We start from the raw sequence: 72,089 nt of genomic DNA, 5'->3' as shown, positions 1-72,089 counted from the left end.
TTCTGCACTTGTCGCACCACTTGGCTTCATTGTTATCCCCAAACCTTTTTCCGTTGGGGCTAGGTTTTAAAACTTTACCCTTTTTGTAAAATTGTGAGGATCCTTCATTAATCCTCTTCTTTCTAACTTTCTCTTGGGTAGAGGTCCTTCCTTTGATCATGTCTTCAAGGATTTAAAAACTCGGATGGATGCTTCCAAAGTAGTAGCTAACTTTACCATTGGATCAAAATCTGTTGGTAGTCCGTTAGCAAACTTTTCTATCTTGGAGGGTTTTGTAAGAACCAAGTGAGAAACTAACTTCATTTTCTCAGTAAAGGCTGAGGCGTACTCACTAACACTCAGGTTTCCTTTCTTCAGATTCTATACCTCCTTGCTCATTTCTGGCAAGTCTCTTTCTGAGCACTATTCAATTTTAACCTTACAAGGAAGTCCTCCCATGACATCTTCCATGCTTCTCCATTCGACATAGTGATGACCACTCATTTCCACTAGTTAAAAAATCCAGTATGTAGTTGTCTGGCTACAAAGATTGTCTTCCATTTGTCGCTATAATTGTAGCTTTTAAATGACATCTCCATTTTGTAAACCCAAACCATTACAGCCACTAGTGTTGGCCTTCTGAAAAGACTTGGTGGTTGTGATGCCATGAAGTCTCTATACTTGCATCCATCTCTATCTACATCTACTTCGATATTGTCCTCCCTGATATGTGGTTTAGTCTGTTTAATGAGTCTACTACAATTTCCTTCTACCGAATGCTCCTTATTCAACTTAGATTGCACAACTGGTGTAATGAGTTCATCCTTATTCTTCCGAAGTAGTGGTCTTGTTTCCTCCATTTTTCGCTCTAGCATGGTTTGTGCCATTGCCTGAACTTCTCCCTTTGTGATAGGTTAGGGTCCAGGTGCAATTACTGATGCATGACCCATCACATGCTTAGTCCTAGGTTGTTGACTTCCATTGATAATTCCTAGTCTACTACGCATCTTTACCATGACGTTATGTACAATGAAATATGCGTTCAATGCACCAAGACGAGAATATAGATAGGGAAGGTTTAGTCATGTAATCATCCTTATTACTCCGAAAAGTTCTATGCTAGTTCTAATACTGTAATTAAATACTTAAATATCTAAACACATAAAATTTCCTATTTCTAGGTCAGCAACACATCTTAAACCTAATAATAGCAATTAGATAGGAAACTAATCCATGCTATAATTCAAACCATTTAGCACATAAATAAAATTAGGCATCTTGTCCTAAAGTGACTAGTGCTTGTGTCAGTTTAGGTGTATTACCTAAATTATAATAGACACACATCTTACAATCATTTCGTAGCATTCTAAGTTTAAGTCTAGAAATCCTCTAAATTCCTAGTCCGCTTAAACTAATGATGTGATGCCAACTGTAACATCCCCAAATTTATGTCCATTTTAAAACTTTTTTGTTTATGCTTTATTTAAAACAAAGTTAATTTATAAACTGCCGAATTTGGTTCGGTAAAAGTATTTCCAAAGAAATATTTTTCATTAATTTATAAATCTTGGGATATCATAACTGATACAAAATATAAGCTTAAACGGGCCTTACAATATCTTAGACTAACAGTCTACCTCTCCTTTAATCTCTCATCATGCATGTAACTTTGTACCGCTACCTGTGATATAAAGAAGCTGAGTGGTTCAGGTTGAGAAACTTGGTGAGTACATAGGTTCATTAACCCATAGTAATATGGTTAATATGTTTAATTATAAAATACTTAACTCGATTACCCACCCCTTTTTTCTTATTTATTATTCCTAAGGATTTATCCTAAGGTTTGTCTTAGTCATAGTTGCTGACAATATTTTTACATGGATTTCTCCATAATACATGTTAGTAGGTTTTCTTTTTGTATTTATTCCTAAGGGTTTGTCCTAAGGAATAGGCACGAAGTTCATCGTTGCCTAAGTTTCACGGGACTATCAAATAGGTACTAATTGCATCGCTACTTGCGCTCATTAAATAGGCACAAAGTCCATCACTGCCTAAGTTTATCTATTAGGAATGAAGTCCATCGCTATCTGAGTCTATCTATTAGGCACAAAGTCCATCGCAGCCTGAGTCTATCTATTAGGCACGAAGTCCATCGCTGACAATGTTCCACGGGGCGATCATGAATAGTCAGGTGGTTGTCTCCTATCCTTAGTTAGGTGATGACATTATTGGTACACTAGTACCTTTCCTACATTGTTGGCACAATAGTACCATTTCTACAGTTATGGCATCCTATCGGTTCCTACATCTTCCATTATACTATGATATTTATTACTACCATTCGTTACCCAACGTATTATATTTATAAAATAGATATATGGTATAAATCATATAATTTATCTTTGTAATATTTCATCTAACACATAGCACATTTGAACATAAGAACGTATATCAATTAATTAATTAGATACTTCATATCTATGTGTAAGATGAAAGTAACTACGCACCCACTTGATAAAAGTGGATAACTACTTATTTTGGCAGAGCTTCGCTTCATACTTTGAAAAGCACTAGATGCATACATTACTAAGCCTTATTCTATCTTCATAATATTGATGACTATAATAATTATAATATAGATTCCTCACTAATCCCAATGTCTACATCAAGATCTATCAACTAAGGATCAGCCAGGTTGGATCATTTCGGTATATAGTCTTTCTGAAATCCAACAACCAAGCCAACATGACCATTCTAGACACCTCTTCCATATGTAGATCAACCAATATAGTGACTTGGAATCAATAATAAATCTTATTTATAGGTTTATAATAATGACTTGTGATTATAAATACAAGTTACACTGAAAGCTTAGTCTATCTTCATAATCTTGGTGACTATAATAATTATAATCTAGATTCCTCACTAATCCCAATATCTACATTAAGATCTATCAAGTAAGGGTCAGCCAGGTAGGACCATTTGGAGGTAGGATCATTTCGGTATATAGCCTTTCTGAAATCCAACAGCCAAGCCAACATAACTGTGAGAACAAGAATCAATGCGCGAAAAAGGTTTGAGAACTCAAACCTTGAGTTAATCTTTAAGATCAATGTCTGCTTCTAATTAGTAGGTCCAGTCAAGTCTGGTAAACCAGTCAAGACTTGAAGATTAATACTTAACAAAGTATTCAAGTAATAAATGAAGTAATATTGAGTATAATCAATGCAAGGACAATTTAAACCAAGTAGAATGTAAATAAGATAAGTTTGACTTGCAAGAGATATTGACGTGAAGAGAATAAATTGATTGCTTACTATTCTTGGTGTTAAATTCATGAAACATTCACTCCTTAAATAGTAAAGGAGGAACAAGGTACAAACCGATAACACATTCTAAGGAATAGTTAAAACTAAGTGTTTGAGAATCTGACACTTAAAAGATTCACATAATTTTGTCCTAAGAACTTTGACATCAACATAAAGACAAAAAGCATTAAATGCTTGTACAGACTCTGACTTCTAAATATCTTCATCTCGGATTTAATCTAGCTTCGAAACTCTTCACATCTCAGACACTGGTTGACTTTGGATCTTGATTGGTTCGGATTGCTAGAGGTTCACTTCTTTTGTATTAACAATCTCCCTCTAAGTGAACTTAGTTATCAGTCAACTTAGTTGGCATCTTTAGATACGAAAAGATACTGTGGAACCAAGTTCGGACTTCCAAATACCATTTTAGGTGATTAATGAACTTCTTCTTCACAGGATCAGGAGCATCACTTTTGGCAACATTCGCGATGAAATTTTGCGGAATGGTTGAAGGAACGAGATTCTTATCAAAGACACGGAAAAATTATTTTATGCTGGGCTTCTTCCTCAGATAGACGTATCCGAGATCAGGTTCTTCAATCGGAACTTCTGCAAGGATTTGAGCTTTAGGCTCTTCATAATTTACTTTGCTAAGACATTTTTAGTTTTGAATAAGTGTGCAAACTCGATGTCGGGTCTGAAAAATTCTACTACATAATCCTTCAAGAAGTTCATGGCAGCGTTGTATGCTTCGATACTCGAGTGATTGGATTGATGATATCTGAGGTGAGCTGCAATGATGAGAATGTCATTGGGATTGATCGATGGAAACTTGGTGTCTGGTATTTATGATTGTAGCTTCCTTGTTCTAAGAGATGTAATATCTGTACAACATGTAATTAAGGTCGAATTGGCTTAGAACCTTGTTTCTGAAACCAAAAAACTTTGTGATCCACTTCTGAGACCACACTTCCTTTTGAGGACGTGCGTTAGCAGAATAGAATGTTCTCAACCCTTCTCACTCAGTCCTGATGATAGTTTGTGGATCATCATTTGGACGAAGAGGGGCAAATTTGATATAGGATTTTCCGAATAGAGAGATTGGAAGATCAATTTGTTCGGAGTCTTGAGTCGGAAGATAGAAGTACATGAGGGGAACTATATCTTGATCATGAATGATCCCTTCTCGGAAGAGCGGGGATATGCCAATGATCGTATTTGGATTATCTTCCAACGCTTGAATCTGAATGCTTTCTTCAAGTGCTTGATCTATATGCCCTTGAGACCAGCCTTCAGACTTTCTGAAGGTACTTTGAGGGCTGATTAGTTCGGAGGCAACATTCTTCCCATTTTCTTGTGGAGGTTTGTTTAAGTCAATGATGACTTGTTGTACCGTTTCTGAAATAGTGAATTCTGGAGGAGGAGTTATCAGGGGATCTTCTGGGATATCATCTGGTTTCCGAGTAGGAGAACCTTCATCGATTGGAATAATTCTTAGTGATGGAATTGGAGGCAGCATTGATTGAGTAGCTCGGAAGGCATGAACAATGAGTTTCGTCTTGATTTTAGCCATTTCACGACTTATTTGGAGCACATCTACCAAGGATGATGGCCGAGAACCAACAAACCATATCATTCTTTCTTCTTCCGTAAGAACATTTGTTGGATATTCCTTAGGAGCATAAAGTCCAACAAAAACGTTCATGATTTGATCATCTTCATCTTCTTCTTCATCATCTTTAGCATGAGGGTCCATGGATTCAACCTGGATCAAGTCTTCATCATCAGATTCATCTCAGAGAATAAATCAAGTCTTTATGATTTGAGTCTAGTTGAGCCACAATTTTATCAAGAGAGTCGACCTTGGAGATAACACTTGCCACATTATCTCGAAGTTCTAGGAGGGAAAACGGATCGATGATGTTCTCATCCGAGGAGCTGGTGTCCGAGGTGAAACTCTCAGAATTATCATCATCACCACCTTTGTCTTCACGTGGTTCAGAAGGAGAGGGATTTGTCTCGGTTTGATTTCCTTGAGGAGGATTTGTTTCTGTTTCATTTCATTGAGTAGCTTGAAAGTTTGCATTAATTTAAATTTCTTCATCGGCATGTTCCGAGGAGGATGAGGAAAGGCCAAAGTCGTAAACTAGCTTTGAAGAAGATGGTTTCTACAGAGACTTGAAAGTTGAAAAGAGTGGAAGAGAGCCAACATAAGCGCTATCATCGTCGAACTTAAACTCTGTTGAGTGTTCTTCATCCGAGGGCGGCTGGAAAGCATCACCATATGGAGACCTCAGAGGATCATCCGAGATGATTGTTGTGTTATGAGCTTCTCTTACTGTTTAGGCTGGTTTGGAAGATACAAACTCGTGATATGTTTCTTCATCGGTTGGAGCAATGAAATACATGTTGCTCTGAATAGCCCTTCTACGCATGGAGATAAGATTGGAATCCACTTGATCTCTTTTCAGCTCTGGATGATGAGTATGTGCCCTGTCAACAAAATCATTCCATTATTCGTCAGCAGTACCAGGTCGTCCTTTACCTGAACTAGGTATCAAACCAGTTGGGGCTCTAGAAGTTGGAGGGACAACTCCAGCTTCCGAAAGCTTAGAATTCGAGGTTGGGGCCCCAGATTGTGCGTGTGTAGAAGAAAAAGGGATGTTCAAAGTGACTCGTGGGTTTTTCCATGGGGCTTCAAGGAACTTTGTTCAACACCTGCACCATCTTTTTGGGAAAATATCATGAGTGTGTGCCAGTGTTTTTGAAACTTCGAAGGGTACTTCAGAAGAGTGGCGATGAGGGTTTGGAAGACGTCCAGAGACAGAAGGAATGTCAATGTGTGATTCCTTTTAAGAGGAACCATTGACTTTGGTTCTCTTTTTGGCTGGAGATTTGGAAGGGGATGTTTTTCTTTTTGCAATCTGTTTCTTTTTTTCACTAGTGGAGTCTGGTTTGTTCACATCCTAGGGATGTTGTTCATCCGAGACTGAGGCAGACTGTGTTAGGAAAAACATAGTCGAGGTCTCCAAATGATGTTTTAGAAAAAGTGAATCAGATGGTAATGTTGCTAACATGTGTTGTGGCAACCTATGAATAGTTCTGAAAGAGGTCTGGTTTGGAAGCGTATAAGTTTTAATTTCTTTGAAGGAAAGAAATACCTCTTTTGATTCGGTGTTGATGGGAATTGGCTCTCTTCTTTCCTTGTAGATTTGTTGGATTGTCAAAGCCCAGAATCTCAGACTTGATATCTCATTCGACTTTCTTTTGACATTAAACTTTTGAAAGTCTTGCCATAGAACTTCGGTCAAGTCAACAATGTTGCTTGTCCCTGAATAGATGCTATGCACTACATACAATCATTCATATTTCATGGTGTCAGTTCCACCATGTTTCCCTGATAAACCTCGAAGGATGAGGTGCATCAACATAGTCCAAAGTTCGGGAACCGACAATTTCTTGAATTTCTTCGCGTTGAACTCACCACTGTACCCAATTTCATTCAGATATGTTTGAAACTCTTCAGAAGTAGGTTCTTGCACTTGAAAACCCTTAGGGTTTTCTGGGATGCCAATAGCCTTGAGAAACGTCTGCTTGGTTACAGGGACAATTCTACCCCCTGTGACTTTGGTCTCTAGAACACCATCTTGGATTTTGATTCTTTCAAAAGTTGTGTGAAGGATGCATAATGGAATTTAAGGGTTAGGGGTTTTGGTAAGTGGAAAAACAATGGAGTGATGGGAGATGAACTCCATCATCACTTGAATGGATTCATCACAATCCACAGGATCGAGTGAAAACAGTTAGGTAGTTTCGCATAAGATCGATTCAGTGGATGAAGAGGATGCAGATCCCTTTGAAGATTTTTTCTTTGTTACAGGCTTTGAGATTTCAGGAATATTTTTAGTGGAAGCCAGTGCTGATGGTTTGAATGCTTGAAGAACAGTTGTAGAGATAAATTTGGAGAAGAAGATGAATAAAGCGTAAAAGATGAACAGTTGGCATTTGAAACTTTTTTATAGGTTGGATTTTCGGGTCAAGTTAGAGAAAAGGTAATGATGACACCCGATTGAAAAATGGGTTGCATTTAATGTGTTGCCAAAATTAGTATTCTTAAAAACCACAAGAGCGAAAGATGGGATGGCTATATGTGCCAAAAGGGAAAACCATCATTTCACTTTGAGTTGATATGCACTTTATCTAGACGTGTGCAAAAGCACGTTTATTGAGGATTTAAGGATAATCATTAAGAAAAAAATTGTCGTTAATTCAACTGAGAAAAACATTTCGGAATTAAAAATAACTTTAATAAAAACCTGAACTCCTTTTACAATTGAGGATCTCGGAATAAGGAAATTCTAAGATGAGATGTCATAAGATACTTCGAAGAGAATATGAACACATCAGTAGTACATAATATAGAGTTCAAGATGGCACAATATTAGACTAAATATTAGAGGTAAAATGTATGAAGATCTTAGAGGATAATTTTAAACAAATTGAGATTCCAAGACGTGAAGGATCTGAGCTCGGACAGAGGTAATAAATGAACACACATTACCGTTTCGGACTTGAATTCTGAGGTGAACTTCATAACACTTCATTTGAAATAAATTCTGAGGAGAGATCAATAAAAACACACCAATGTAACTATATTGGTCATAATCTTCAAGAGATGAGGAAAGTTGTACAAATTAAAACTAGAAGAAGAGGTTAGACAAAAAGACACGTAAAATGATCTTATTTATTCCGAGAGGAAATGATTTTGAGATGAAAAGATCTTGATTTTGGAAGTATTTCACTTTCTGTTGTTTGCATTTGGCAGTACATGCCTCTTGGAAGAATTGAGGATCAAGCATGATCATACCCATTTTGTTCAGAAACCCATTAAATTTGGTTTCATCTAATGCCTTAGTAAAGACATCAACAATTTCATCATCATATGGAACAATAATAAGTTCGATGTTTCCTTTTAAAACATGATCTTTAATGAAATGGTACCGAATATAGACGTGCTTCGTCATGGAATGTTGAATTGGATTGTGAGAAATCGCAATGGCACTTTGAGAATTACAATAGATTAGAATACGTTGAAATCGATAACCATAGTTCAAAAGCTGAAATTTCATCCAAAGAACTTGTGAAGTGCAACTAGCAGCAACAATGTATTCTGCTTTGGCTGTTGAGAGAGCAATGCATTTATGTTTCTTAGATGACCAACTAACCAGTCTTCCACCAAAAAATTGACAACCTACTGAGGCACTTATTCTATCTAGTTGAAGACCTCCATAGTTTGAATTAGAGCATGCTTGAAGAAAGAAACTTTCATTTTCCGGATACCAAACTTCGAGGCTCTTTCTTCCTTGGAGATACTGGAATATTTTCTTAACAGCCAGAAGATGAGACATCTTCGTATTGACCTGAAATCTGGCACATAGGCATGTTGAGAACATGATGTCTGAACGAATTGTTGTAAGGTAGATTAGCGATCCAATCATTCCTTTGTACTTCTTTTGATCGACATCAACACCTGATGGGTTTGAGAAGATCTTGTGTCCAAAACCCATAAGAACCTTTGCAGAGGCACATTTGTCCATTGAATAATTTTTCAGAAGCTCCGAAATATATTTCTCTTGGTGAATAAAGATTCCTCTGTTGGTTTTCTTGACTTGGAGTCCGAGAAAGAAACTTAATTCACGATTCATGCTCATTTAGAATCGACTAACCATTAAGTTGTAAAAATCAGCAAACATCATCGAATCCGTGGATCCAAAAATGATGTTGTTAGCATAGATTTGGACTAACATGAAATTGTTTCCAATTAATCTTCAGAATAGGGTATGATCGAGAATTCCTCTTTGAAAGCTGAAACGCTTTAGAAAATCAGTGAGTCTTGTACCAGGCCTGTGGAGCTTGCTTAAGGCCATAAACAACTTTTCGGAGTTTGTAGCAATAGTTCAAATAAGAAGGATTGACAAAACATGGGGCTTTTAGAGATACACTTCGGTATCCAGTTCACTATTGAGAAAAACACTTTTAACGTTCATTTGGTAAACCTTAAAGCCTTTGTGAGCTACATAAGTATTGTGAAATGCCGGAGAGGACTGAGTCGAGATTGCCGATGAACCCCGTGAAAATGATTTCCTCTGATATCACAGTACAAAGCAGGAAAGAGATCGTAAGTCGACGTCCGGGAAGGGTTCCCGGGACGAAGCTCCGACGATCAAGTTAGAATGAGATCTGAGAGAGATTGTAGTAGATTACAATAAAAAGAGAATTTCGTCCCCTTCCTTCTGAGGAAGAAGGATCCTTTTATACCTGTTTATAAGGCGTGTTCCGCAACTGATTCTATTGAGGATTCCCTGTTGAGGTGTGATGTGGCGGAACCATATTAGAGGGTCATCTGTTACATCTTTTGCCTCATTCTCATTGGCTGGAAGGAGATCTTCCAAACATTTACGAAGACCATGGCTATTGTCTAAAGACCGAGTGGGACTCTCTAATTGGTCCCGCGTTTGTTGGGGTATAGTTTCCTGGAGAAGGGGTTAAGGCGTCGCTTTGCACCTTAACCACCATATCAGCGCTCTTCGCGTTGGCGAAGGCCCGAACTTGGCTTTAGACTGGGTTCTGAATAGGCCAAGCACGGTGTTAGTTTGACTTTTTTTATCGTTCCCCTGAGGGATACATTAACAAGTCCCTTAGACTGGTAGGTACATGCGTCATTTTGACAGCGTCACTGTTTGAGTCTATATCTCAACACATGTATGCCCGAGATTAGTTATATCGTTTGATAGGCCTTGGGCAGCGCCGTCAATGTGCGTCAGTCCCATTGGGAAATGGTTTGCGACGCCAATTTTGCCTTTGAAATCCTCCTTTTTCCCCTAGGATTTTCATCCTCATATCCCCATTTTGGTTTTGTTGTATCAATCCGAGTGTTCCGGTTATTTCCTTTTCGATTAGCCATCCTTTTTTCGATACTGGACTGATTCGGCTTCTTACCTGGGCATAGGGTAGTGATTCCGGAAAAGGGGGTATCCATGTACGACCGTCCTCCAGGGAAAGTTGGAGTCCCCATTCCATCGTTTGAAGAGGGGTTGCGCCTGCCGACATCGGATTTTTCCGATATGATCGTGCAACATTACGGTTTTACTGTCAACGAGTTAACACCGAGCACTGTCAATAAAATTGTCGGTTTTGAACTGATTTGTCGCTCTTTGGGTCGCGTTACTACTTTCTGGGTTTTCAGTTACTTTTTCTGTTCGACTACAAACTCTGGCGTCTGTACCCTAGCGAATCAACAGGGCATTCATCAACTGATCTCTAACTGGATACTTTGAAGAAAAACTGGCAAAGGCAATGGCTGTGGGTCGACCGAAACCTCGTGAGGCATGGGTATCGTAGAAAACGAGACTTTACCGACTGTCTCCCCAAACTGTCTGGGGACAATCTAACTCTCGGCAAACGGTTGGGGAGCGTTACTGTCAATGGAGAAAATTGGGAAGACTTTATTCTTGCTACAACCGGTATGAGTGCCGCCTGGAGGGCTCGCGGGAAGATGGCGCAAATGTTCGTCGTGAGATGTGGTATTAACTTATCTCCTTCTTCCCCTACCCCAGATTTTTTGAAAAAGAGTGAGGATAGGGGATCTTATTGGCTCGTGAGATTTTATTTTGGGTGTTTTCTTTCACAGGTGTTGAAGCCGAGATTTCTTTGGATATGGCCCTGCGTGGTCATTATCATGGCAAACTTTGCCACCGGGAGATCGATCTGGTGGAGACTCTTTCTCCTCCTATTTCTGAAAGACACATGCGAGAACTTGCTGGACTGTCCTTGACAGGGGAAGGAAATGTTGGCTCCAGTGGACCTCTTCGCCTTCCTAGTCGGCCATTGGGGTTGTTTCCCCGGTATGTTCACCAGTTTTGGCATCTTCTGGTTTGCCTGCAGGAGCACGGGTAGACAAAGGTAACGCACCTATTCGGAAAAGTCGAAGTTTTCACGTGGTGGTGTCGTCAGACGAGGAGATGGATTCCGGTGATGTGGGCCTCTGTCCTCGTAAGAGGCGCAACACCGTGTCTGGAGCCAAACTCCTTGGTTGCATCAGGGATGCTCTTGGTGATAAGTTCTAGGTGCCCCTGCAGAAAGAGGAAATGGTGGTGCCCGGTTCTTCAATAACACCACCTCCACTGCGTACTGGTGCACTTTCAACTAATCTTGGTTCTAGCTCTATGTTTGGGAGTGTGCTAGGTTTTCGTGGAAGGTCTTCCCAGCCGGAGAGGTCTCTAGTGGTAGGCGAAAGGAGAACTGCGCCTCACTCTTCTTCGTTCATATCAGATATTCCATACTGGTTGATTACTAAGGAATCTTTACTATCGAAGGACGCCACCACCCATGAATGGAGCGACAATGCTCATCCACCGGCCACGATGGAGTTTCTTACGACCCAATCGGGGGCTCGCGCGGCTGACAACCTACGGTATGCTGTAGCACATGCTTCTGCTTTGATGGTTGCTGCTGCCAACCGGATTTGCTGAGCCGGTGTGAACGAAGCACAATTGAGATTTTTTCATAGTACCATCCCAACCTAAAGAAGGAGGTCCATGATGCAGAGGTTGAGTGTCACATTCTCGAAGAGCATGAAGCCAATTTGGACAACCAAACAGAACGCCTAGAAGGTCAAGTGAGCTCTCTCACTCGAGAGAAGGATGTGTTGGCTAACAGACCGGCCATGTGTCAACGTCAACCGGCTCGAGCTCATATTGAAGGTGTCATTGCTCGTTGTAGTTTGCAATGGGTGTTAGAGAAGGTGGTAGTTCGTGTGATTGACAAAGTCATTGAGAGCGTTGAGTTTGCCAAAGGGGTCCTGGGTGTTCGTGAGACTTGTAAAGCCCTTGGGTTTGAGAAGGGGAGGCAACTGAGTGGTTGCTCCACATCTTCTGGTAAGTCCGAAGCCCCAAGTCCTGGCCAAGTGGATATCAGGGACAAGGAGGTCAACAATGCCCTTACATCCTTTTCCAAGACGGATTTTGTTGTCCTCTTCCATTTAGGGGAGTTATATTATGATGGCTTCCGTCAGTTTTGTGGCAAGCTAAGTCCGGGAGGTTCTTCCTCAGACTCCGAGGGCTGATTTGTGTTTGCCCTTTTTTGTTCGTTCTGTAATGTAGCTGCTTTTCTAAACACTGGTTGTTAATAACCTAAATTGTGTTTTCTATTTTGTATTTGGCATCGAAGAATTCTCTTCCCTTCCTTTTTTTGTATGTATGCACACGCTTTGAATTGTCCTGTGGTATCTCTAAGGACGGGTTATTCTACTATAATTCGTTTTTGCACATTCCCTTGTTCTAGGGTTTGCGTTAATCTGGTAATGTGTGCTTCAGATGTCGCATAGCTGCTCTTAATGAGCTATGCTCCTCTGACTTGTATGTTTAATTATGCTTATGATATTAAGTCATGAAATAGTAGTCAATGTTGTTCATAATACTGTATGGTTTAGCTACCAATACATTGGCTGAGATCGTCATCTCAAGACCTTTGCTGTTAAATTCTCAGGGGGAAAGGTTATGAATCTTTAACAACCCCTCGTTCCATTCCATTTAAACATTCTCATCTTTGAGATGTCATTGGCAGATTTTAGGTAAATATTATGACTCTTTTAAGACCTACGGCTGCATTCTTGCGTATATTTTGCTCAAGTAGCGTAGGTGATTAGCCGTTGTTGCTACTTGGAAAATATGCACAACCTCTATACTTTGTGTTTTTGCAATACAAAATTCTGGAAAGTTTTTCCAAAATGAAAATTATATTATTTCTAGATGGAAAAAAGGAAATACATGAGACAATAGACTCTGAATGTCTAAGTGTCAGGGCATGTGCCCAGTCTTTGCTTTGCGCCTGAAGTATGGCTATCCTATGCGGAGTTGGGGCCATACTTGTTGTTGTGAGACAACGTCTTTTCTACACCTGATATAGGTGGGTCTTCATAGGTTGAGGCTTCCTCTCATTCCCCCCTGTAGGGCCCGACGCGAGGGAGTTACGCTTCGTTTCTCGAACACTAGGGGTGCTCTTGTCTTTCTTTCTTTGCGACCCGATCAGTGTTTCATCCATGGGAGACGCCTTCCCTTGGTCGGGTGAGAGTACCACTTATATGTTTTTGCACACCTATCCTCCTTACTGTTACTGGAGACGATGGTTTGCTTACTGTCACAACTAACATTTTAGCTAGGAAATTCTATTCTCGTGTAACCATTCAACTATCGTAAAAAATATACTCTACGTAAATATCACTCAGTGCTCATTTAAATGCACCTCACATGTTCATCAAAGAGTCTGAAACCCCTAAGAATCCCGGTTTAAGTTCATATGGGACTAGGATTTCCTTATTGGGCCTAATGGACCAATAAGCATTCAATTCATCTATATTGGGCTTGGAAACCCTATTTGGATTCTAAATGGACCCAATTCATAAATCTATAACATTTTGGACCATTTGGGACTAGAAATGATTCATTCTAACCCTAATGGGCCTTGTTGGGCCATATGTAATTCCAATAGCCTTAATGGACCTTAAACCTCTTTAATTGGACTTCATTGGGCCGTAAGCACCAATGAGGACCCAATGGGCCGAAACATATTTATTAGGCTTCACAAAATCGAGCAAAACCAAGAGTGGGCCAAGCTAATTCAATTTCATCCATCTTAAGCCTGATTGTCGGCCCATGATAAAAAAAACAAAGGAAGATATTATGGTGCCACCTCACTAATACATGGAGGTAATCCATGCAAATTACCCCTAAACAAATAACAAATCCCATACATCTATGCACCTATCACATCTTCATCTCTCTTCTCTCTTCTCTTTATCTCTCGGTCGAAGATAAGCACATACACACAACATCAAACTTCTCTCCAACACACTCTCAAGAATCATTCTCCTCCTTCCATCAAAGAGCTTGAAATTTTGCTTGAGTTTCAAGGGTCTTCATCAAGTGTTTTCAAATTTTGGTAAGTTGACATCAAACACTAACATCTCCTTTCATTTTAACATCAAGAACTCCTTCTTACATAGCTTTATTCCATGATCACACTCTTGGAAACTTCTTAAGCTTGAAATCTACCTAAGGAGCTTGCTAGAGCCAAAAATCACATCAACTTCTTCCAATTCGTCTTCAAAACCGAAACATCAAAGCAAAGGTGAGTTCATACCCCCTTGTTTTTGGTTTTCATATGATTTTTAGGGGAGAATACAAGTAAAATGTGTAGACCTTTGTGTTATATGCATGTCTTGTGTGATTTCTTAGTTTATTTTGTAAAAATGTGTTAGATCTTAACATATCTCGACATCTTAAGCAAATTTGAGTAAAAATCCATGAACTAAGACACCTTATACATCATATTATCAAGTTAAAAGTGTTTATATGTTTAAGATATAAAAATTTAAAGCAAAAATCTTGTTAAGGGTCATAATTGTCAAGAAAACAAAAGATAAGGGCAAAAAGTGACATTTACGGTTTTATAAGGATCAAACAGGTCCTACTTGTATAAAAATGCATTTTTATGATAAACATGCTTTCCAAAGGGCTAAAAATGTAAATTTTAGCTTAATGGGCTTAACATTTGGGCCTCACGGTTTTAGGCCCAAAATTGCGAAAAATAAGAAGTTTTGGGATTAAAAATGTTATTTGACCAAAGTTTGAGTCATAAATGTAAATAAACCAAATTTAGGGGTGAAAATAACATTTATTTCTAAATTGGACCAAAAATGTAACTTTTATAAAAAATGTTATTTGACCAAAGAGAGAATTCCATCCCCTTGCTTGTGAGGAAGAAGGATCCTTTTATACCTGTTTATGAGGCGTGTTCCTCAAGTGATTCTGTTGAGGATTCCCCCATGAGGTGCGACGTGGTGGACCCATATAAGAGGGTCCTTCGTCATTTCTTTTGCCTCATTCTCTTATTGGCTGGAAGGAGATCTTCCAAACATTTACGAAGATCGTGACTATCATCTAAAGTACGAGTGGGACTCTTTGATTGGTCCCATGTTTGTCGGGATATAGTTTCCTGGAGATGGGGTTAAGGCACCGCTCTGCACCTTAACTGCCATATCAATGCTCTTCGCGTTGGCGAAGGCCCGAACTTGGCTTTAGACTGGGTTCTAACCAGGCCAAGCCCGATGTTAGTTTGACTTCTTTTTTGATGTTCCCCTGAGGGATATGTTACCAATAAGCATGAGGATTCCGATGGCTTCAAGACGAGCAACAGGAGCAAAAGTCTCATCGTAATCGAGTCCTTCAATCTAAGTGAATCCTTTGGCCACCAATCTTGCTTTGTTTCTAATAATAACTCCGATGTCATGTAGCTTGTTTCGGAAGACCCACCTTGTATCAAGAATAAGGTGATCCTGAAGAAGAGGGACGAGAGTCCACACTTCATTTCTATCGAATTTAATTGTTCTTGGATTGATGTAATCCAGTCAACATGTTCTAATGTCTCCTTGATGGATTTTGGTTCAATCATTGAGATAAATGTCGAGAAACGACATTCATTTTGGATGTTTGTAGTAGAGCTAGTTTGAATAACAACGTTGAGATTTCTGATGACTTGATTTGGAGGATGATTCTTTGTAAGATGTGTAATATCGGAAGCTCTTGTGCAATGGATGATCTGATATCAACAATGAGGTTGTGTTGGTCCCCCTTAACAGTTTGAATTTGAGGATGATGCTCCCCTGAACTTCTAAACTGAATCTGTCGAGGTCGTCATCGTTTGGAAAGTCAAAGAAGCTAGCATCGTCTTCGTTGTTCTTCGGAATAGGATCAAATTCAACGAATTGATCTACTGCATCTTGAAATCCATCCACATTTGATTCGAGAGAGGGATGCCCATTCTCCCCCTCAACCTAAAAAGGTTGAAACGGATCGGAATCAAATGGAGGAAAAGTAAGTGTCGGACCAAATTGTTTTTGAGAAATTGGAGCTACAGTTGATGAGGACGGTCTTGATTGAGATTCGAAGTCAAGAGCAGTTTCTAAAGGTCCAAATAGGCTTTGGAAGTCAACTTCATAGATGATTTGGAAATTTGGAGACCTTGGAGATGGAGCATCGGACTCCATGATGTGGGTTGTGACATGAGCTGGGCCAATATTTCGAACATAGTTATCATCAAAAGTGACATCAAAGCTTTCTTCAAGTACATGAGTTCAACGATTTAGAACTCGGTAGGCTTTGGATTTTTCCGAGTATCCCAAAAATATTACGTCATCGACTTTGGATTGATACTTAGTGAGTTGATAATGGTTGTTTTTGATAAATCATCTGCAGCCGAAAACATGTACGGATGAGATACTCGTCTTGTGACCAGTCATGGATTCATATGGTGTCATGTTGAGGCATCGATTAATGATGCTTCTGTTTTGAGTGAAGCAAGCGGTGGACACAACTTCAGCCTAGAGATAGAGAGATAGATTAGCAAAGTTAATCATTAATCGAGCAGCTTCAACGAGAATTCAGTTTCTTCTTTCAACCACATTGTTTTCTTGAGCAGTGTAGGGAGTAGTGAAATTGTGGTCGATGCCTTTTCGGAGAGGAATTTCTTAATGGTGACATTTGTGAATTCTGAGGCATTGTCACTTCAGATTCTTCTTACATGAATTTTAACAAGAACTTCAATTCCGTTAATGAAATTAATAAGTTTCAAGGCTGTTTCAGATTTTAGCTTAAGGAAGAAGACCCATGTGAACCTTGTGTAGTCATCAACAATCACAAGAATGTACTTTTTGTAACACATACTTTCTATGGTGGAGGGTCCCCAAAGATCAATATACATAAGTTCTAATGGTTCTGAAATTGACTGTTCAACAATAACAGGAATACCTTTCTTGGATTTGTTACCACATTCACATGCATCACATAAATGATCATTTTCGAACATGAGGAGTGGCAGACCTCAGACCATTTCACCGAAAACAAGATCATTCATATATCGGAAATTTAGATAAGCAAGTCTTCGATGCCATAACCAACTAACGTCAGGAACGACCTTTGAGAGAAGACAAAGTTGAGGCTTGCCAATGATCATGTTGATGTCTAATGGATACATGTTTTTGATGCATTGGATTTGATTAGATATTATTTTTGATCTTCTATCATGATGTAGCTATGCTATTTGCAAAACTCAACTCTTCGGTTGGAGTTAGTGAGTTAAGCCACACTAATCAAGTTGTGTTTCAGGTCATCTACATATGCCACATTGGAGACAGAGAAGTTTCCATTGGTAAGGATGCCATAACGTCAGATATGAGAATTAGAGTTGTTTCCATACGTCACGTAGCCAATGTTTAGAGCGTGTTTGAGATCGCACAAAAATTCTTTATGCTCCGTCATGGTCATGGAACAAGCACTATCAATCTAACATATTGTATCTTGTTCCAAAGCAAAGAGTTCCTACCAAATCAGTGAGTTTAGGAGTTTTTAGGCTCCGAGTTAGGTTTGGGGACATTGGAACGGGCTTTGGACTTGGTCTGTGACTTTGGAACAACTGGTGTCTTGGAGGGTTTGTTGCGAGAAACTTTAGGAAAGAAGCAAAAAGCCACGGTCTTTTCATTAATTCAGAAATCATATTCAACCAAAGGCTGTTTGGACATTCCTTTTCTCGAACCAACAATTTTCTGGGATGTAGAAATCATAGTGTTGACAAAACTTACAGAAGCATTTTCAACCTTTTTTACTTTCCACTCAAATTTTTGTTTTGAATCTTTTGAGGTTTTGTTAACAACAATGTTCTTACCAACTCGTTCTTTGGTTGTTGCTTTTGATTGTACATTTGGTTTCGGAAAAAAAGTTGTGCTTTGAATATTGTACCATCAGATTTAGCAATAAATACAGAAGAAACTATCCGAGTAGAGTCAATTTTCATAGAATGAGTCTCAATAGTAACCTTTTTTGGATTATGACTGACATACTTGTTTGGAGCGACCGAACTAGGAGGATTGGATGGACTTTTAAGAATCTCAACAAGCGCAAAGGTATTGTGGTTTCTAGTGGTTGGGCTAACTGTTTGAGATACTTTCTTTTTAGATCTCTCAATGAATATGAAATCTTGCCTTGACCTAATTTCATTCTTAAGGCATTTGCGGCTTCGATCTTAAGGTTGACAACATCTTTTTTATTTAACCAAGGTTTTTTCCGAGAGTCAGATGATGACTTGGTAGTTTGTCCAGATGTTGGATTGTCGAACTTAGGCTTGAATGGCACTAGAGTTGTTCTCGAGATAACTTCAGGATTTGAGATACAAGAATAAGATGAATCATCACATATAATTTCTTCATCAACGTCACTACCTAATGATACCCAAATGAAATTTCATCTATCACAGTCAAGTCCAGTTGTCTTGGAAATTAATTCCTTAACAAATAATTGTTTGGAGGACCGAAGCTCAAAATTTGAACTCTAGTACGGATGATGTCAGGGAAGGAATCCAAGGTCTGATTCAGGACCAAGTGTATTAGAGGCGGAATAGGCATGAAATCAGGACATTTGACAACTATGGATTGAAACTCAGGAATCTGAGATTGGAACTGGCCCGATGTCTCAGGAAGGGACGTTAATGGTGAGACAGGGGTATCCGGATGTTTGCGGTTCGGAACCTCTCCCAGAAAAGTTATATTTTGCAACTCCTTCAAGGGACGAACAACAGGTTTCACAAGCTCGCATCCCAAGCCTAGTGCTTTGGACCATGGATGACGAAAATTATGAATCATTCGTTTGTTTGCTTCAAAAATATCTATAAAATGATGTAAATCATCAATTTTTGCAATGAGACATTTGTTATCAGAAACTAAAACATTTCTTTCAGTAAAGGTGATTTCACATTTGTCTTTTAAAATGATACATTCATCTTGAGAAATTACAAGATCTCTTTCTAGTGATTCTATCTTAAGCTATCTATCTTCCAATCATAATCTAAGGCGAGTCAGTTCACTTTCCAGCTTCTCATTTACTTCTACGGCAGAATCATAGGCTCTATGGATGAAGGTTATTTTTGATTGGATCTGGGTTAGATATGGTTCACAATGAGATACATTAAGATTATTTTCAGTAATATATAATAGATCTTACCTGTTGAACGATGCTTCTTCCTGGTGGATTATTGGTTGCCATGTAGAAAAAATTCGGCTTAACATCTTCATCGTCTCCTTCTGAACCTGATGACCGGTAACCTTCATTATATTCGATCGATTGTCTTTCCATAAGACACATATTCTTTCCAATACTCACATCATACTTGTCTCCACAAGACCAGTACCCTTCAACATCTCTTGACACGGTAGTAACAAAAGCTTTCTTACTTGCCTCCATCTCTTGAGCTTTGCGAGTATAGTATGCAACATCCTTAACCTTCGGCTTTTGATAGGTATTAGCCAAATAATCTTTGGCAAAATGGCTACCATGTTGATACTTATGAAAAACTAATTTGGGTTTGTCTGACTTCAGAATTTCGTGGGAATCCAAGGGGTTACTTTATAATAAGATGTTGGGTTTGTAAGTAGGTGGGTTCTCTGAAGGTTTAGGAAATGGTTGAGGATTATTTTCGTGAGGGGCTTGGAATTGGATTTGATACGGTTTGTAACTGGGATTCCATGAACGCTTGTATTTCATTGACAATAGTGCAAACTCCTGTTGAAAGCGAAGTTTGGACTAAGTTGCATCGGGATCAAAATTTTTTGGATGGTTCGGAACAGGTGTAGTTCGCAGAGTAGGAAAGGTTGGTTGAACGAGCGAAACTGGTGGGATAGTTCCAAAAGGATCTGACATGGATGAGGTCAGAATAAGTGGTTAACATGACTATCCAAGGAAAGAGGACCTCCAGACAGTTCTATTAACGTTTTTGCAACCTTTGATTTGTAGCCTTGTAGTTCATCAAAACATTGATAATGCTTCAGCTTCTTCAGAGATCAATTACTATGAAGACATGATTTGACATTACCCCAACCTTTTCCAAGTCTATTAATAAACTTCAGGTTGTACTCAAGAGGAGTTCTAGTTATTCCTTGTGCAGTCATGTTGTTTAGAACAATCTGATACCTATTTGAAGTCGAGGCTACAGATTCACCTAGAGTAGTGGTGAAGGTATCAAAATTGTTAACAACTGAAGTCATACATTTATCTTTCATATTATCGGACCCTTCAAATAGATCCTAAAGAGTGTCCCAAATCTCCTTTACTAATTTGCACAATTTAATGTGCTCAAAGAAGGATGGAGGAACACTGAACAACATCTATGAAAATGCAATCTGGTCTGCATGCAATTTCTTAATGTCTGTAGCATTGAGAGGTGATGGGTGTTGATCTTTTTGACCCATGAGAGTTGCAGTGAAATCTCTTACCGTTTGTCTGACCGGAACATGTGGACCTTCTTTCACAGATCTCCATATTTCATCACCTTTTTCTTTGCCAAGTAAAAATCTTTCCATCCTAACTTTCCAGTTATCATACTCTTCAACAACTAGCAATGGGGCATGAGAAGGGCAACCCATGCTATTTGTTATTTACATTGAATACATTTTTTGAGATGAATTAGGAGTAGCCATTGAAGTTAAGATATTAGAGCAGAAGAGGTATATAAAAGAACTTTTATCCTGAACACAGAAATGATTGAGATACCAAGGTAATCTCATATCAACTTTAATATGTTATTATGAATTCAAAGGAAAACCACTCAAGCTCTAATACCAATTGTGAGAACAAGAATCAACGAGCGGACAAGGTTTGAGAACTCAAACCTCTAGTTAATCTTCAAGATCAATCTCTGCTTCTAATTAGTTGGTCCAGTCAAGTATGGTAAACTAGTCAAGACTTGAAGATTAATAATTAACAAAGTATTTAAATGAAGTAAGATTGAGTATAATCAATGCAAAGACAATTTAAAGCAAGTAGAATGTAAATGAAATAAGTTTGACTTGCAAGAGATATTGATGTGAATAGAATAAATTGATTGCTTACTATTATTGGTGTCAAATTCATGAAACATTAACTCCTTAAATAGTAAAGGAGGAACATGGTATAAACCGATAACACATTGTAAGGACTAGTTACAACTAAGTGTTTGACAATATGAAACTTAAAAGATTCACATGATTTTATCCTAAGAACTATTACATCAACATAAAGACAAAAAGCATTAAATGCTAGTACCGACTCTGACTTCTGAGTATCTTCATCTCAGATATAATCTAGCTTTGGAACTCTTCACATCTCGGACACTGGTTAACTTCAGATCTCGATTGGCTTAGATTGCTAGAGGTTTACTGCTTATGTATTAACAATGACCAGTCTAGACACCTCTCCCATACATAGATCAGTAAATATAATTAATTGGACAGATTGGGGCTAGCCCACTTGACTAACATGGAGGTTCCTAAGCTAACAACTAACTTGAGGGTCCTGGGTTGAATCCCAGGCAATGGAGATATTTAAATTATTTTTCGTTTCAGAAAAAATATATTCAATTGGAATCACTAATAAATCTTATTTATAGGTTCACAATAATGATGGGTTTTAGCCATAAGAACATTCCTATGTGCACATACAAACCCTAATGCTTGGATCTAGGTTTCTCTAATTGAACATGCAATGTATCCAAGACTTTGATTGATAGATCTAATGAAAACATTCATATCATAACACATGAAATCAGATCTGAAAGATTACCTTGAATTGCTTGCTTGAATCTTTTTGTCCTTGGAGCTTAGAGTCACAAATGTCACTCCTCTAGTGGCTTATAAACACCAACTTAGCAAGAGGATGATTAGAGAGAGGAGGGAGGGTGAGAAAAGTCGGCCAGTGTTTCTCCAATACCAAGGGGTGCCGATTTTCTTAGCCCTAAGGGTCTATTTATACTAGTGAGCCTCCTAGGGTTTCACCCTTAAACCCTAATTGGATAACTTAGGCCCTAAGCAATCCAATCTCCTTATTGATAAGCCTTGGACGATTTCTAGGCCTTTCCTAACCTTAAAATCGTCCACTACCTTAATCATAAGGAATCATAGCCCAAAGTACAACTATCATACAATTGACAATTTATGCCCCTTTATTCAATTAATCACTTTAAGTCATCAAATTAATTCCTAATTAATTGATGACTTATATTAATCAAATAACAATATTATTATTCCTTATATTATTCTCATAATATATTAATAATATTTCTTCTCTCATTATAAATCATCCTGTCAAGTTGCTATGGTGAAGGCAACCCAAAAGGACCATGCATAATCGGGTCAAATACTTGCCAAATATAGTTGCAGCCCTAGACACTATTCCAACAGTCTCCCACTTGGATAAGTCTAGTAACTATATACACAAGCATAATCATATTAGCAATCGTAGCTCTTAAAGACGCTGTCAAACTCTGATCTTATCAGTCCTGTCCTTTTGATAAGGGATCGTACAATCCTCTGTTTATATATCATGCGGACAATTCTATGGAACCAATTGTCCAGCAGTTGGTTTCTCGATTTCAGATTTATTTGACGTAGAACTTAATTGAACACATCAATTCAGTTCTGACCGGGCCCGACACATAAGTCAAATCAAATCATCGAGCGGCCGAGATATCGCTTTTATCCTCTTAGGATAAAAGTAACAGATAAACTTCGACTTACATGAATTTACTTATTCATTAATAAATTATACACAACAATGCGTTTTATAACATCAATTTACTGATGCGGTTTCGCATTATCAATGTACAACCAATTAACAAATAACAAACCATATATCTAGGTTTTAAGACTATATGATATTATCGCCTTGCGATCAACCTTTTTGTCACATTCCATAAGGTGATTCCAGCAAGCGCGGGTTTGTTCCAATGCTCAAAACTAGTTCATAAGCACTCATGAACGTCGCAACAAACTTTTTCTATGTCTAATACCATTTAGACAATCTACACACCAATTCATGAAAATCTTCATTCTTACCTACTTCCAACATATGAACGATTGTGGATTTTTTGAATAATTCGATTATTCTAAATAACTTAATTATTCAGGAAGTCAAAATATGCAAAGTGAAACAATAGTTAAACAATTAACATAAGACAGTAGCTTTACTTATAAATAATACTCCTTTATTTAATCATCAAATGTTAATTACATTTATCTATTACAAGTTTCTAAAACTATCTAATCTAAACTAATATCATCCTTCAACCCAATACTCCTAGCATGCTGCAAATGCTTAACCCTACTCAGTCCCTTCGTAAGCGGATCTGTTGGGTTATCTTCTGATGATATCCTCTTAACCACGAGTTGTCCTTCTTCTACACGATGTCTAAAGTGATATCTTCTGTCGATATGACGAGATCTGCCATGATCTCTTGGTTCCTTGGTCAAGGCAACCGCTCCTTCATTATCACATAAAATTTCCATAGGCTCCTTTATGGCAGGCATATCTCCAAGATCACCAATGAAGTTCTTCAACCATATTGCCTCCTTCGACGCTTCGCTCGCTACAATGTACTCTGATTCCCACGTTGAATCAGCTACGGTTTCCTGCTTGGAACTCTTCCAAGTTACTACTCCTCCATTAAGGGTAAAGACCTAGCCCGATTGCGAACGGTAGTTGTCCCTATCGGTCTGAAAGTTGGCGTCACTATACCCTCGCACCTTCAAGTCATTACTCCCTTCGAGGACTAAAAACCATTCCTTGGTCCTCCGAAGGTACTTAAGGATATTCTTGAACGCAATCCAATGGGCTCTGCCAGGGTTCCCTTGATATCTACTAACCATGCTCAAAGCAAAAGGCTACATCAGGGCGAGTACAAGTCATAACATACATGATTGAGGCAACTGCGGAAGCGTATGGTACTCGGCTCATTTATGCTATTTCAGTTTCGGTACTCGGACTTTGAGTCTTACTCAACTTGGCATTACTTTGTATCGGTAATTCTCCCTTCTTCGAAATTTCCATACTAAAACGTTTTAGTACTTTATCTAAGTAAGTGTTCTGACTAACTCCTATTAGTCTCTTACTTCGTTCTCTCACTATCCTTATTCCCAAGATATAGGAAGCCTCTCCGAGGTCCTTCATAGCGAAGCACTTCCCGAGCCAGGACTTAACCTCCTGCAGTGTCAAGACGTCGTTTCCTATGAGTAGTATGTCATCGACATACAAAACGAGAAAGCTGACTATACTCCCACTGGCTTTGACATATACACATGATTTATCTTCGTTTTGTACAAATCCAAACTCTTTGACTTTCTCATTGAAGCAAAGATTCCATCTGCAAGACGCTTGCTTAAGTCCATAAATGGACTTCTCAAGCTTACACACTCTATTTGGATGCTTCGGATCAACAAAACCCTCTGGTTGAGCCATGTAAACATCCTCAGCCAACTTCCCATTAAGGAAAGCAGTCTTGACATCCATTTGCCAAATCTCATAATCATGAAATGCGGAAATAGCTAGCATCACTCTAATAGACTTTATCTTCGCAACTGGTGAGAAGGTCTCATCATAGTCAACTCCGGGAGTATGAGTAAAGCCCTTCGCAAGGAATTGCGCCTTATATGTGTGTACATTCCCATCCACGTCGGTCTTCTTCTTGAAGATCCATTGGCACCCAATGGTCTTACGTCCGGGCACATTATCAACCAAATTCCAAACTTGGTTGTCATACATGGATTGGATCTCGCTGTCCATTGCCTCCTTCCATTTTGCAGACTCCGGGCTTGCCATGGCTTGCTTATAACTATTAGGTTCATCTAGATTTATTAGTGTACCATCACTAATATACATGTCCCCTTCGGTAGTAATATGAAAACCATAAAACTGGGGTTGAACTCTAACTCTTTCGGAACGTCTAAGAGGTAAGGACTCGTTAATTGGTTCAATCGGAGTTTCCTCCTCGGGTTGAGCGACAACGGTTGAGGTTCCTTCATCAATCAATTCTTGAATCTCTTCAAGCTCAATTTGCCTCCCACTATCTCCTTGGCTTATGAGTTCTCGCTCTCGGAAAACCCCTCTCCTCGCAACGAAGACAACATTGTCATTCGGTCTATAGAAGAGATATCCAAAGGATTTCTGCGGGTAGCCGATGAAAATACATCGCTCACTACGAGGTTCGAGCTTGTCGTGAGTATCTCGTCTTACGAAAGCCTCGCAACCCCAAACCTTGATATGTGCTAACGAGGGAGCTTTCCCTGTCCACATCTCATGAGGTGTTTTGGTAACCTTCTTAGTAGGGACTCGGTTAAGGATATGGGTGGCAGTCTCTAAGGCATACCCCCAGAATGAGATAGGTAGTGAAGCACGACTCATCATAGAACGAACGATGTCTAACAAGGTTCGATTACGCCTTTCTGCCACACCATTCAACTGCGGTGTCCTAGGTGGCGTCAATTGCGAAACTATTCCACATTCTTTGAAATAGTCGTAGAATTCAAGACTTAGGTACTCTCCTCCTCGATCGGATCGAAGCATCTTGATTTTCCTGCCCAATTGATTCTCCACTTCATTTTTGAATTCTTTGAACTTTTCAAATGTTTCTGACTTTTGCTTGATTAAGTAGATATACCCATATCTACTATAGTCATCGGTAAAAGTCACATAGAAGCGGTTCATATCATTTGTGGTTGATCTAAAGGGTCCACATACATCGGTATGTATGAGGTCCAATAAACCATCACCCCTTTCACATGAGCTAGTGAACGGTGACTTGGTCATCTTTCCAAGTAAACAAGATTCGCATGTGTCATCTTCCCTAAGGTCGAATGACTCCAACACTCCATTCTTTTGGAGTTGGGCTATACGCTTCTTGTTGACATGTCTAAGACGACAATGCCATAATGATGCTCTATCCATACTATTGGAAGAATCCATGCATAAAACATCATTTCCTAGGTTTACAATCATAACAGTTTCATAAATTCCATTACATGGCATTGCTTCAAAATATAAGACACCATTTAGATAAGCATAAATTGAACCATTCTCATTATTAAAAGAAAATCTAAATCCTTGTCTAAACAAACCATGAAACGAAATGATGTTTCTTGCCATTTCTGGCGAGTAGCAACAATTATTCAAATCTAAACATAATCCATTACTAAGCACTAGAGAATACACTCCAATCTTGGTCACAGGCGACAATCTTCTGTTCCCCATGATTAGATTTATTCTTCCACGCTCCACATCCCTATTTCTTCTTAGCCCCTACAATTCAGAACAAATGTGGTAACCACACCCGGTATCGAGGACCCAAGAAATAGCATGAGATGAATCATTAGATTTAATTGTGTAAATACCTGCGAAAGACGGCTTGATCTTTCCTTCCCTGATGGCTTGGAGGTATTCTGGGCAACTTCTCTTCCAATGCCCTATTTTGTGGCAATGGTGGCACGCTGCCTCCTTTGGGTTAGGGTTGGGCTTAGCAGGATCAACTTTGGTCCCACTAGAAGAGGAACCATCTCGGGACTTTCCCTCGCGGTGGTTCTTAGACGGAGCCTTCCTCTTCTTGCCCCTTCCTTGCCCAATTGCCAAAACAGGAGCAGCGGGTGGATTGGGAGTTGGTGCAACAAACTTGTCCTTGAGGTTGCTCTCAGCAACCCTTAGGAGACCTTGGAGCTTACTTAGGGTGACCTCTTCCTTGTTCATGTGGTAGGTCATCCGAAATTGATTGTAACACGGAGGCAAGGAATGAAGGACCATGTCGATAGCCAAATCTTCCGCAAAGTCGACATTCAACTTGCGAAGACGATCGACATACCTTTGCATCTTTTGCAAGTGTACGGTTAGAGATTCTCCATCTCCCATTTTAGCGGAGATCATGTTAGTGAAGATCTCACCAATGTGAATGAACTAGCAGCAGCGTTGTTCGCGTTCGACATCTATGAATAGAAAGGGCAAAGATTGATTAGAATTTAATCCCCAATTATCACCCAATATGAAAAATTAGGGCCAGGATCCAACAACATTATTTACATATTAGAAAATGGATGCCGTAATCCAACATGCAAAAAATTTGAAGGTAAGTGAATGACGATTCACTAATTCTCCATCACAAAACATAACCTTAAGTTTTAAATGCATTTAGAATTCCTAGATTTCGATGAGATTCATTGAACTTTTCAATGACATGTTTAAATCTCGATATGCCCCTCTCGTTTGTGACTGGGATGCCGAGGATCACAAAGTGGGTGTGAATAACCAAATCTACACGGTGCCTTCATTGTAACAATCACCTATTCGATGTGCCGGTAAACCACACATGCTCCACCGAACTATGATAAACAATGAATCACCCTTTGCCACCTTTGCTTAGAACCAATTAGTGTGCCGGTAAACCACACACGCTCCACTAACTTCTTATCAAGGGTGCAAAGTGTAATTTCATAGGATTGCATCAATTCACTTTTCCTAAAGTAACTAGGATGGGAATTTGAAAAACATGTAGTTAGTTTGTATTTAATATTATTCTTTTAATGAGGAGATAGAGTTGCCCTATCCTACCCGTTCGGCTAACGACCCTCCATCGATCAAGCAAGCGGTGGGTGTGAGTGTACACCCATTAAGCGCCATTTTATAGGCCGCAACCTTATACCCACCTTATAGACCGACTTCGTGAATGAGGCCTACTAACGGTAAGACTAGCATTTTAATTATACATATACATATACATATATATATATATATATATATATATATATATATATATATATATATATATATATCTTGTAATATTATATTAGTATAGGGTTGAATTTTAAACTTGTAAAATTCTCGGGTTTGAAATTTAAATTGTCTAAATTAAACTTTTAATCACAAAACATAAATTTCAAAACTTGAGGACAATTTTTAAACTTTTCAAAACATAAGGGATCAAACAACAAATAATTTAAATTAACCATTTAATCACATAATTATCCATATTTGATTTATTTAATGTCTCTTGCAAAACAATTTACCAATTTAATTAAAATAATCAATTAATTATCACATAAGGAAATTATTATTCAATTAATTGGTAAATATCTTGAATTAGGTCAAGGATATATTCAAATATATGTTAAAATCAGATTTATATTGACCCATTAAGATAAATGCAAGTTTCCATAAGATAAACAACAAGAAATCCCGAAACTAGCTCCTTCTGACGCTCGAACTCGCCGAGTACCACAATGTACTCGCCGAGTTGAGGCCTACTCCCCGAGTACACTATGGTAGTCGCCGAGTTCATCAGGCAGAAGGACAAAAACGATTTTGCAATCAATAATCAAGCAACCAATGCATCAATTCAATAGAAACCAATCAAGGCTTTGATACCACTGATGGGTTTTAGCCATAAGAACATTCCTATGTGCACATACAAACCCTAATGCTTGGATCTAGGTTTCTCTAATTGAACATGCAATGTATCCAAGACTTTGATTGATAGATCTAATGAAAACATTCATATCATAACACATGAAATCAGATCTAAAAGATTACCTTGAACTGCTTGCTTGAATCTTTTTGTCCTTGGAGCTTAGAGTCACAAATGTCACTCTTCTAATGGCTTACAAACACCAACTTAGCAAGTGGATGATTAGAGAGAGGAGGGAGGGTGAGAAAAGTCAGCCATGGTTTCTCTAATACCAAGGGGTGCCAATTTTCTTAGCCCTAAGGGTCTATTCATACTAGTGAGCCTCTTAGGGTTTCACCCTTAAACCCTAATTGGATAACTTAGGCCCTAAGCAATCCAATCTCCTTATTGATAAGCCTTGGATGATTTCTAGGCCTTTCCTAACCCTAAAATCGTCCACTACCTTAATAATAAGGAATCATAGCCCAAAGTACAACTATCATACAATTGACAGTTTATGCCCCTTTATTCAATTAATCACTTTAAGTCACCAAATTAATTCCTAATTAATTTATGACTTATATTAATCAAATAACTATATTATTATTCGTTATATTAGTCTCATAATATATTAATAATATTTCTTCTCTCATTATAAATCATCCTGTCAAGTTGCTATGGTGAAGGCAACCCAAAAGGATCATGCACAATCGGGTCAAATACTTGCCAAATATAGTTGCAGCCTTAGACACTATTCCAACAAATAATGACTTATGACTATAAATATAAGTTACACTAAAAGAAAAAGAGTGTAACTTAACCTACAAAGGTTTTAGCGAAAACTGAAAAATTGCACTGGCAGGACTCCGACTTGCTAGCTACTAGATTGCAGGGTCTCAAGGATCTCAGAGTTACACCAGAGACTAAAAAAATAAGGAAAATTAAGCTAAAATCAAAAGCAACTAGAGAGAGAAGAACTTGGGAGGTGTGGACTTCAAATGAAGGGCTAGAATCCTTTTATAGAGAAAAAAATCCATTTGCGTGCCAGACCCAGACAAGTTGTGCACCATGCACTAGTATGGTCAGCCCTCCTAGACACTAACATGTGTTCAATATTGGCTGGAGCAGTATGGAGGCTTCTAAAAGGTGTGTTGTGCATTTATTACGCGAGGTGCACTCAAAATCTTCAAAAATTTGTAATATCTTCATAAAAACTCTGTTTTTGACGTTCTTTATATCCACGCATAGCTATCAACGAGATCTACAACCTACATTTAGACTCGTTGGCTAATATTGAATTTATTTTTAAAGTTATATCTTTAACAGACGTAAACTGTCAAATTCTGTTAAAAATTCACAACTCTCTCACACTATATCCATTCTCAATTGTCTTTATCTCAATGGAATCATATGGTCGATATCTTCAACTCTCATTTACATTGTTTTTCCTAACAATCAACCGATCTCTGCTTCGGTTTCTGAGTTGTATACTACTGCACAGAAAGTTCGAAAAATCATAACTTCCTTTTACGAAGTTAGATTTGGATGTTCTCTATATGCACACTATTGATTTAACGACTACTACGACCTTCATTTAGATCACTTAGGCTAAAAAGTAATTTATCAAAAATCCACTCTTTGCGATACGTAGAGTCGTATTGGTTTAATCGTGAAACTTCGAAGAAGCATAACTTCTTCATACGAAGTCGGATTTTAGCGGTGTTTATATGTATAGAATCCTTGTCACGTACACTATGACTTTGGCTAAGATTTTTTATTCTAAATAAGCTTCTATTAAAATACATTTTTAACGATTCTTATCTCTAAATTGTCTAGCCCGAATCTGCGGGCATTACATCAGTTCATGATGAAATACCTATAATAGAAAATAATGGAACGCATGTAGTGGAAATTGATGGTGGAACGCCCGGAGGAGGAGGCAGTGTGTCTGGTGGTATACCGGGTAGCAGTTCTAACATAATTCTTGGAGAACCTCGAAGGACTTGTACATACAAGGACTTCATGAACTACAAGCCCATGAATTTTTATAGGAATGAAGGTGTTGTGGGTTTAACCAAGTGGATTGAAAAGATTGAACCTGTTTTTGAGATTTGCTATTGTTCCGAGGGTAGCAAGGTACGATTTACTGCATGTACCTTGGTGCACGGAGCCCTGACATTATGGAAAGACCATGTAAAAACATTGGGCATGTCAGTCGCCAACTCCATGTCATGGGAGAATATGAAAGCACTTCTAATAGAAGAATATTGTCATCACGAGGAGGTGCAAAATTTGGAAAACGAGTTGTGGAATCTGAAAATGAAAGAGTCCGATGTCAAAGCATATACCATGGCCTTAGGCCGTAGTGGCAACAACTCTTTCTTGTGGGTTCAATGAGATTTTTTTTTATTATTTATAAACTAAAAGGACATTAATCAAAATCTATTTTTTACACTCAACTTTGGTCAAACGACGACTTGACCTTTAATCATATTTTTAAATCCAAACACACTTTAAAAATCTTATTATAATCGGTGTTATAAAAATCTTGACTAGTTAGCGATTAATCTCTAGACAGTACCTAGCGATTAATCATTGCATATACAATTATTTAAGTTATAGAATTCGGAGAATTTTGAACACCTTGAAGATGTTCTATATCAGTAAAACTATTTGAGAAAGTATTAATGTTGTATTAGTTATATTAATTTATTTCGTTATAATATTGGTCGTATGTACCGACTATATTATGATATCAACCATATATATATATATATAGGGCCCAGTTCTTATAATGTCTCTTTTTAACGTGATGACTCGTGGGGACACCTTAAAAAATTGAAAAAAAATCCAAGTTATAAAATCTAGAATAATACTATATCTAGGAGAAAAAAATTTGATTTTTTTTTTTTTTGCATCAATAAAATTGAATCATTGATCATAAAAATGATTAATGCTTCAATTTTATTGATGTAAAAAAAAATTTCAATTTTTTTCCCCATATATAATACTATGCTCGATTTTATAATTTATATTTTTTTTCATTTGTTTTAATATGTCCACACATTAAAAAGAGTCTTCATCCGATCTTTTATATATATATATATATATATATATATATATATATATATATATATATATATATATATATATATATATATATATATATATATATATATAATTTGTTATTTCCGATTAGTCGTTGATTAATCCGCGATTAGATCGATTAATCTCTAGTCGACCGACTTAGTATCACCTAATGACTTTTACAACATTGATTGTAAGACATTAATAATGAAAAAACTGTAAACATCAATAATTATTTACTATTTTAAATATATTGTTATTAGCAGTTTGTAAAAGATCAGATGTTATAAATACCCTTGTCGAATTTATAATAATTGCTGATAATCAAAAGATAAAATTTGGATCAAAAGCTTTTGAACAGGTGTTGAAATCTTACTGATGAAACAAAAGGAAAAACATTATATTTGTTTTAAATAAATACATGACTTTCTATTTTTGGTCATAAAAGATACTGTATTTCTTTTTAGACAAGTTTTAAATGTTAATTTGCTTTTTTGGACTTGAACTTAGTAAGTTTGATTTTAAATTACATATCTTTCGAATTGAAATGGAAAGTGAATTTTGAAAGAAGAAAAAAACAAATGATTAAAGTGTGGTAGAGTTGATAAGTATAATGTTAGATATCTGTGATTAAACTCAACTAAACAAGAGGACGGGTGATGATTGGTGGGGTTGGATTAGAATCTAATGATGTTTGTTGGGAGTTTGGAGCAGAGGGAACATGATGGCCTCCATGTTTACATTTACAAGCCCTGCTAGACAGTATCACTACTTCTAAAAGATCCTCAATCAATCTCTTGGAACTGACACCACATTATACATATCATATCATTTAAGCCCTTTTTTGTTTTTGTTTACTTTGTTGTATTTTGTTTTTTTCCCAAACCACCCATCCCCACCCACATGACATCTTCATGTCATCAACCCACATAAGGGGATATTAATCATTTTACTCCTCTTTCTAGAGCATTCACAATACTGAATCACCTATTGAGCTATATTATTTACAGCCTTTTGTTTTCTAGCATCATTTTATGTTATAAATTTCATTAAACAAAAATATAATAATTTATCACTCTAAGCTTTTATTTTAAAATAATCTATTTTTATGAATTATTTGTTTAGAGCTTCCTATCTAACTTGTTATTTATTAAGTACATGTAATATTTATAGAAATAATATATATTTCATAATAACAGTTAACAAAATCAAAGGTTGTTTGTCATCTCAATTTTGATTTTATATTTATTTAGTCAATAACTTAAAACTTTAAAATATAAAGTAACTTTATAATTACGTACATAATTATTATGAGTAGCAACATGTTTCAAAGTTTATTTTGGTTATTTAAGATTATTAATTTTTTTTCGTTATTTAGGATAATAGATTTATTTTATTGTTGAAGATCATTTAACATTCTATGATATTTTATGTTTGTTGAAGATAATTTAACTTTTTTTAGTTATCTAAGATGTGTTAGACTATTCGGAATGGGCAACGAAAGTGTCCTTTAATCCGACGTGGATGTCCCATAACGTTGATATAACGCGCAAAACACCGTCCCCACTAGCCGTTATGGCACCGGACGTTTTCGTGGTAACGGAAAGAAACAAAGAAATACACATATTTTTGTTGTTGCAACGGTCATAAAATGGACCGTTATTGAATGGTCAAAATTGTGTGTGTGTGTGTATATATATATATATGCTTAAGTTATTATATTCTAACTAATTATTGTGCGGATATCGTATGCTATGAGAATTAGTAAGAGAATAAGTTGTTTAGCAATATGAATACGTTCAATATTACATAACTATTGTCATTAACACACATTCTCACTAATTAAATCGTCTATAAGGTTATTATACACTTATTATTGTTATTTTCATTTCTGTCAGAATGTTTATTGGGTCGTATTCTGTCAGAATGAAAATGAGTGAAAAACGATGTTTGAGAACAAAAATAAATTATAATCAGCAAGAATGCATGAAAATGACGATATTTTTGTAAGGTTGAATGTATTCGCATTGCTAAACAACTTATTCTCTTAGTAATTCTTATAGCATACGATATCCGCACAATAATTAATTAGAATATATATATATATATATATATATATATATAGAGAGAGAGAGAGAGAGAGGGAGAGAGAGAGAGAGAGAGAGTGAGAGAGAGAGAGAGAGCTAGGTTCAGGTATTCAAAGTAATTATTGTGTTATTGTATGCATAAATATAGGTCAATCATTCGTAAAGAGTATTTGTATACTGAGTATTTGTGTACTGTTACATTATAATTAATATTTTTAATTATGTTCATTATCTCAATTAAATTCGTATATATTAGGCAATTATTTATGAATCCTATCAGTTTTAACCACTTCTCCCTCTTTTTATTTACATCCATTCTTATTCCATCACCACTTTAAAAAACCCTTGATCGGCACACACCTCTCGTATTAATCATCATCATAATTTCACCATTGCCGTTTATTCATCCTCTATCTCAATTGTCAGCTTCATTATCTATCGCCGAAATCAATCCATATCTTTATTTTTCATCTACAACCTTTAGGAACGAACGGCAAGTCGAGAATACAACATCAATCTTATCTTCCTCGTCCCCACTGCCACCGATTCATCCGTATAGTAGCAGCGAAATCTAGCTCTAGTATCACCCTCCAGCAACGTACGACGCCCACCTTCGAGAGCCTCCCGATATGTTCGAACTTATAAAACCAATCTTATATTCTCCGAATTTCTGCAATCTCACGTAGATAAAAGGGAGAAAAATGTTTTTTGGCTTTATTATGGCTCGTTGTCATTAGGAAAAAACAATTGTGCTGAATTTTCTTATTGCTAAAATTTAAAAGAAAAAAAACATATTTTCTGTGTTTTTGTTTCGTGTTCCTACTGCTGCCAAGTTCTCTTTATTCCAGTTATTCTACTAGATTAATGCTTTATGAGTTTGATATTCTTATTATTTTTTCTAATGGTTATTTAATATTATGAAGTAAATAAGACCAATTTCATAGTCAAATGTCAAATTTATATCTAATCGACAAACTTTAAGTTCCAGGAAGATAGAATGACAAACTAAATGACTTCAAAGAGAATATATATTTCATATAATTGTTATTTTTCATTCTTTAGTAAACAAAAGTAGTTACTCCTCCTCCAAGGATTTGTGTATGCTATTTTAGTTAGATTATACAATTTCAATTCTATCAGAATGGAATCACGAATTCAAATTTTATCGAAAAACACGAATTTTAATTCTGTTGGAATGAAATATGAATATTTTCTCATTGATTATACATGTTCAACAATTTTTGTTTATTGGTTTTGGTGCAATTATCATGTCCGCATATTTTTTCAAAGGAATATAGTTTTTTTATTTATCATTTGCTAATGCGTTATTGGATTCTAAACTACAATTTGATTTGTTTTCTTAGAAGTTGATGCTTGAAGAAGTTGATGCTTGAAGAACGGACAATAAAATTGAACGTGTTTCTTAGCAACATTATTCTTTTAGAATGAATTAGTGTATTTGTTAGATTTTGATGTTTTTTTTCCCCGATTTGAAAGATTTTTAGGTTTATTCTTTAACGATAAATGTAATTTTTAGCAAATGTTACATGCATTCTATAAGAATTAATGTAATTTTTATTTTAATTCTTCAATTGCTGGTTCGAGAATTTGTTATTCTACAAGAAATTTTTAATGTCATGATCAAGAAAATGTTCAAGAATATTTTTATTATTTTATGGTTCTAGAATATTTTTATTTTTGAACATACTCAAACATATTCTGTCAGAATATCCGAATTAAAAACCTTATAATTTGAAAAACAAATGTTGTTTTATGTTTAAATGTATTTTAGAGAGCATAAACAAGCTTTGGACCATTTGTGTTGTTGTTTTTGTGATTTTATTGAAAATGGTTTGTAATATTCTTTTATTCATAAAGTATGTAATAAAAGTAATTAGTTTTTATTCTTGTTATTTTTATGTAATAGATAGTTTTAGACTACATTTATTTTATGAAAAATGTAAGAAGATGAATATGGAGACCATTTCTTGAAGAACCATAGAGACCCATGGTTTTATAAAGATTTCATAAAAGTTTATAACTTTTATAAAAGGGTTTATAAAATTACAACAAAGTTGGTTGTCATTGCAAGTGGGAGCTTGAAGATCACATGAAGAACAAGTTGTAATATTTGGTCCCCTTGAACCTTAGGAAAGGACTTAACACTTTTGTGTTGGCTCACAAAAGTGTTATATAGTTTAAGGTTTGTTTATGTCAAATACATGCTTTTGTTGTTTATTTTTCAAGTAAATATTTTGTGTGGTTGATAATTTACTTTTTCACAAACCCAAACTATTTTCTAGACAAAATAAACATCACATGGAGTTTGGATTTTAAAATATAAAATATGGACATTAGATGTAACATATTTTAGCCATAAAAATAAAACTGCTTTTATAAAAATTGTTAATTACGACAACTTTTGAAATATTGGATTATTGTTGTAAAAATCATGTTTTTGTAAATTTTTCAAACTCCAAATTATTATTTAATAAAAGGAAGGTTTATTAAATAATATTAAAGGGTTCTATATGGCTCAAACACAAACTTAATACTAGTTATTAATTTTAAAATTGAACCAAGCCGAAATATATAAAAAAAAAACGGGTTTTTTTTATAAGAACCTTAAAAGTGATTTTTAGAAAATTGATATAATGACATATTGGATGCATGCAATTGTCATGATATCACATATTTTAAATAGAATAACAAAACATACAAATCCCCTTTTCAAAATGCAAGTCTATGCCATCCAATTTTAGAAACATTTGCACGTCTCTTGTATAATGCTAGTGGGATGAATGATACCTAACAATTAGTATTATCATTTGATGGCCAAAGTATTTTTGCGATTTCTATAACCAAGTTATAGGCTAATTGTACAAGTTTCTCTAATTAGACGACTTGATTGGAAACCTCTTGTGATAAAGGTCACATAAGCAAGAGTGTTCCATGGCATAGATGAAACCAAACATGTCAAATTAACAAATGGATTGTTAAGGGTCTCATAAATCTAGGAATTACAAATGATGTAATTAATACAAGTTATTTACCTTGTTAAAATTGGGTAAATGGGATAAAGGATACTTAACCATTTATTTTATTTGTAACTTGGATCGTAGACTTTAAATAAATAATGTTTTTGGAAACAAAAGGGTATTATTATTTAAAGAATTAAATACTAAATGAAAACTTTGTTAAAATTTTGTAGATGACTCCACCAATTATTGTAACACATCACCCAATGAACATTATGTCAATTCTTGACAAAGAAAAACTCAACCACTCCAACTTTTTGGACTGTCACAAAAATTGAAGAATCGTTTTGAAACAAGAAAAGAAAGACTATGTCCTTGAAAACCAAACTCCTGATGAACCACCTGCTCTCCCAGAGGTTGCACATGATGCATGGCTAAAGGATGTAGATGATTCACTTGATGTTTCATATCCCATGCTTGCCTCTATGGTTCTCGATCTTCAGCGGGATCTGGAACACTACACTGCCTTTGAGATGATTAAACATCTCAATGAGATGTTTGGAAAACAAGATAGAATCGAAAGGTTTGACATTATGACAGCACTTCACACCATGAAAATGGAGGAGAATGGGAATGTGAGCACACATGTTCTCAAGATGAAAAGGTACATGCATCAATTGGAGAGGTTGGGCTCTCCGTATCCATAAGACTTGGCTACAGATATCATCATGGAATCTTTGCCAAAGTCTTATAATTCTTTCATCATGAACTATAACATGAATGGGTGGGAGAAGCCAATCTCTATGTTGCACGGGATGCTAAAAACTGCAGAGAAGAATATCCCAAGTAAAACTCCCCAAGTGCTCATGATTAGGGAAGGAAAAGTCAAGAAGAACAAAGGCAAGAACTTCAAGGGAAAGCCACAAGATGGAAAGGGAAAAAGGAAGAAATCTCCTCAAAACCCATCGCCCAGGAAGAAGGAAAAGGTTGCTAAAGATGACACATGCTTTGAGTGTGGAGTTGTCGGGCATTAGGAAAGGAATTGTCCTAAGTACCTTGCAGAGTTAAAAAACAAGAAGGTCCGGGAAGGCCCTTCAGGTATATCCATTTTCATGATTGAAATGAGATTATTTAATTTTTCATCAAACACTTGGGTATTAGATACTAGTTGTGGAACTCATATTTTTAATTCGTTACAGGGGTTCAGAAAGAGTAAGGAACTGAAAGCAGATGAGATGGTATTGCATGTGGGCAATAGAGCACGGGTTGCACTCCAAGCAATAGGAAAGTTTGCTTTATGTTTAGCATCTGGTCTGTATTTGACATTAGACAATGTGTGTTTAATTACTTCTATTACTATAAATATCATTTAAGTTTCACATTTGAGAAAATCTGGTTATGATTTCAAATTTGTTGATGATAACATTCACTCCTTCCTGAAACGGATCTTCTATTTTAAGGCTAGACCAATAAATGGAATTTATGAACTAAACCTAGATGACACCTCAAACATTAAGTGCCTTTATCATGTCAACACCAAAAGGCTCAAACCAGATTTGAACCAAATATATCTATGGCATTGTCACCTGGGACATATAAACAAGAAACGCATATCTCAGCTCGAAAAGAGTGGACTTTTTGGGGAAAACGACATAGAGTCATTTGACATATGTGAATCTTGTTTATGTGGCAACATGAAAAAATACCCTTTCTTTGGAACAAATGAAAGGGCAAGTGCTTTATTAGGCCTCATACACACCGATGTATGTGGACCTTTTAAAACAATGTCTAGATATGGTGAAAGATATTATATCACCTTCACTTACGACTACAGTCGTTTTGGTTATGTGTATTTGATGAAACATAAACATGAAGTATTTGAAAATTTTAAATTGTTTCAAAGTGAAGTTGAAAATCAACTCGACAAAACAATCAAAATCCTTCGTTCGGATATAGGAGGCGAGTACTTGAGCCAAGAGTTCCAAGACCATCTAAGGAGTCGTGGGATTATCTCACAACTCACTCCACCTAGAACACCACATCTTAATGGTGTTTCTAAGAGGATAGATCAGACCTTACTTGATATGGTTTGATCTATGATGAGTCAAATTTCCCTTCCTTTATCTTTTTGGAGTCATGCTTTACTCACCGCAACCAATATCTTGAATATGGCACCAACTAAGAAGGTATAGAAATACCTTATAAGATGTGGTATGGAAGACCTTGATCCTTATCTTATATGAAAGTTTGGGGATGCAAAGCTTATGTTAAACAAGAGACTTCCAGCAAACTTGAGCCTAGATCTACCAAATGCATCTTTGTAGGATATCCTAAAGATTGTTTAGGATATTACTTCTACATACCTAGTGAGAATAAGATGTTTATTTCACGAAAAGATGAATTCTTAGAAAGCAAGTTTCTAATGGATGAGGCAAGTGGGAGGCGTGTGGAATTTGAAGAAGATCAAGAACCTCAACTCAATGCATCTTTAGTTGGAACCGGTACTGAACAAGAAGTTGTTGAAGATGAAGAGATCATTGTCCTTCAACCTACTGAAACACAAGGCGCTTGCAGATCTAGTAGAATTTGTCATGAACCTGAGAGATATGGATTTCTCATTGACGAGTGCTTCGTAATGACGAATGCTGATGAGACGGTCAACTACTAGTATGCAATGACAGATCCCGAATCTGCCAAATAGCTTTAAGCCATGAACGTTGAGATGCAATCCATGAGATAAAATCAAGTCTAGGACTTGGTTGATCTTCCTCCCAATAGCATGACTGTTGGAAGTAAGTGGGTCTTCAAGAACAAGATTGACATGGATGGAAACTTACACACATTCAAAGCAACATTGGTTGCTAAAGGATTCACTCAAACTCATGGGATTGATTATGATGAAACCTTTTCACCATTCGTTATGATTAAATCAATTGGGATACTATTTTCCATAGATGCATATGATGACTCTGAGATATAGCAAATGGATGTCAAAACCGCTTTTCTGAATGGAAAATTGGAAGAAGATGTCTATATAGATGAACCTGAAGGTTTTGTTGACCAAACGCATCCTAATAAAGTATGTAAGCTCAAGAGATGCATTTATGGGTTAAAGCAAGCATCTTGTAACTAGAATTAGTGTTTCGATGATGAAATCACAAAGTGTGGTTTATTAGAAATGAAGATGAATTTTGTGTTTACATGAAAACTAGTGGGAGCTCGGTGACATTCTTGGTCCATTATGTGGATGACATATTAATCATCGGAAATCATATTCCAACTTTACAAGGTGTAAAGTCTTGGCTAGGAAAGTGTTTCTCAATAAAGGACCTAGGTGAGGCACAATACATTCTTGGAATCAAATCTATAGAGATAGATCAAAACGATTAATAGGTCTAAGCCAAGGTACATATATTGAGAAAGTATTGAAACAGTTCAATATGGAAAACTCTAAGAGAGGATTTGTACCCATGGCACATGGAATTGTACTAAGTTCATCTCAATGTCCTAGCACAAAGGTTGAGCTAGACAAGATGAAAGATATTCCATATGCTTCTAAAATTGGATCCATCATGTATGCTATGAATTGTACAAGATCTGATCTTGCTTATTCTATGAGCTTGGTAAGCAAGTTCCAAAAAAAATCCATGGGAGAGTCACTGGAGAGCTGTGAAGAAAATCCTAAAGCATTTTCGAAGAACTACGGATTTGCTCCTCGTCTATGGAGGCGTGGAAGAAAGCTTAACTGTATAGTGCTACACTGATCCTTCCTTCACAACTGATCGAGATGATTTCAAATCGCAATCAGGATATGTGTTCATTATCAATGGGGGTGCGATATCTTGGAAAAGCTCCAAGGAAAGTGTTGTTACACAATCCATTACAGAGTCAGAAAACATTGCTGCTTTTGAAGCTACACAAGAGGCTTTCTGGATGAAGAAATTAATTGGGGATTTGGGGGTAGTCCCTAACATTCAGGACCCCTAGAAGTTTTCTGTGACAATGAGGGTGCTATTGCTTTGGCAAAAGAACCCCGAGCACACAAGAAGACAAGGCATATTCGTCGTAGATTCAACTTCATCCGATATAAAGTTGAAGGAGAAATTAGTATTCACAAAGTTCACACTGATCAAAATTTGGCGGACCCTTTCACGAAGCCTCTTCCTCAAGCAAAATTTGAGGGACATGCTCGAGGAATAGGACTTAACTATTCTAGTAATTGGATTTGATTTATGTATTAGTATTGAATATTAGAACATTATAACATCATATATTGTAATGACTATGATATATATGGCATATGATCTTTTCATTAAATATTTGTTGTATTCTTTATTAACATGTTTAATCCTTGAGTGAATTTATTCACTTTAAAACTGCATAGTTAATTATTATTGTGGGAGAAATAATGAAACAAGACTAATATGAAATAGGATGGTTGACAAAGCGTTGTAACCGGTTTCATAGATACTTACTAGAGAGTAAGTATTGGAGTGTCTCGTTCAAGATCGCTTCATGCATCACTGTCATGAATGATACTTGATAAAAGGTAATATATGTATATCCTTAACACCTGAGATACATATTTGGGACTTGAGTGTGGGGAACGTTATGCTTTGATGTAGTCAAAAGCTGTTATTTTGCTAGGCACTTATAAAAGCTGTTATCAGGCGTGATGTAAACCATGCAAGAGGCGTATGTAGTCAAGATGAAATTTGTTCATCTTATTCATTGAGAGTTAGACATCTAAGGCCTGATGTAAAGTTGAACACATACGTGATATTGACTGCGATCCATATCTCACATTCAACATGATGTCTGTAGCAAATGGATAACTAATAAACTTACCTTACTCACCAATTATAGCATTGGGGGCTTCTGGGGAATTGGGCGTCGATGGAATGGCATTATATCATATGTTGTTAGGGGCAGTGAAATGTTGCGAGGCATTCACCACTGTATGTATCAGTTTGATATGAGTCTTGTGTAAGTGGGATATTGAAAGATCTAGTTCGCTCAAGAGTCATATTAAAATGATATTGCTAAATAACATATGATCCTAAGGGTCACACTAACAACAACTTGATACAAATGATTATTTATTAGAAATTGATTTTAATAAATATTCATAAACTCTTATAATAATTGGGAAAATATTTATTTCAAGGAAATAATTATTTTACAATACAAGTAACACATTATTTCATATGGTATGAATATAATATGTCTTGTACATCTTTTTGGACCTAATAAGCCTTATGTCTTTTTAGCGAAAAGACAAAATTTATATTTTATAAACATTTAGTTTATAAAATATAAACTCTTTATTTGTCTTTCCCTCTCCATCTCCTCTCTAAAGTCTCACTACTAGAAAAACAACATTTTATGACGCGCAATGTGTGTCGTAAAATGCTCAGATGACGCGCAAATACATGTCAAGGAAGGCCATGTCATAACAACGACACGCTTTTGCGCGTTGTCTATTTATGACACGCAATTACGACAAACATTTACGACGCGTGTTTACGACACACATTGCGTATTAGGGAAGGCCCTGTCATAAAGGACGATGACACTCATATGCGTGTCGTAACCTTACGACGCGCATTTACGACTCACATTGCATATCATTAAAGCCCCTGTCAAGAAAGGCAATGTCATAAATGAAGATGACAAACATTTTTGCGTATCATAATTTTAAATGTTTAAAAAAAAATATTATTTATAGTTTTACTAATTTTCAAATTAAATTTGTATTTAATATGTCATAATAGAAAATAAAATATCATATACAAAAAATACAATCCATTGCATAAAATTTTATGTCATACAAATAATCGTTTCATGGAAAGATAAAACAAATCAATAGAAGTTGTAACAAAAATTTACAAACTAATTAGATACAAGAAATATAAAAAAAATATACCCTCAAATGCTTTTCAAAGTCTAATCTCCATGTTAGCTCTTCAACTCGCTTCTCCAGTTTGTCCTTAGCTTCTCTAAGGGCTCTAACATCTCTAGCAGCTTGTGACAACAAACTATACTTTTTTAATTACTATTTATTCTTATAATTCAAAGCATTTAGATAAAATGGTATTATATAGTCCTTAGATTTTTTTTTACAGAAAATCCACTCTCCAACTTCAACATTCTTAATTCTTTCCTTGCTACCTTTGATCTCTATAGACATTGAAGTGTAAGATTTGCTTTCTGCTTATTTACCCTTGTTTCTAATCATTTTCTTAAATATTTTAAAAACGTAATTCATCCTTAGTACCTAAACTATAGTTGAAACCTTGTTTCTTCTCCTTCTTCTTCTTCTGAACTTCTGAACTTCTGAACTCATCTCTTGCAGCCAAAATTAAATACCATTCGAGATCATGCCATATGGCAAAAAATGTGAAGACAACCCACACATTTAAAAGCTTCCTTCCAGATCCCCCAAGACAAGACACACACACACACACACACACACACATATATATATATATATATATATATAGTCAATGTCATTCTTGATTTTAAAAGACAAGACAAGACATATATATATATATATATATATATATATATATTGGTAGCTCTCCAAGGTTAGATAATAACTGAAATAACATACATAATAAGCTTGACCTGACAAGCCATTTGTTAAAGGAAGCATGCCAATTTTTCCAAAAGCTTTCCAAGTTATAGTCAAAAGTAAGAAGGGAATCAAATTCCTTCCCTTAGGAATGGTATGAAATCCATCAAACATGGACTTTGAAATTCTGTCCATTTAGCAATCAGACATGCCATGGAATTGAATCTTGAATTCTACCAAAAAATTACAATTTTGCCCAAAATCAAACGTTAAAAAGAATGGTGGGCCTTTGAGGGTGTAGAATATTGACGTTTTTTTAACCTTTGTTCCCACATAAAATGTTTCAAGCAAGCCAAAAATAGTGGGTAGTCCTGGAAAAAGAAAACAAAATTTGATTTTATCGACTCTAGAGTAGAGATGTGCAATAATTTGGGGAAAATAGAAATAGAAATAGAAACCTTCTGTCTTAAGAAGTACAGATTTTAGCCAACTTATGCCCAATGGTTCGATGACAAAGCCCACAAGGTTAGCTACCTGCCAAATAGATATAAGGGCAAAATGGTCATTTTTAAATTCTTTTAAACTAAACCAGCATATCCGTGGAAATCAACAAAGCATTGGGACCTAGATTTTTTATATTATAATAAGTAAATACAATATATATTTTGACTCTACTGTGTACACTAACACTAGTTAATTATATTTAATAAAAAATTTAATTGTAAAAATTAAAAGACAAACACAGTAAATACAATATTGTATTGTTGATGGTGTGACCATGGAAGGGTGTCATTCGTTTTAGGAAGTATGGCAAGTTGGCCCTTGGATTTATCAGACCATTACAGTTGATTGCTATGGTGTATAAGCGGACCTAGTGATTGGATATAAAAGGAGCTTAGCCACATTCATAACATTTTTCATCTCTCTTAGCTAAGAAAGTTTTCAACAGACGATTCAGTAGTTGGTGCCTTTGGATTACATTTAGGGTGATGAGTGCTTGAACTATGCGGAGAGACCGATAGCCATTCTATATGGGAAGACATAAGCCTTGTGTAACAAATAAGTAACTTTCATAAAGGTGAAGTAGCAAAACCGAAGGGTTCTAAGTCGACCTAGAAGCCTGAAGAGGAAATGCATGAGTACTACCCATACTTGTTTATTACTACAAATTTCAAGGACGAAATCTCATTCAAGTGGGGGAAAATTGTAGCATCTTATTCTCGGTATGTATTTTAAATTAGATTTAATTTGTTAGGCCTTAGACGAATTGAGACATAATTTTTGAATTGGGCATGTATTGGACTAATAGATGTAAAATAGTTCTTTAAGGGGCGTTGGGCGCCCCTAACCCATGGGGTTGATGGGATTTTAGGGTTTTCTCATTATTTAATGGCACTTAAGTCATAGGTTTTGATTATGTATAACCTTATCAACCCTTGAACGAGTTCTTGGAAACACTAGCCCTCCCCTTCTCAATTTTGAACTTGAATCCACCTCTAAGACCTTATCCTTCTTTTTTTAGTACTTAAAGATTGAAGATAAAGTTTTCTATTGGAGCATAAAAGTTAAGCGTAAGAGTAGATCCATCAAGTTCACACATTTTCTATACCATTATGCGTAAAACATTTTAAACTTTACTTATAGATTAGTAGATTTTGCTTATTCTCCATTGTTATGCTTTTTGGTCCTTTAGTGGTGAGATTCGAGTTGTGATGACTCCAACTCCTTCTAAGCATTAAAAGTTGTTCTCTGGACCATTTGGACATGGACAGTTCGCATTTGTTGTTGGATCTCTTAGTCATGAAATTTTTGATGGCTTTTCAAGTCATTTAGAGGTTGAAAGTTTAGATTTTGCTTATTTGGAGTGTCTTAATGGATAAAGTTGGAAACTTTATCCATTAGGAAATGGTAAAGGACCAGATCTGTAGATTTGAGGAATGCACTTATTGGATTAAGTCATTTTACCCTTTGGAATAAGCTTGAGCTTGGTGCATTCCTTCCTAGTGCGATATGCATTTTAGGGTTTTTGGTTTGCGTTTGTTTTGGCCATGAAATCTCGACTATTATGTCCTTTTGTGGGCGCTAGGCGCCCTGAAGAAGGCATGGCACGCCTTTTAACAAGAAAGTGCCTTTGTTGACTTTTTGACTAAGTTTGAATTTAGGTCAAGCTTTAGGGCTTTAGGTCATAGGCTGAGGTTTGACCTTTTATTACATGGTTCGGTGGTTGTTGTATCGGCCTGCATGTTTGCGAGCTATAGGGATTTTTCTGCTTTGCTAGTGAGGTGAGTATTTCATCGTATTACTTATATCATGTGTTGTATGTGATTCTCCAATAACTAGGGGTTGGGAACTCATATAATCCTTGGCTTATAGTTGTGGATTCAAATGTCTCAAATACTTTTGAGGATTGGGATAAAGCAAATACATGACTGTACACACTCCATAGTTGTCATCAAGTCTTTGGGAAATGTTTTGATGTGATACTCTGATTTTGGATTTATGTTGTGAACAAATATTTGATGATGTTGATTTTATGAAAATATTCTTTACTTCCTTTAAAATTTTGAAAAAATTTACTATAGTTTTTGGGACGCTTCACTATATATAGTGTAGTCATATTCAAGTGTAGATTAGAGATCCTATTTGTATGATCCTCTAGCATGTAGAAGCACATAAGGATCTTCAAAATAATTCATATAATATTTTGAAATAATATCATGTGAAAAATTTTAGTGAAAATTTTAAAGTTTTGGCACACATGCTCCCAATAAACTCACCTTAGTCCAATGCTAGCAATAACACACACTTTCTTACTTCGCTGGCTTTCTCTAAGCTTATGCTTCCAAGTTAACACCTAATATGATGATCATCATAAGGTTTTTCAGAAGACTAATATACCCTTTTAAGGTTAACTCATCATTTTAATGCTCAAAACGCTCCTTAACTATCCTAATATGATTTAAGGAAACCACGGAAGACCAAATGAGTGAAATAGACCCAAGAGACAAGAAAGATACAAAACACAAAATGGGATCAAATGCAGAATGTGTTTTATTCCACCCACGAATGTGTCGCGTTCTTTGTACACAATAACATATATTTTTGTTTTATTTCTCATTTAGCTAACCTACTTGTAACTGAACTTCAAAAACAAATCCTATGACTCAAGGGACTTCAAAACAAGTTTATAACACTTCAAATTAACATAAAATGATACTTAATGGTTCATTTTATTTAATTAAAAATCAATTTCTAAAAACAATCTCACAAACATCATTTGGAAGCCAAACGAGAGTAAGGAGCTCAACTTGCACCAAAAAGCTATGTGTGTATGGTAAATGCAACCAAAAAGACCAAAACTGATTCCTACAACTTAAAATACATTGAATTAAGAAGTCATCAATATTTTCCATGCTACCATTGAGCTCTAAACTTAATATGAATTTAAAAGAAACTTAACTTCTCATAAGAACTTAACAAACACCAATTCAAGCATGAATCCATGAAGTGACATTGTTTTTGGGATATAAAGCATCATTTAATAATGAAAAAAAGTTTATACCATCATTTGATCCACCAAGTTTGGATCTATAAACCTTATAATTGAAAATACCCAAATCATCACCATGGAAGCTATATTTGAATCAACCACAAAGTAATCTCACCATAAGTCATAAATTGTCAAATAGATCATAGATGAAAGGTCCCTAAACTGAGAATCCGAACCAGTGATCAATCAAATATCAATCGAACAGATCAAGAATTGAGTAGAAGAAAGATTAATCCAAGTATGCACACGTTTTATATCAAATAAACATCAAATACACCTTGGTTACACTTGGGTCGTAAAGTATATGAGACACTCAGTGATTCGTCAACAACCTGACACTACTATGAGAAGACCTATATATAGGGGGTAGTTGGCCGTAAATAGGTTTACGTCCGTATACACATACACAACCGTAAACACATATAAAATAAGCAAAACATGACTATGAACTAAATAAGACCTATACATATGATTGCCTAGCCCAAACCACAAAATAATGACCTATCAATCTCCCCCTTGGTTTGAGGCTAGCATGAGCTCAATATTTTTCAATTACCAGCACATCAGATCTTCCCATTGCTCCCATCCACATTTCTTTGCTAATAATTTTAGAAATCATGCTTGTGAATTCTTTTGCAGCCGGTTCCAAACTTCCTGCTCACAAATTATTTGATGAGTTGCCAAAGTGTGAATGTCCCTCTTACCAAATTATAGAAGATCCCTCTTATCGATTAGACGTAAGATACCATCTTTAAACTTGATAACCACTGAGGCCGTGGCTGGATCATACACCCAATCAAACATGTTGTCCAAAGAACCATCACATAAAATTTTGATGATGGGAATCTTTGTCAACTGCTTTGTTGGAGGCCACATAACATTTTTGATAGCCTTTTTAGTGATTGGGTCAAACACATGTTTAACAGTCTTCAAAAAGGATTCAACAGTCTTTATATTATCAAATCCTCTCCTCACTTGATTTTCCAAAAAATGTTTGAAATCTGTCACCCGAGGATCATTGGAAGGATTGTAAAAAGGAGCAGCAGACAATTCCGTAAGATCCACCTTGGTAAGCGAATAAAAATCATTTAGATGCTTATAATACTCCATGGTGTTGCTTTTTCTTTTGACCGCCCAACAGTTGATTTTATCATGGAATCCCTGTTGGATTAGGTGTCTAACTTCATAACTATTTTTGGGATGTACTTGACCCGGTTGGCATGGTCCATTTGGGTTGCATGGCATCATGCATTTGGATAGACTAAAATGAGAGAAATAACACTTAAGGTTTATTAATGTATTATAAGCTCTAATATATTAATAATATTATTTGATTAGTATTGATCAAGAATTAATTAAGTGATCAAAAGAAGACTAATTAAATATATGGGTTGATTGTGTAAATCACCCATACTTGTATAATGGGCTAATGCTCTATGGATTATCAAGTTGGGTTAAAACCCATAGGATGCTCCATGGTGTCTTTGAAACCATGGATCATGGAAATGAAGAGCCATGTCAAGTTAGGGTTTACATGGTCTAACACTACTTATGACACACTATAAAAAGGAGTATGTGAGCAACCAAAATCAGCATTAATGAGAACAAGAGGGCATAGCCGATTTTAGAAGTGTTCTATTTCTCTCAAGGTTATTCCAAGTGTATTTGGTGTTGTGTGATACATTTGAGGCATCACACTTGAGGTGCTAGGCTCACAAGGTTTTCAAGGATTCCAAGCATCTAAAAGGTATGTCTTTCTTACTAACTTTTATGATTAAAAGTTCCCCATGGTATGCTAGATAGGTTAAGAACCTTGGAAAATGAATTTTGCATGTATCATAGTAAAACATAGATCCAAGGTTTCTAGGGTTACATGTATACCTTAGGAGTGTTAAAACGCTAAAAACCCAACAATCCCCACATACAGATTCCTGACCGATCTCCATATTTATGCTGGAACTTTTTCTTTTATATTTCAGTCACAGTTAGTTGGGGCTGATCACCACGAATATTCTGATCGGAATTCTTCATGAAGAGCAAGCCACCCCTTTTCTGAGACGAGACCGTTCTCCCTCCTTGCTTAATAGTGATTCGGGGCAGAGCTTGTTCTGGTTCCTTCTCACAACGGTCAACAAACATTGTGGTTCTAACTGGCACATTATCGGTCTGTTCAAAAGTTGGAGTAGCAGCTGGGGCAGTTACAGGAGCCTGAGAAACACTTGGGCCTTCAGCTGCTGTCTGAAACTTATCTCCAAATTCAGGAATAAGTATATTCTTCAGATCAAATTAGCCAACTGAAAGAGCACCAAGGTTGAGCTGGAGATCAGAAATTTGTTTGGCCTTCTAAGCATTATCTTGCTGAAGTTCAGAAATTTGATTAGACTTAAGGAACTTTCAGCTTTGAGCACAGAGATACGAGAATCAAGGTCCTCAATTTGAAGATCCTTTTGTATTATTTTATGTTTGAGTATAGTGATCTCCTCCCTGAGCTCTGGTTTTGATATGCCTCCCCCCTTCAAGCTGCCTTCCCCTATAGATATACCTTTTTCACGAGAGGGAAGGTCTGTTTCATTTTCCGCTAAGAACCTGGCAAGCCTTTTAGAGGCAATATCATGCTTAGGCCTTGTAAGGGAGACATTCCCTGGAGCTGAAGAGCTCCCAGCTTCAAAGGTCGTTCTTGGTTGTTCATGATCAGGTTCAGCTATAGTGGTTGGAGTCATGGTTGATGTAGTAAGTACGGGCTGAACAGTTTGGGTCAGATCATGAATCAGTACCCCTAACCTTGGATCAATTATTTTTTTTCAATAAAGGCACAGAAGTATGTGTCATAAGCGGATCACTCACATACGCCACAGATGTTGGAATTTCAACATTCAGGGGAAGAAGCCTTGAAGTTGAATCCACAGGATTGGAAGTGCCATGTGACAACTCGAAATTTTCCATCCTGTTTAGTCTAACACTTCATTGACAGTCAAACTCATTCCCTCTATCATTTAGCACAATTTGGAGTCTGTTTGAGAGTTCTGAGCCTTGTAAACTTAAGGGATAAGTGTCGGGGTTTATCTCCTAAAGATATACCAGAGAGAACAAGTCTAAAACCCCTTTACAAGGAGTTCACGGCCACCACATGGGAGTTTACGGCCGTAAACCCCATGTGGGCCAGAAACTCCCCCTATATGTTGATATTTTGGCCATTTGTTCCATTCTTTCACTTCCTTGGCTGAAATCCTCTCAAGTACCATCCTGATCTTCGTCCCCGATCTTCAAAACTCGTAAGTTTCTTGACCTAACTAGTTGATATCTTACATGAACTAGTGATCTTACATGATTTCATATGTGAAATCATTCCATTTGTGTAGATCTTCAAGTTTCACCAAGAACACACACTAGTGTTCTTGGTCAAAACCGACCATTCAAGCTCCTAGATCGTAAGTGCTCTTGTTCTAACTCGTTGTACACGAGGTTTAACATGTTTAGGCGTTAGAAAACACCAAGAAACACTTGATCAAAAGTGTTTTTTTGTTGGATTAGTGTCTAAGTCCATAACTATTTTGGTATGTACTGACCCGATGGTGCATGGTCCTTTTGGGTTGCTTTCACCAAAGCAACTTGATAGGATGAATTATGGAGAGAGAAGATTAATTATGATTTATTAATATATTATGAGAATAATATATTAAAGGAGAAATCATATTGTTTAATTCATATTAGTCAAGAATTAATTGATAATTAATTTTGTGGCTAAAAGAGATTAATTAAACTTAAGGGACTAGAACTGTAATTATAAGATAATTGCATTTGGGCTATGGATTACCTTGGAATAATAGGTTGGACGAATTCTATGGGGAAACCCATTAGAAATCGTCCAAGGGATATTCTAAAAGGGTTCATGGGCTGCTTAGGGCTTAAGCAGTCAAATTAGGGTTTCCTAGTTGAAAACCCTAATAGCCTAAATGTATATATAGTACCCTTAAACCCCAAAAACGAGTCTAAGAGTTCCACTAGGGTTTTTGGACGTTTTGGACAACCTCCTCTCTTCTTATTCTTCATCCTCTTTCTCTTGGTGTTTGTGAGCCATTAGAGGAGTGACAATTGTGACTCTAAGCTTTCTAAAGTCCTTACAAGGAAGATTTGAGATTGTTATTGCTACATAACAATCAAAGGTAATTCTCTAAACCCTAATTTTAGTTTATAATATGTTGGATCTAAGATTGTAAGTCTTGGATACATTGCATGTATAATAGAGAAACCTAGATCCAAGCATTAGGGTTTGCATGAGCACATAGGATGTTCTTATCGTAAAATCCCATCAGTGGTATCAGAGCCTTGATTGGTTTCTGTTGTATGTGATGCTATGTTGAATTATTAACTGAAAATCGAATTCTGGCCTTCTGTTCGAACTGACTCAGCGAGTCACTTCATGGACTCGGCGAGTCTGTCCTACTCGGCGAGTTCCAATGTGTGACTCGGCGAGTCGAAGCGTCAGACAGAAGGCATTTCGGATTTTATTGCTGTTTTGCTTAAGGATAATTACCATATTCGTATTAATTGGGTAACTTATCTTGCAAGAAATTGAAATTAGGTCAAATATAGATAATGTCAAAATTAATTGTTTAATTTCTATTATTTGTTATTTGATCCTTATGTTGTGAAAAAGTTTCATTTGTGCCCATGTAAGTTTTATGGTTTAATTTTGAACTTACAGGTTTTGTTTTGAAATTTAAATAGTTGAAACCCTAATGTTTTGAAATGTTTCAAAACTTGCCCTCAAGTTTTGGAATTTAAAAGTTGATTAAAAGTTTAATTTAGAAATGTTAAATTCTAAAACCGTAGTATTGTTTTGAAAAGTTCAAATCACACCCTTATGGTTTTATTATTTAATTAATGTGTATAAGTATTAGATTTGATCACCTAGTATTTTAAAAGTGTAAAATACACCCTATACTATATATAACATTAAAAGTCTAATATATATGTATGAGTAAAATTCAGTCTTACCGTTAGTAGGCCTCATTTACGAAGCTGGTCTATAAGGGGTGTTTAAGGAAATTGCCTATAAAATGGCGATTGAATGGGTATCCACTCTTACCCACCGCACTCTTGACTAGTGGGGGGTCGTTAACCGAACGGGTAGGATAGGACAGAAACCTTCCATTATAAGTATAATGAAGTACAAAAGTAACTAATTGCTTTTACAAATTCCCAATCTTAGTTACTTTAGGCAAAAGTGAATTGATGCAATTCCATGAATTTACACTTTGTTCCCTTGCGAAGACGTTAGTGGAGCGTGTGTGGTTAACCAGCACACTAAATGGTTCTAAGAAAAGGTAGCAAAGGGCGACTCAATGTTTGTCATAGTTCGGTGGAGCGTGTGTGGTTAACCGGCACATCGAATAGGTGATTGTAATATGTGGGGGCACCATGTAAGTCTGCATGGTTATTCACACCCGCTTTGTGATCCTCAGTATCCCAGTCACAAACTAGAGGGGCATATCGAGATTTAAACATGCCATTGAAAAGTTCAATGAATCTCAAAAGATCTAGGAATTTTCAATAGATTTAAAACATAAATTTCTTTTTCGTTTTTCATGGTGGAAATTAGTGAATCGTCATTCACTTACCCTCAAATATTCTGCAACTAGATTACGGCATCCCTTTTCTAGGTTGTAAAGTATTGTGTTGGGTCCTAGCCTTAATATCTCATTTGGGTGATTTATTAAGGACTCAATCAATCAACTAACATGAATTTAATTTTTCTGCCATTTTGTATATGTGAAAGTATGACAACTATGGTCTTCCCAAATCCCGTGGAACAAGCTTTTCACATGAAGATGATATTCCACGATTCGATCGAGGAACACGAGATCATGCTTCACTTCCTCCACCTCGTCCTATTATTCTCCCTAACCCACAAGTTCAAAAGATTGAAAAGTTCAAACTCACTCAAGCCCTTTTGGCAAGTAAACATGAAGAAGGAAAGTCACTGTGCACACACATCCTAGAGATGAAGTCACACATTGAGAGGTTAAAAATGTTGGGATCTGTTGTCTGTGAGGAGCTAGCAGTTAACTGGGTTCCTTAGTCACTTCCAAACTCATATAGTGAGTTCGTAAGAGAGTACTATATGATGAACCACGACTTAACCCTCATTGATCTCACCTATATGCTTATTGCTGCTGAATCAGCAATGATTTGGCGCACTGGAAAAGCAAAGTTTATTGGTGGATCTGCCTTCCAGACCTCTGTGGATATAGGTAACGAAAGGCATGGCATGATCGAAGGGTTTGATCATAAGAGAAAGCCAAAGTCTGAAGTAGTTCCATGCGTTGTTCGAAAAGAGTCAATTTGCTTTTATTGCCAAGAGAAGGGGCATTGGAGACGAAGCTGTCCTATTTACCTAAGAGATCTAAGAGATGGGAGAGTCAAAACGTATGGCTCTGCTTTAGGTAAAATCCATTAACTAACTCTTTTAAGTTCCTATTCTAGATTCTTGATACATGATGATATAAGATTACAATTGATGTTTTGTAGGATTGAAGAAGGGAAAGGAAACTTAAGGGAAGAAGTGAGCGGAATCTAATCGTGAAGAAATGGATTTCGATCGCATTACTTGAAGATTAGATTCTTGAGCTACTACTTAGAGTTAGAATAGATTGCTAAGAAATATGTATTAACATAGTTTTTCAATGAATTGCATTGTAAGGACAAATTTTTCCGTAATAAAATAGATTTTGATTTTATATTTATCCTTGCAATGGCGTGTAAGAAAAATTGATGTTTGAATGTTTATGTTATTAGCAATAATGGATTTGTTTGTTAATTATGTTATTTGTGGAAATGTCAAGAATTTACCAAATAGGGAAAGTTTCTCATCGCCCAAGTTTCAATTAGACAGAAACTTGGAATCATACAACTTGGTTGCATGATAAATGAGAAATTTCATATTTGGAAATTAGACTAATTCGTTGACAAAGTGTCAAGTGAAGGACTAGGAGATCGAGTGCACAAGGTTGTGTGTTGATCAAGTCCACTACAAGAGTAACAAAGATATTCATCATGATTTACTAAGGTTAAGTAAATATGATTATACTTTTGAGATTAAGTGTAATTCTCAGTTAATTGAAAGAGTTTCAATAAATAGCAGAACGAATAAAGAAGAATCAAGTAGGTAGAAAGATAAAAGTTTCTCTACTCTAAGAAGAAGGAAGAGTACCTTTTATTATGTTTTATGATAAGTCTTAATGATTAAGAACCATATCTCAATTGATCCTCTAAGTGAGTCTTAGTGCAATTGTATGTCTGAGAAGAGGAATCAAGAATTGAAGAAATGGTTAAATCAAGAAGTCAATCATACTTCGTTCCAAAACCAAGTCTTAGAGTTAAGATTGTGACATTGAGTGACAAGTCTTAAGAAGGTTTATAACATTCATCAAATGTGGAAAGTTGTGATGTCTTGGATAAGACAAAGACCAACTAGGACCAATTTGGTGAAGAGTTTTGTCTTGATAAAAGCTACACTAACTCTTGAATATTTGTTTGTCGAGAAATGTTTATTGACAACAGAATCTTATATGTCAAGGAGTCAGTGGGAGTCTTGATGGTCTCGAAAATTTTCAAGAACTAATCAAGAATAAACCTTATCGATCATCACTAGCACACGAGTTGAGGTTTACAACCTATCGTGTTGACACTATCTTGTTTCTGTGCGGTTCCAATTGAGTTAATTATGCATGTGAGTTCTATGAGTTCTCATTTGAACGCATAAAAGGCAAGCACTTTGATCAATGAAAAATACAATGATAGGAAAGGGTGAGCTGCTTAACTACTTGGAAGACATGGTGGGCAGCCGTGTTACCATAAGGCAAGAAATCAAGATTGAGAAGGTTCGGTCCATATGAGTTTGGGTTTGTTGCAAACTTTGGTTTTGACAAATTCGCATGGATAGGAACACATACATCATTAAAATCTAAGTGTCATAAGATTCCCTCCTTCATGAAAATGATTGTGAGGAAATGCTTTCACTAAGAGAGATTTTAAGAAGATATTGATTGTGAAAATTGTATTCTCAAATTCGATTATGGTTACGGTATCCCTTTCCATGATTCGAGTTGTGAGATTTGGCAATTAGTCTGAATTGTTTAGAAACACATATGAGCTATCTAAGACAAAGGTGTATAAGGTATTAGAAATATAGAAATTCAATAGGTATTGTTTTTATGGAAGTTAAGTTGGTTTCTAAATACATGTCAAAGCTAGTGGGAGCATAAGTGTTATGCTTGTATGATAATGATCATCATGATAGTGGGAGCATAAATGTTGTGCTTGTATGATTATTAAGGCAAGTATTGCAAGTTAGCAATATTATTTATAGAAAACAAGAGTTATACTTTGCAAATTCGTAAGGGTTGAAAAGTTGTTTTGCTATAATTAAGGGAGAGAATATTATGCTTCATTTCAAATCTAAAGGCTTAGGTTGTGGAATGTTAATAAATTTAGTCAAGGATACATAGTGTGTTCTCAAAATTTCGATTATGATTATGGCATCCCTCTTCATAGTTCGAATTGTGAGAACGTGACACATAAAATATTATGGCAAAAGATTGATAAAGTATCAGATCTTTATGTAAGACATTATGCATCGTGTCCCATACGCTTAGGGTAAAGGATCAATTGCAAGTGCTGTAACGCCCGCAGATCCGGGCTAGTCAATTGAGAGGCAATAGGGGTCGAAAACGACTTTTTGACAAAAAGTTTATTTAGAATAAATAATCTTAACCAATTTGTAGAATATGTCACAAGGTTTCCGTACATATAAAGAACGCTGAAACCGAGTTATAACGAAGAAGTTATGACCCGTCGAAGTTTCGCGTCGGAACCGGCACGGCGCCGGGAAGCGTAAATAGTAAATTTATGATATATAGAGATTTAGCCTTAGCGCTCTAAACAAAAGTCGTAGAATATGTTAAACTAAGAACATCGATAAAAAGAACGCCCAAATCTGACTTCGTATGAAGAAGTTATGATTTTTCGAAGTTTCGGATTAGCGGTGTACAGCCCGAAATTCGAATTTTAGATCGATTGATTTTTAGCCGACACAACCTAAACAAGAATCGAAGATCTCGTTATTAGTAGCGTAACGATAAAAATACAGACGAAAATGGACATCGAATAAAGAAGTTATGAGATTTTAATGGATCAATCCTGTCCTGGCCTGTTAAAAATATAACTTTAAAAATAAAGTCAAAATTAACCAACGGAGTCTAAACGAAAGTTGTAGAGTATGTCTCCACCTACGCGTGGATATAAATAACGTCAAAAACGGAGTTCGTATGAGCGAGTTACAAATTATAGTAGTATATTTACGTATTAAAATAAAGTATAAATCATGTATACGTACACATATATATACATATGTATATATCATTAGAAAGGTATCGACGATGCGGTTATTATAAAACTAATGTTGAGTTCTTTCGACATTAGTTTAGTACAAAAATCATTAAATCCATTTAAAATAGTATTATAGAGGGGTGTTTAGTTGTTTATATAACTAAAAGGTCATTAAGTAATTATGGAGGGTAGTTTTTGAAAATTCAATTAGTATAAATAAGAGCCTTGGGCTCTCATATTTCTTGCACCATTCTCTTGATTCAAGAGTCTTTCTCTCCTTATCCCCCAAGCATTTCGGTCCCTCGTGATTCGACTTCTCTTTCTGTAGTTTTAGTATAGTAAGGTGAGCGCTGAAGCGCTGCACGAATCTTTCTTAGAAAGATTCAGCGACGAAGTTCTGCCCCTGCAGAGCCCGACTCCTAGCTAAAATCCCCTTGAAAGTAAGTTATGTTTACCCTATTTTAAATATAGTTTATATTTAAAATTAGTATTGTTATTATAAATTTATAATAAATATTTGGGCTATTATTATGACTTATATAAGTGTCGTTATAATATCTTTTAACTACTCGCGGTACGGGGAATCTGGTTTAAAGGGCCGCATAGGGTTGTTGGATTTCAGAAGTGCTATACGCCAAAATGGTCCTGCCCTCCGGTGTTTTATGTCTGGCCCCTGTCTGTACATAGTAGTTGGAAAGTATTGTTTAAACGCTTATATAATAATAATAATAATAATAATAATAATAATAATAATAATAATAATAATAATAATAATAATAAGACTAATAATTAGTCACGGTAATATTAGACTAAAATCTAGTGGTGATAATACTAGGTTTCGTCAAAGGAAATTATTTTAAAGTAAACGAAGCGTTGTCCGAGTACCGAGTCACCACCTTCTCAGGTGAGTGCATAGTTACTTTCAGCTTACACATAGATATGAAGTATTTTACGTGCTGTGTGTATATATTATCTGTATACTTGCTATCTATATTGGAAGAACGTTTTATACATGTTTTCAGTGATTCAAACTGTATAAGTATTTTATATCTACATAATGTGCGGGGTAAAACACGGGTAGATATAATAGTTGCTGTGTGACAAAATAAAATAATGAGAGGCCTCGTTATAGCTGTTCTTGATGATCTAGTCATCTAGCGGAGTATAGATGACGACCACGGACTATTCTAGACAGTCCAGTGGAACACTAACAGGCTCGCAACCTGTAGGTGTTTATTCGAACTTTGTGTTTAACCGAACTGTGTGTTTATTCGAACTGTGTGTTTATTCGAACTGTGTGAACTGTGTGCTCACTAGATATACTCCATCCCAATGATAGTCCTTTGACTAGGTCCCTTGTGTTAGATGTTTTAGGGACGTAATGTGAGGATAACGGGAATGGGTAATTGGGTTGATTGTTTGATGTTTAAAAATAATAATTATATTATTGTGGGTTGAAAACCCTATGTGCTCACCAGGTTTCCCAACCTGACCCATTCAGTTTATTTTTATCACAGGTGTTGATATGAAGTCACAATACACTGAGAGATTTAAAGAGATGTAGATCACTAGTGTAAATAATTGTAAGTTCTGTTTATGCTTATGTTTCTGTATTAACGATGACATCCCAAACGTTTTAAAATGAAATAAATACGTTTCATCGAAAATGTTTTAATAACGTATTTACCATGTTTTTCTGGGAACAAATTCCGCAACATTTTTATAAAATGAAGTACTCTGATTTTTATAAAGCATAAACAAAATCGGTCTTTTCTGGCCGTGAAAATGGGGATGTCACAGTTGGTATCAGAGCATTAGTTTAAGCGAACTAGGAATATGGATTTATTTCTAGACTTAAACTTAGAATGTTAAGCGATGATTGTAAGGTGTGAGCACTAGCTTATTTTAGGAATTGTGCCTAAAATGCTTTTATGTGCTAAATACTTGTGCCTGATATGCTGTTAGTTGTTCGGATCTATGGTCTGTTGCCGACCGGATCTGGAAACCTTATGTGTTTAGGATTCTAAACGTACGACTACGATATTAGAACTAGCATATAAACGTTTCGGAGTGATAAGGATGATTTAACCGTCAATCCTAAGTAAAGATCTGGATTCACCTTATTCGGTGTATAGATCAAGATGGCAAGAACCCGTAGTGGAAACGTGAATGCAAATGGGAACGGACACCAACCCCCCGTGATCGAGCAAATACCAGTTGTGGAAGCCGCTGCCGGACCAATAACGATGGCCGGAGTGCAAGCGATGATCCAGGCAATGTTGGATCGTCAAATGGAGGAAACTAGACGTTTGCTCCAGCAAAATCGTGAGGAAGCCACTATTCAGATCGAACAGCCCGAGTTGAACGAAGGGCAGACTGAGGAAGGAAACTACAGTGGGACTGTTGGTCAAGTCAACCCACCAATAGTTCGACAAAACAACCAAGATGACAAAGTCGAGAGGAATGGATGCAAGTACAAGGATTTTTTGACTTGCAAGCCATCGACTTTCACTGGAAAGGAGGATCCGATCGGGGTCATGGATTGGATCTCAGAGATGGAGTTAGCCTTCATGACATGCGGTTGCAGAGGGAAGCTACAGACCACATTTGCAGTGCGTCAGTTTCGAGGAAGTGTTGTACGTTGGTGGAATACCTTGGGGAAGACTCTGAGCCCTAATGAGCCCCTGCAACTGACATGGGCAGAATTTTTGGTGCAATTCAAACGAAAGTACTGCTCAGCTCAAAACCTGCTTGAGCTAGAGAACCAGTTTCTAACCCTGAAGAAGGGAAGCATGTCAATCGATGAATACACGAACAACTTCACAGAAAAGATGGAGTTTGCCTTGCGTCTTGTTCCGGATGAGCTGACGAAAATTGACAAGTACGCAAAGGGACTTCCATGGGAGTACGCGGTGCCAGTGCGTCAGGCTCCTACTCTGGAGGCAGCTATCTGGGCTGCCAAGTCTGTGGAAGATATGATTAAGGGAAGAGCTGCCAACAAGATTGAGGTTGGCGAAAAGAGGAAGTTTGAGGAATCTACGAGGCCCAATAAGAAGATCAAGTCTGGTTCAAAGGAGTCTAGCGGAGGAGGAAACAAAGTGAAATGGTGCGAGAAGTGCAAAAAGAATCACTTTGGGAAATGTAGCGAAGAAGTGACTTGCTACAAGTGTGGGAAGACTGGACATTACGCCAACGAGTGCAAAAGGGTGTGTTATGAATGCCGTGAAGAAGGGCATGTTGCTAAGGATTGCCCGAAAAAGAAAGAGGCGGAAAAACCAAACATTCCGCCAAAACCGAAGGCAAGAGCATTCCATATGATCCTAGACGAAGCAGATGACAATGCGAGGATTCAGGAATGACGGCTTGACATCCAAGGATCGAGTTATAATGTAGCCATATAATCATATGATTTAGCCTGTTAGAGGCATAGTCTAGGGTGAACTTGAACACCTATGTAATCGTTTCAAGAAATAATATGAAACCTTTGTTTTGTTATCTGATGTGTTAAGTTGTTTTTTTTCGTGTATGGTGACTTGGAGAGACTGCGGGACAATACTTGGGACGAGTATGAGTAGGTGTGAATGGTAGTAGAGGCCTATACTACCGGAAGCACAGGACTCACACTTGGATCAGGGAAAGTCACAAGGTTACCAAGAAGCTAGTAACTGATTCTGTTTTTTTTTTCAAGTATGTCATTACCATCGTTTCGATAATAACTAAAAAGATTGTTGATTTCCGACCCTAGTGGTCATACCGAATTGAGTCTGACTACGATGACTATGTTGCGTGGTTCAGAGAACCAAGTTTGATGTAGCGTCCGACTTAAACCAAACGATTGAAATCAAAGCAATCAATAGAAGTATTGCGTTCGTTGTTAAAGAAGTTGGTAGCCAGAAACGCTACATGTTAAAGTGTGATTATATCACATTAGAACATGAAGGAAGGCATAGTCTATTTTAGAATTTAACTCTAAGAGACCTAAGTCTAAATGTGCATCACATGATGATAGGTCATAATTTGAAGTCTAGCCCGAGGTAGAGAGCAGGTGCACGATCGAGTACTGCTTACAGTCAATGAGTCTAAGAGATAGACTTGAAGGAATATAGAAGTTATAATTATTAACTAGGATGAAAAGATGACGTATGGAGTCATTATACGAGCCCTGTTTCGTTGATGATTCCGGGACGTAATCATCCTAAGGGGGAGATAATTGTAACGCCCGCAGATCCGGGCTAGTCAATTGAGAGGCAATCGGGGTCGAAAACGACTTTTTGACAAAAAGTTTATTTAGAATAAATAATCTTAACCAATTTGTAGAATATGTCACAAGGTTTCCGTACATATAAAGAACGCTGAAATCCAAGTTATAACGAAGAAGTTATGACCCGTCGAAGTTTCGCGTCGGAACCGGCACGGCGCCGGGAAGCGTAAATAGTAAATTTATGATATATAGAGATTTAGCCTTAGCGCTCTAAACAAAAGTCGTAGAATATGTTAAACTAAGAACATCGATAAAAAGAACGCCCAAATCTGACTTCGTATGAAGAAGTTATGATTTTTCGAAGTTTCGGATTAGCGGTGTACAGCCCGAAATTCGAATTTTAGATCGATTGATTTTTAGCCGACACAACCTAAACAAGAATCGAAGATCTTGTTATTAGTAGCGTAACGATAAAAATACAGACGAAAATGGACATCGAATAAAGAAGTTATGAGATTTTAACGGACCAATCCTGTCCTGGCCTGTTAAAAATATAACTTTAAAAATAAAGTCAAAATTAACCAACGGAGTCTAAACGAAAGTTGTAGAGTATGTCTCCACCTACGCGTGGATATAAATAACGTCAAAAACGGAGTTCGTATGAGCGAGTTACAAATTATAGTAGTATATTTACGTATTAAAATAAAGTATAAATCATGTATACGTACACATATATATACATATGTATATATCATTAGAAAGGTATCGACGATGCGGTTATTATAAAACTAATGTTGAGTTCTTTCGACATTAGTTTAGTACAAAGATCATTAAATCCATTTAAAATAGTATTATAGAGGGGTGTTTAGTTGTTTATATAACTAAAAGGTCATTAAGTAATTATGGAGGGTAGTTTTTGAAAATTCAATTAGTATAAATAAGAGCCTTGGGCTCTCATATTTCTTGCACCATTCTCTTGATTCAAGAGTCTTTCTCTCCTTATCCCCCGAGCATTTCGGTCCCTCGTGATTCGACTTCTCTTTCTGTAGTTTTAGTATAGTAAGGTGAGCGCTGAAGCGCTGCACGAATCTTTCTTAGAAAGATTCAGCGACGAAGTTCTGCCCCTGCAGAGCCCGACTCCTAGCTAAAATCCCCTTGAAAGTAAGTTATGTTTACCCTATTTTAAATATAGTTTATATTTAAAATTAGTATTGTTATTATAAATTTATAATAAATATTTGGGCTATTATTATGACTTATATAAGTGTCGTTATAATATCTTTTAACTACTCGCGGTACGGGGAATCTGGTTTAAAGGGCCGCATAGGGTTGTTGGATTTCAGAAGTGCTATACGCCAAAATGGTCCTGCCCTCCGGTGTTTTATGTCTGGCCCCTGTCTGTACATAGTAGTTGGAAAGTATTGTTTAAACGCTTATATAATAATAATAATAATAATAATAATAATAATAATAATAATAATAATAATAAGACTAATAATTAGTCACGGTAATATTAGACTAAAATCTAGTGGTGATAATACTAGGTTTCGTCAAAGGAAATTATTTTAAAGTAAACGAAGCGCTGTCCGAGTATCGAGTCACCACCTTCTCAGGTGAGTGCATAGTTACTTTCAGCTTACACATAGATGTGAAGTATTTTACGTGCTGTGTGTGTATATTATCTGTATACTTGCTATCTATATTGGAAGAACGTTTTATACATGTTTTCAGTGATTCAAACTGTATAAGTATTTTATATCTACATAATGTGCGGGGTAAAACACGGGTAGATATAATAGTTGCTGTGTGACAAAATAAAATAATGAGAGGCCTCGTTATAGCTGTTCTTGATGATCTAGTCATCTAGCGGAGTATAGATGACGACCACGGACTATTCTAGACAGTCCAGTGGAACACTAACAGGCTCACAACCTGTAGGTGTTTATTCGAACTTTGTGTTTAACCGAACTGTGTGTTTATTCGAACTGTGTGTTTATTCGAACTGTGTGAACTATGTGCTCACCAGATATACTCCATCCCAATGATAGTCCTTTGACTAGGTCCCTTGTGTTAGATGTTTTAGGGACGTAATGTGAGGATAACGGGAATGGGTAATTGGGTTGATTGTTTGATGTTTAAAAATAATAATTATATTATTGTGGGTTGAAAACCCTATGTGCTCACCAGGTTTCCCAACCTGACCCATTCAGTTTATTTTTATCAGAGGTGTTGATATGAAGTCACAATACACTGAGAGATTTAAAGAGATGTAGATCACTAGTGTAAATAATTGTAAGTTCTGTTTATGCTTATGTTTCTGTATTAACGATGACATCCCAAACGTTTTAAAATGAAATAAATACGTTTCATCGAAAATGTTTTAATAACGTATTTACCATGTTTTTCTGGGAACAAATTCCGCAACATTTTTATAAAATGAAGTACTCTGATTTTTATAAAGCATAAACAAAATCGGTGTTTTCTGGCCGTGAAAATGGGGATGTCACAAGTGCTATAATATTTGACCATTCTAAAATTTTCCAAATGTCTAGCACATTAAGAGGGAAAAAGGACAAGAATCGGTTTTGACTAAGATAATTAAACAACTATCAAAGGACAATCCAAAGCTCGCTGAGGATTGGTCGCTCGTGAGTAGTTGGAAGTATGGTATTGGATGGACCATATCGACATTATTATGAATAGATAAGATTCTATTAAGAATGAATTGTCATATGGAAAATATGGAAATGTTTCCATATTGGGAGTTGGATATTGAGAATCTATATCTAGATTAGAAACTATTATGCAAGAAGGATGTTCAAAGGAATGTGCATTGAGTGAAATACATTATATCTATAGAATTGTTTCTGATAGAGATTAGCCAAGTCTTGATGATTTTGAGCTATGACTTTACGAAAGAATCATTGCATAAAATGTTAGAATCTAGCATAAGTAACAAGAATTTTATATTCTTATACTTATGATAATGATTGGGAGTTGTGAAATGAGTATGATTGGAAATGTGTTCATTTGATCTATTTCACAAAGTAAGGACTGTAGGTAAACATTGTGTGCATGCTGAGAGCATGGGACAAGTGTAGTAATAATTCAAGTAAAAATTTGATTACCTGAAATAACAAATAATGAGTAATCAATATGGTGATTAAATAAAATGTTTTATTTATACCCAGAGTTTGGGGCCATATGGGATTAGTATTATTCTTGTGTTTCACTTTGCATGTTTTGACTTCCTGAATAATTAAATTCGTTCAGAACAATCAAATTATTCGAACGGACCACAGTCGTTCATATGTTGGAAGTAGGTATGAATGAAGACTGTCGTGAATTGGTGTGTGGATTGTCTAAAGTGTATTATACATAAGCAAATGTTTGCTGCAATGTTCATGAGTGCTTATGAATATGAGTTTGAGCATTGGATTAAACCCACGCTCACTTGGATCACTTCATGGATTTTATCACGAGTGATTGGTGAGATGATAATATCTTATATTCTTGAAACCGAGATGTGTGAGTTGTATCTTGCGAGTCGGTTACACATTGATAATATGTAAACACACCAGTAACTTGGTGTTATAAAACATATTATTGTGTGTCATTCGGTGAGTGAGTGCAAGCAAGCATTGAATCAAAGTTTATCCGTTCCTTTTATCTAAAGTAGGATGAAAGCAATATATGTGGGCCCCTCAATGATTTAGTGATGACACTAAGTGCTTGGCCAAGCTGGGACTAATTTGATGTGTTCAATTGTAGTCTGTTGTCAGTCGTCATAAATCAGAAATCTAGAAACAACACATAGACAGAGAGAATGATTTAAATCCATGTCTCAGTCTATACGATATCTAGAATGGAGGAATATATGATCCCTTATCTAAAGGACGCGTATCTGATAAGATCAGAGTTGACAGCGGTTTTTGAAAGCTACGATTGCAGATCAGGATCTGAAGTCATACACAGAATAGTTATTAGACTTATCCAAGTGGGAGACTGTTGGATTAGTGTCTAAGTCCATAACTATTTTGGTATGTACTTGACCCGATGGTGCATGGTCCTTTTGGGTTGCCTTCACCAAAGCAACTTGTTAGGATGAATTATGGAGAAAGAAGATTAATTATGATTTATTAATATATTATGAGAATAATATATTAAAGGAGAAATCATATTGTTTAATTCATATTAGTCAAGAATTAATTGATAATTAATTTTGTGGCTAAAAGAGATTAATTAAACTTAAGGGACTGGAACTATAATTATAAGATAATTGCATTTGGGCTATGGATTACCTTGGAATAATAGGTTGGACGAATTCTATGGGGAAACCCATTAGAAATCGTCCAAGGGATATTCTAAAAGGGTCCATGGGCTGCTTAGGGCTTAAGCAGTCAAATTAGGGTTTCCTAGTTGAAAACCCTAATAGCCTACATGTATATATAGCACCCTTAAACTCCAAAAACGGGGATAAGAGTTCCACTAGGGTTTCTGGACGTTTTGGGCAGCCTCCTCTCTCCTTATTCTACATCCTCTTGCTCTTGGTGTTTGTGAGCCATTAGAGGAGTGACAATTGTGACTCTAAGCTTTCTAAAGTCATTACAAGGAGGATTTGAGATTGTAATTGCTACATAACAATCAAAGGTAATTCTCTAAACCCTAATTTCAGTTTATAATATGCTAGATCTAAGATTGTAAGTCTTGGATACATTGCATGTACAATAAAGAAACCTAGATCCAAGCATTAGGGTTTGCATGAGCACATAGGATGTTCTTATGGTAAAATCCCATCAGTTTTCGGCCAAGGGATGTTCGTGGGCCGTAAACCCTTCTAAGTGAGGTTAAATGCACCCTAGTCCCTTACCAAGCCTTGGATACTAGTCTAGATCATATCCTTGATGTACTTAGGACCTTAGAACATCAAAAGACCATGAATCATTAGAGTTTACGGCTGTAATCACATGGAGAAAGGGTCTATGGGCCGTAACCTCCACAAATGAGTGAAATGATGCCACAATCACTTCCAAAGGCTTAGACATGAAGTAGGAATGCTTCTTTATGACTTATAGGCTTCAAGACACGAAATTGTATAAGTACCACGAGTTTACAGTTGTAAACTCATGAGTTTACAACCGTAAACTCCAAGGGAGTTGGTCCCAAATCCGTAAACTCAGAAGGAGTTTACCCTTGGACCCTAAACTCAAAGCCCAAGTCCGACAACCCTTAGATGCAATCGTTAGGACTTATAGCACTTACATCAATTATTTAGCATGTCTTAGGATGTCTTATCTTGTCTAATTAGTGTTATAATCACTAATTGTATATATACATATGTCTTTATATGTTATTAGGATCATTGTGTGTGTTTAAGTCTTCACTTGACACCAAGCACTTGTCCGACACTTCCATACGATCCACTCACAGCAGGTGAGTTCATACCCCTTAATTAACCTTTTAAATGTTTCTAAATGTTTATAAATGCTTTTATGGAAGGGAATACAAGTTGAATAATGCTAGTTAGTATATCAATCACATGTGATTAATAACTAGCATACAAATGGATTTGCTACGCTTTTAGTTGTTTTACCAAACAGATTACTTCAAATGGCTTTTCTCAAATGTTTTTTACATGTTAAAACTCTTTATCAAACTATCTTACACACTATATGTTTCTTTTCAAACTCTGTTACAATTGTGTTTCAAACACAAGTTTCCTTATACTTAAAATTGTTCTTATCAAACAAACTGCTTTCAAATCGTTTTACAAACTAACATCAAGTCATCATTTCTTAGTTATTAAAATTTTTAACGGTTTTATAAAACAGCTTTTATACTTTTATATTGTCAAATGCATGCCTATATATGTATAGTTATAGAAGTAATGTTTAAAGGACTTAGGACGGCTGGCTCGCTTTATTTCCTTTTCCTCGTTGGGATGTGGCCTTAGGGCATCGGTTATTCGTCCGAATGTCGTCTAAATATTAGTTATATATCATGTATAAATATATAGACATAAAAGTTCGATTATTCAGTTCAGTACCTTTGGGTAGCAAAGGCATTACTTCGGTTATACACGTACACTACTAGTAGCTATAATAGGTATAGTTAGGAGATACTACTTACTATTCCAAGTACAAGGAATCACACAAGATTCAGTTCATTCATGAGTCTATACTAATACAATACATACTATATCAAGAGATACAATTATAGAAATACAATTACAAGAATACTAATACATTACATACTATATGAAGAGATACTATTACATACAATTACAAGACATACAATTACAAGAGATACAATTACAGAGATACGTACGTTTACATAAATACGTTTACATAGATACTATTACATAGATACTATTACATACGTGACGGGACTTACCATTCCACGCCCAAGGCTGTTAGCTATAGTAGGGAAAATGAACATCGACGGGTGTCTACGGTTGCACTGTTCGACAAGTTTCCACGCTGTGAATATCCTAGTACAAAAGGATACAATTTTAGTTATTACATTATTTTCCTTCTTACCTTTACTTTGTGACACATTCACATGAACGACAAGGTAGAACATAATTGATATAGATAGACTATTTTCCTTATTACCTTTATGTTGTGACACATTCACATAATAAATGAGGTAGATTAGATTTGAATAATAATAGTTGTACACGCTACTAGAAAAACCGCCTTTTACGACGTGCAATGCACATCGTAAAACGCTCAGACGATGCACAAATGTGTGTCAAGGAAGGCCCTATCATAACGAGAGACGACACGCATTTACGACTCGCATTTATGACACACTTTTACGACGCGCAGTTATGACACGCAATGCGTATTAAGGAAGCCCCTGTCATAAAGGAAGACGACACGTATTTGCGTGTCATAACCTTACGACGTGTTTGTTTATGACACGCAATGTGTATCAAGGAAGCCCATGTCATAAAGGAAGACGACACGCATTTGCGTGTCATAATTTTAAATGTTTTAAAAATATGTATATTTTTGATACAATTACTAATTTTCAAGTTAAACAATAGATTAAAATTATCATAATACAAAATAAAATACCATACATAAGAATGATAATTCATTTCAAAAAAATATCACATGTCAAACAAGTAACCTAACATTACATGTCAAGCAACACTACATGTCAATAAGATACATATGAGAATATATACTGTTGAATCTCAAATGTGATTTCTTGGTCATTACATGAGTCATATGTTAAGAGTGTCATTATTGATGAGCCAAATGGGCGTTCCTCCTGTGCAACCAAAAGCTCTTTGTATAGCTGCTACAAGATACGAAATGAATTGATTAAAAAAGAATAGCAACAAATATATAATAAAAAAAGAAATCATCATAAAGTCATGAATTCAAACCTTTTCATACTTATTAATGGCATCCTTATCTTTTTCTGTTTCATACTTATTAATGTTCAACTTACTTTACCTCCATTTCAGGAATAGTTAGGGTTACTAAAAGGAGACCCTTTTCACATATTGCCCTTAACTCTGTTGGACGAACAACTCCAATATTTACCTTCAAGAAAAACCATTTGTTAGCTAGAATTTATACAAACAATTCACAATCACCCATAGATGAAATACAACTTACAAATTACAAAGTTACAAACCTCTGATCTCTTTTGCTGAAAGGAATAATACAGATTTCTAGGTCTAGATCGGTCCCTCAAGTGTTGTCTGATCTAGGCTTAATGATAACCAAGAGAAACTTGTATTCATCAAAGATGCAGGTGTGCTTATAGTCTGAATACAACAGTTATTTAGTTTATGTTTGTGCTCATATTACCGAGCAGATTCTCTTCATCTAAAAAGTAAATCTGCATATTGTTCCCATGCATGTTCATCTTTTATTAAAATTGGGTTTTATGTTATTTACAATTCTTTTTGTACTAAATTGTATGTGTTTCTTATTAAGGCAACCATGAGTGATGAAGGGGAAAAGACTTGCCCACTTTGTGCTGAGGAGATGGATTTAACAGATCAACAGCTGAGGCCTTGCAAATGTGGCTATGATGTATGGTTCAAATTCTTTCTAAGTGCTATCTTTTCAAGTTACCTTTTTTTTTGCTTAAATCATCAGAGTAACTTATTTTAAGAACTCTCCATGGAATTGATTGCTTATGTGAAGCTAGTAACTATTTACATGACTTGTTAATAATATTAAAGAAGCCTCATATTGCAGATTTGTGTTTGGTGTTGGCACCACATTATGGATATGGCTGAGAAGGATGATACATAAGAGAGGTGCCCAGCATGTCGCACCCCTTATAACAAGGTAAAAAAGTGTGAAAGGTTTGGTGCTTTGACATATGTTACACTAAAAGTTATTGACTTTTATTTGTTATACTCATTAATCTTGGACTTCTCATTTTTTTACCAGATTGGTATCTGAAATGAGTGTGGAAAAGAAACAAAAGTTAGTGAAGGGAAAAGCCAAAACTTCTGAAGGTAGAAAGCAGCTTAGTAGTGTCAGGGTTATTCAAAGGAACCTTGTCTACATTGTGGGACTACCTCTTAGTTTAGCAGATTAAGATGTATTTCTCTCTCTTTCTCTCTTACTAATTACTCTTTCTCACTTTCCTACTACAAAGTCAACATTGACTAGCTGTTCTTGAGTTTTTACATTATTCATGTTCTAAAATTCTAGTCCATGTTCTTTAAATGTTCCCAAACATGTCCCTAAATTTGGTTTTTGTTTTGATATCGGTCCCTGAATCATGTAAAGTAACTTTCTAATTTCCAATTTCCACCCTTGATTTGTTTTTATTTTTTTATTTTTTTAATATTGTTTTAAGTTTATATTATTAATAAATACAAAAGAAGCATAACATAAGACATGAATAACATACCCTGAATCAGGTTTTTTGGGAATATACACATCCCATACAAACCCAGCTGTTGAAAACATTTCTTTTATCTCACTAACATCGGCCTGTATTCATATTTCATAATTTAAAACCAAAATTAAAAAAAAAAAACACTTGATAGATTAGATACTATTCATACTATAAGTTAACAATCAGTGAATTTAATTTACCTTAAAAGGAAGATTTCTTATTATAAGCTTCCATTTATGTACCTTGGAACCCTAGTAAAGAAAAAAACAGATTACATGATCACAGTTAACAAATAACTTATAAAATATAAACATTTGAGGCTTTTAGTGAAATTTTTTAAAAAGTTTATAAATCTTAAATAGAAGCTTACTTCTCCACCTAATTGTCGTGCCCAAATTGTGCCTCCATTAAAAAAAAATTGATGTAATTTTGCCACACAAGCACGAGCTGATTTGACACTGGTGTAAACTATAGATGAGGATCCCAATCTGCATCCATCTTGAAAAAACCCTAAAATATGTAACGCTTGTGTATTATAGAATTTTTATTTCTTGTGTATTTTATGATCATAATTACAGATGTCCTTACCATGATATGTTGTTTCATCTTTACGAAGAGGGTAAGTAATGGAAGAGACTGACCCACACTCCCTAGCAATACTGTGAACCTCCTCTGCCATGTCAGCATTGAGGAGCCCACCAATTACAACTATCCTTGCAACCCTGTTTATCATATCAATAACATGGAATATTAAAATATGGTATAAATGAAATCCAACAAATGAAATGACATTAAAAATTTAAAATACCTCTGTTTTTCTGAAGAAATTCCTTTTACACGTTCAGTTTTCACAGGGATCACTTCTTTATTCTTTGGTTCTTGATTTTGTCTGCATATATAAGGGGGGGGGGGAGAACTACTTATAGTCTTTTGTACCAAGTTTTTTAGTACATTCAATAGCATAATTTTATAGATACTACAAACTTACAAATAGTCTTTTGTACTATTTGAAGTCTAACCTTTTTCTTGAGAATCAAGAGCTTGTTTATGTTCTACTAATGGTGCTGAAAAATAATCCTTGTAGTGTGGGTGATCCCAATAGCATCCCTAGCTAAGCTACTCATCTACATACCCTTCATTGAGTTGGATTTTTGAATATATCTTTTCTCCATTAACAACTCCAGAAAAGCATAACACAATTTGGTGAGAGGAGGATGACTATGAGATGGCCCACTGAATGTCGTCTCCCATGGCCTCTCTGAAACCCCTATCATACTCTCTGCAACAGATGCTTCAATTGCTTTCCTCCTCATCTTCAGCTCAAGTAGCTCCCCATACACGGACGCATACCCCCAATATGATGCCCTATTCAACATTTAAAAATAAAAAAATTGCATAATAATGGATGGTCCTTTGACCAAGTCATACCTGTCCCCTGATCCACTGTGTACCTAACTTTAGGTTCATATGTCTCTTGCTCTTCCTGGCTATTTGGGTTAAAATAGCATACTCATGATCACCATTTACATATGCAACCAATTCTCTACTACTTCTGCTTCTGCTTCTTTGGATAAATGCAACTCCCCTCCCTTTTCCTGCACATACATGATACATACATTATTATGGTGGCTAGGGGGTAACTTAACTAGGGTTCAAACATAACCTAACCACATAGGTTCATGTATGTTCATTTTATCACTGTTGATTTGTGGTTAGATAGCTCGTATAATTTAGTAGTGAACATGATGAGAATGTTGTTTGTTGTTTTTTTTTACCTTTTTGAGAAACCATGAAGCAATAGGAACAGGGTACTCAACATTGAATAGTAGGATTTCCCCATTCCTAGTACCATTTCCAGTGGTGTTGTGAGTTTTAGATGTTGATTCGGGGAGAACAACAAGTACAACAAAAAGGGAATCTTTTTCTAAAAATGCTATACCTGCATAACATGCTATATCTTTTTCAACTTTCAATCCTTGTTCGATTCAACTTCACTAAAACTTGATGTTAGATAAGACAAATTATAAAACAAGATCAAAAGAAATACAAAACCAATTGTTTCATATGTTAGGATCATTAAAATAAGCTTCTTTCACCCTAATTAAGCCAACTTTTTTTATTTTGTTAATTATCCAAAAGCTTAGGAAACTGGACTTTACCTTTCCATACAACATTATGGTCCTCTTCTATAACTTATTCATTGTGCTTCCAAAAACTCAACTACACATATATCTGTTGGATCATGCCTTGTTTCACACAGCGAAATCAGAGTAAAAAAGAGAGAAGATAGGGGAAATTTTTCTGTGTTTCTTCTGTGTTTTTGGAACATAATGAATAATCAGGTCCACAAAAAATCAATGTTAGAATAGGCAAGAAGTAAACAAACAAAAGATAGTGTTTTTTTAAGGCTTATATAATCATACACATATACCATGAACTTGTATTTATATCTTAAAACAAAGTATTATTGATTAATAAGACATAATAAGAAAAAGAGTAAATTGAAATACACAAGTATCTCTGCTGGAAGACCATTCCAGCCACTAATCTGACTCCCAGGAACATACGACATAACTTTTGAAGATGCCATGGGACTTGGACCTCATGGTGGAGTCTATCAAGCTCATAAACCCTTGATTTGGCAGCATACTTGAAACCCTCACAATCTCTGAAAAAATAAACAGATTTGAAACAATTAGTTAAAACTGAAAGGAAAT

At 36.1% G+C, this 72,089-nt stretch overlaps 1 protein-coding gene and 1 long non-coding RNA gene across 2 annotated transcripts; both read left to right on the top strand.

Annotated features, from left to right (window-relative positions):
- The first annotated feature begins 20,931 nt into the window (after window positions 1-20,931).
- LOC145059553 (uncharacterized) lies at window positions 20,932-37,484 on the top strand. The gene is made up of 3 exons (XM_079007390.1): window positions 20,932-20,948; window positions 20,991-21,047; window positions 37,118-37,484. Exons 1-3 carry the CDS (start codon window positions 20,932-20,934, stop codon window positions 37,482-37,484), a joined length of 441 nt encoding a protein of 146 aa, XP_078863516.1.
- A 19,113-nt stretch (window positions 37,485-56,597) lies between these two features.
- LOC145056932 (uncharacterized) lies at window positions 56,598-57,919 on the top strand. Its single transcript, XR_013685945.1, has 3 exons — window positions 56,598-56,731; window positions 57,127-57,195; window positions 57,809-57,919. It is a non-coding gene; the product is annotated as an uncharacterized LOC145056932 (long non-coding RNA).
- Window positions 57,920-72,089: the final 14,170 nt, after the last annotated feature.

Source organism: Lactuca serriola, chromosome 6, assembly GCF_051521515.1.
Source record: "Lactuca serriola cultivar US96UC23 chromosome 6, Lser_US96UC23_V15, whole genome shotgun sequence".
In the NCBI taxonomy this organism is placed as follows: Eukaryota; Viridiplantae; Streptophyta; class Magnoliopsida; order Asterales; family Asteraceae; genus Lactuca; species Lactuca serriola.
This window is presented reverse-complemented; position numbering and strand designations above follow the sequence as displayed.

Coding starts and splice junctions, on each gene's coding strand:
- LOC145059553 (XM_079007390.1), top strand. Junction 21,048..37,117: donor AGAATCAACGAGCGGACAAG/GTTTGAGAACTC, acceptor CAAAAATTGAAG/AATCGTTTTGAAACAAGAAA.